Raw genomic sequence first — 72,089 nt, 5'->3', positions numbered from 1 at the left:
GGTGCTTTACCTTTCCCTTTGTCATTGGTTTTACCTTTGGCTTCATTTATTTCCTACTCAATTTTATCCCAAGGAAACTTACATGTGGATGCATCATGTCCATCTCTATTGCAATGTATGCAATGAAGATCAGACTTTTCTCCTTGGAACTGTCTACCCCCCTACCTCTAAAATTCCTTCTTCCTCTTCCTCTTTGGCCACCTCTTCCTCTAGAAGAATATTGTGCATGATTCTTCTCTTTATGTGCAAGACACACAACTTCTTCAGAAGACTGAGGAGTTGTCTTCTTCCCAAAAGCCTTCTCTCTCTCTGCAAACTTCTTCTTAAGGGAGTCAAAGGTAATCTCCTTGAGGTTTCCACTTGCTTGTAATGACTCAAGATAATTTGAAAAAGTGGGATATATTGCCTTGACATAAGCTATAAGAGGAATGTCTATTTGAATGCTAGTGGTTTTGATATCATGCATAATATATCTTACTTCTGATGCTAAATCAACAGGATCATCATTTTTCAATTCAAGACTGAACAATTTAATCATCAATTGGACAACTTCAAGTTCAGAGTGTGAGTCATAGAGTTCCTTCAACTTCTGTAAGGCTTCAAGATCATTTGAAAATGGTGAAATCTGGTGACTCACCTCTTCATTTACAGATGTTTCAATCAAGGCCTAGGCCTTGTTGTTCTTGTTTTCCCAAATGGAAATCTCTTTATCTGTGGTGCGCTTTGCAGGTTCATTGTCTCCTTCTCCTACACAAACTCCTTTCCATCTTCCTTGACCATTCAGGATAATTCTCTTTTCCCGAGAGAACTACTCCAACAATAGATATCAACGAATGCATTTTAGATATGTGTACTTTACTACCAATATAAAAAAAATTCACTTGTGGTTGTAAAAACTACAATTCTGATATATATAATATAGGTATATATGGGGGGAGGATTATATGAGGGGAGGGCTTATATGGGGGGAGGTAATTCGTTACAAATTCAACACAATACAGAAGCAATACACAATGTAAAAAATAGGGAGTGGGAGCTGATTGGTATGGGAGCAGAGGTATGGGCAGCATGGTATGTTGTTATGGATCTGACCTGAAAATATATGAGAAATAGAAATAAACCCAAGAATAACAAGATCTGAATATAGAAATGCTTCAATTTATGAATCAAAACCCTTAAGATAGGGAAACACCATACATTCACTCCTTAAGGAAGGAGAACACTCCACAAGCCATATGCATGTTCATACAATAATCCTTGACATCTCTCAATGGGGAGTCTCTAGCCTCTATATAGGCCTCATACATACAATACCATGGGTCATTACCATGGTTCCCTCAATACCATCTATCTAATACCATGGGCCCATTACATTATTACTAACTACTTGTGGTCCCTTACATGATACGGGTTAACCACCTTATTTATTACTATGGCCCATCCCATTATTACATTATTCCCTTGGGTACCTCCCTTTGTACCCCATATTATCCCCCCTAGGTATACTACATTCCACCCCCCTTAATATGTTTCATCCCCGAAACATGGGAAGAACACAAATAATAAGATCTACTTAGAAGAGTAGTCCACTGGTACCATGCACGTGCATCTAGCCATCCAAGAGAAAGGTGAACCCTTCATCTCGTTGGTGCCTCGCTCGCTTGAGATGGAAGTTAACAGTGGCAGCTCTTCTGCATTGATGTGTAGTAGGTGGATATTCGCTCCTTGATATCTGTCATGCGGGGGTTGTTGTCCGTGTGGCTAATTCGTTGCCATCTTGTTGGTTGTTTTCTTGTGAGGTGATGTGGGTGGCAATATGTTGAATTGTTAACCGACGATATATCTTTCTTTAATTCGCCACCTAATGGAGCCTGATGGGTATCTGATACCTGTTGTGGTGCCTGTAGTTGTTTCTTATTTTTCAATATTACTTCAACCACTGAGTCCCCCTTTGATGTAACATTTTCTGCTTCCGCCTCTACCTGTTTTTCTGGTAACTGATTTGATGTTTGTGTGTGGTTGTCGACCATCAATGGCTCATCATCTGATATGTCAGTCCCTGGAATATCTTCTGCTTCAGCCTCTGTGGACTCTGCCTGTTTATTGATGGAAATATCCTGTAATGTAATTTTCTTCTTTTTATATCAGAGCTTTAGGAATTTCTTCTGCACATTAATATTGATAAGTACCCACGGATTCCATCCAAGGATATCCCAAAACAGCATCCATGTTTTCCATATCTGAAGTATAAAAATCACCATGCAACACATACTTATCCATAGAAAGCTTCAAATCCTTATAAACTTGAACATCCTCATCATCAACTTGTGTGTTTTCAATGTGTTTTGTTGGAACTTGCAATTTTTTTGCCAAATTAACATTGATAAAATTATGCTTGCAACTAGGATTTATAGACACAACGATCTTCTCCTTCTGAATCAATCCATGAACCTGCAATAAGGAGACACCAATAGAAAATAACCCCTTACATGTCTCATTCTCCTTTTTTCTAGCACGAGACCATTTGTCTAAAAGGACTCTTTCAAATTCTGCATCTGAAAGTTTGGTCAACTGCTTGTAGTCAAGTGAGAACCACCATTTGGCAGCCTCATCTTTGAAACCAAGCCACACTGAATCCTTCCAATCTTTTGCCCATACTGACTTTTTTTTTTATGTATTCTTCAATAGGAGGACCATTATCTTTTCCTGTAAAACATAGAACCGCCATGAAGAGGGTTTTGAAAAAAATTCACTTACTTGGCGAAAATTTGAAATGGCCACAATTCCTTCAATATTGCTCAGAATCCATATTATGACCTATTTTTAGAAATGGAACAACCATTCTACATCTTCTCATGTGGTAAAAATCTCGATCTAGGCACTATAATTTCCTATTCGCGCTGCAACAATCCCTCCGGCACAAAAATTCACTGAAAAAATAGCTGATTTTAAATCAGCGATATCTCCCTCAGCCGGACTCTGATTCGACTGATTTCTTTTTTTCTTGAAATTGGGTATTTTTCATAAACAATCCAGATCTTCAATTAGATTCTTTAGATTGTGCACCAAAATGTACAGATCTACGCCGCAAACTCGCTGCCCCCAAAAAATGTCTGCAACAGCACTGATTTTTAAATCAGCAAGATCTCCTTCATCTGAACTCCAATTCGGCTGATTTTGTTTTTGAAATCAGGTATTTTTTCACAAACAATCTAGATTTGCAATTAAATTATGTAGATTTTGCACTAGGACGTACAGATCTGCACCGAAAACTCGCTGCCTTGAAAAAATGTCTGCAACACCACTGATTTGAGATCAGCGATATCTCCTTCATCCACACTTCGATTTGGCCGGTTTTTTTTTGAACTTGGGTAATTTTTCACAAAGAATCCATATCTGCAATTAGATTTTGTATACTTTGCTCTAAAACATATAGATCTGATCTGCGAACTCGTCGCCCCACCAAGTTCCTACAAAAAAAAAAAATTCTCCACTTTTGCCCAAGAAAGTGCTATGATACCACTTGTTATGGATCTGACCTAAAAATATATGAGAAATAGAAATAAACCCAAGAATAACAAGATCTGAATATAAAAATGCTTCACTTTATTGATCAAAACCCTTAAGGTAGGGCAACACCATACATTCACTCCTTAAGAAAGGAGAACACTCCACAAGCCATATGTCTGTTCATACAATAATCCTTGACATTTCTCAATGGGGAGTCTCTAGCCTCTATATAGGCCTCATACATACAATACCATAGGTCAATACCATGGTTCCCTCAATACCATCTATCTAATACCATGGGCCCATTACATTATTACTAACTACTTGTGGCCCCTTACATGATACGGGTTAACCAACTTATTTATTACTATGGCCCATCCCATTATTGCATTATTCCCTTGAGTACCTCCCTTTGTACCCCATATTATCCCCCTAGGTATATTACATATGCACACAGCGCGGGATTTAATAGAAATATAATATGGAGTATGGAGTAAAAAAACACATATGACTGTCGGTATTAATGCACATATTGAAACAGCAGTATTAACGCATATATTAATGGTATTAACACATATATTGAAACATCGTGGTATATCGGAGTGATGATTTTGGAGAGGAGGTGAGGTGGAGTACGATCGGTGGCAAGGTTTAGGACTGTGGTATTGTAGAACTTTGTGGTATTACCAGCTATTAAAAATCAGGAGTTATGTTATTCAACATCCAACGTAACAACAGCATTCAACTTATGCAATGGAGGCAGCATTACTGTCGGCATCATATATTTTATATATCAGCGTTCAACGTATGTCAGAGGGCGGCGTTATGACAAAGGGAGGTGAGTTCGAGCCTCAAGAGGTAAATTTATCCAGAAAACGCATGTAAAACACAGTGGGTATCGTATGGAGCTAGAATATGTATTATGCAATGGAGCGGAATGGAGTCAAATAACGTAACAGCGGAGCTGCAGAGTTATGCGTGATTATGGAGGTATGCATGAGAAAATATATGCGTGGATGTGGTGGTATGCGTGACTGTGATACCGATGTGCGGGATGTGAGGCCAGGTGTGGTATTAAATGTAACATTAGAGCAAAGATATGTGTGATTATGGAGGTATGCGTGAGCAGATATATGCGTGACTGTGGAGGTATGCGTGACTGTGATACTGGTGTGCGGGATGTGGGGCCAGGCATGGTATTAAATGTAACATTAAACAATTGTTTCATATGAGGTATGGAGTGTTAATATGACAGCATTGAATCAGTGTTAACCAGCTGCGAGAGCGTTCAATCAGTGGTGGGATGGGGAGAGGAGTGTTCAATGTAATGCAATCATTCAAAGTTCAATGTATCAAAACCGGGTAATACAGCATTCATTCACCATACCAAAAAAAATCGACATACCATATATCATTCGCCATTCGCATAGCATGAAGGAGGCTCACCACACCACATCACTTCCAAGCAGCATAGATTCAATCCTCCAGCAACCTCCAGTAACACCTATTTTGGTGTAGATTAGCACTTAAGTCGGAGAATGGAGCAATGGTAGAGGTGTCAGTTCTTCAAAATGATCAGAACATAGGTGGGAGGGAGTTACAAGGGAAGAGACGGAATCCAAAAATGGAGTTGACTCCGATACCATGTCAGGCCAGGAGGTTACTCCTCAAACTGAATTGTAAACATTTTGCATTAAAGTTGATCACAGTTATATACATGGAGGGAGAGACTCTTGGGCTTCATCTCCTAGTGTCTCTTCATATTCAAACTCTCCTTATTATATATTTACACTATTTTACATATTCACACAATCCCAATGATTAGGTTTCAATAGTCTCCCCCTTAATCTGAAGGGATGTTGGTGAGTCCAAGCATCATTCTAAATCTTTCGAACTTTTATTTTCCAAACGCTTTGGTGAAGATGTCTACAATCTACTCATTTGTTGAACAATGGCATAGATGGATTGGCTTGGCCCCAACAAGATGTCGAATCAGATGCTATTTTTTATTGATGTGCTTCATTTGATCATGGAACTTTGGGTTCTGGGCCAACTTTGTTGCAGAATTGTTGTCAATCATGAGTAGAGTTGAATGCACTTGTTTCACCTGCAAATCTTCCAGAATTTTCCTAAGCCACACAATTTCCTTTGTTGCTTCAGTTGTTGTCACATATTCTTCCTCTGTTGTGGAATCTGTTGGAACTGATTGTTTGTGTGACCTCTAGGAGACAACTCCTGATCCAAGACTCATAGCATAACCTGAAGTAGATACCCCATTTTCTTTATCTCCATCGAAGTCTGAATCAGAGTATCTAATCAAGCTAAAGTCAATCACCTGTGTATACTTAAGTCCAAAGTCTTGAGTTCCCTTCAAGTACTTTAGAACTCTTTTCGCAGCAGACCAATGTCCCTCACAAGGCTTTTGCATAAACCTGGAGAGGATTCCAACAACAAATGAAATGTTTGGTCTGGTAGTAGTCAGGTAGTTGAGACTTCATACAAGTTGTCTATACTTTGTTGCATCCTCAAATTCTTTTCCTTCAGTGGATGTGAGTTTTAAGTTCTATTCCATTGGAGTAGTCAAAGGATTTCACTCATCCATGCCAAACTTGTTCAACAGATCTCCAACGTACTTCTTTTGAGAGAGGAATATAAACTTTGGATGTTGAGTTACTTCAATACCAAGATATTAGTGAACATACCCCAAGTCTTCCATTTCAGAACCTTTCCTCAATTCTTTCTTTATGGATGCTATATAGCTCTCATTGTTCCCTGTCATCAAAACACCATCTACATACACCACAAGATATACAATTGTTTTTCCAACTTTCTTAACTAACAAAGTTGCATCATTAAGATCATAATGTTTGAAGTTGAGTTTTAGAAGATGCTTTGTTATCTTCTCGTACTAGGCTCCTGGTGCTTTTTTGAAGCCATACAAAGATTTTACAATATATCATAATTTATGTTCTTGACCCTTCACAACAAATCCTTTTGGATGGGACATAAAAACATTCTCTTTCAGATCTTTATTCAATAAAGTAGTTTTTACATCCATTTGATGGACTTTCCAATCGTTCTAAGCTACCAAGGCAAAGAGTGTCTAGATGGTACCCCATTTTGTTGTGGGGGAAAAAGTCTCCTCATATTTGACCCCTTCCTTGTGTGCAAAAATTTTTTCACAACCCTAGATTTGTGCTTGTTAAGTGATCCATCTGCTTTATACTTGTTCTTGAAGACCCACTTGCAACCTATTGGTTTGGTTCCCAATGGAGGATCAACCAGCTTCCAGGTGCCATCCTTTATCAAAGCATTATAGTCTTTTTGCATTGCCTATTTCCATTCATCATGAAGGAAGTTGGTTCAAAATTTGTAGACAAATTCAGTTCACAATCATAAGAAACATCCATATCAATCGGTGAATCAAAATCTTCTACATCACCTCCATTCTATCTGGTTGAGATTCTTGTTCCTATCTTTCCAACCTCATCAAGCCATACACTTTCAAGTGTCTTTGTCAGCCATTTTGGAGGACCTTTCTGAGATGGCCCAGGTTGCCCAGTTGACTGAGTTGGGGCTGAATCAAAATTGTCTCCCAATTATGTCAATCACATCACTTAAATTGTCATCAATGGTTGGAGCTTCATGCGGGGGAGAGAGTGTTTCAGAAGAAGATTCAACAGATTGACCCAGTATAGGAATCCCCCCTTCAAGATGTGGAATCTCATTATGATTCTACTCAACAAGCCTCGATGAGGGTTCTTAAGTTGGTTATGCTATGTCATTTCTTCTATTCATTTGCAAAGTGCCTTCGCTTGGTATATAATAATTTGATATTTAAAATTTAAAATAAAATTTTAAACTCTCATTTGATGAACTGAAATAATAAAGCTTTAATTAATAAATTCCTATTTATTTCACTACAACATTAAATATATAACATTAACATAACATATTGATGACCGCATTATTTGTATGGATTCGATTATGGATTTGAGAAATAACAACTACAATTTTAATATAAATTATTCATGGAATCTTTATGTTTTTATTGTTTTTTTTTTAATTTAGCTATATTTAAACTAAGCAGCGGGGACTACAAAACAAATCTTCAAATCCATTAAATACAAAGCCAAGTTGTACATGATATGATATTTTTTTATTTTATTTTGATCAAATTAAAATGTCAACATTACATTACATTGATTTTTTATTTAATTTTATTTTTATTTTTAATTTTATGTAATTTGACTTAGTCAAAATGTTAAACATTACATTACAACATCTCTACCATACGGCGCAATTAATAAAAAAAAGTGTGAGACAAATTTTTCTCATGGAACTAGACTTTCCAAATTATTATCAGGTATAGTCATATGGACTGTCTTTGAAAAGAATTAGATTTATGAAATTATTGAGAAGGGGGAGTTAGTTCTATGAATCGAGAAAAAAATTTCAAGTTATAAAAATTATCTCAATATGTTTGACATGTATCTAATTATTATGATTTATTATTTGTTTTGCATGTAATTACATATAAAAGCATTTATGATTTCGCGATTAAGGAACAACTCGGAAATATGAAGAACCTGCTTATCATTGGGTGGCATGATGACAAAACATTTTCTTTAGAGGAGTTGCCACATGAAACACTTTTAAGGCGCAATGTTGAAAGACGTTTGCCGTGAATCAAAAGAATCTACCGAAATGTTTGAATGGTATTGAACTCTAAAAAGGTTGTTATTATCCTAATAGCGGCCAATATTTTCTGCACCAAAACACTACTGATTCATAAAATGATTTACAATCTCAAAGCATTGTAATTATGTTCCCACGAAGATGGATTCTTGATTTTAAAATCTTATTGGCATACAATCAAGGTACAATCAAGGTACCACAATGGGTATTGGCAGTACAATGTCTCTCGGTGTATCTGCTCAGGTTATCTGTAACAAGGTAGAAAAGGTTATAATATTTATGCACCCGCTCATCACATGGATATATATTATATTTCCATAGATGTCCTGCAGAGTTTCAGTACAATTCTTGACAAAAAAAAGCAATGTACCATGGCATGCTCCATAATCCTACATGACTTGAAGCATTTTCTGAAGTGTGAATAAGCAGTGACCCCTTCTCAGATAACTATCCTGCAACAAAAAATAAGAACGATGTGGCGCAAGCTAGAGTTTCATTCGTCAAGGAGTGACAACAGTTGACAAACCTTTACGAAAATATCAGAAAACACAAAAGGCTCCCTCTTGTTGTCTACCAGTGTAATGAAGACAGCAATGACCTTTCTCAAGTAAAGAAAGCATCCTCTAAAATGCACAGGTTGTGAAAATGCCTTAAAGGCTTAGGGTAGACACATGTTGTAAGTATGCCAGAACAAGCATCAAGATAGTTAATGTTAATTACTTGAACCACCAAGTGAAGGACATCATAAGACCATTTCATAACTCCATGCCTTATCTCTATTAACATATGAGGTACACACCTCAAATTGGATAATCCTTACTACAATGCCCATCATAAGGCCAGTTCATGCAATTCTACTACCATAAGAGGCCAGAAATTCCTCCAATACCAAAAAGACACTTATGTGGTAAAAGGGTCAATTAAATGATGAAATGCACTGCCACATGAGACTTGCATACTCTACATACCCCACACCATAAAGATACAAATGCAGCAAGAGTAAATTCTGAAATAAAACATAATATTTATGCAACTGTCTCATTGATTCAGAGTTATAACTACTGCTTTATTTGACCAGGCAAATAAGTACAGAATCACAGATACATGGAAAGCACATTGCTTCTATGTAGATGTGATGTGTAAACAGTGATATACTATTTTCTAGACCTCATGTAAAAGGTTTGCAATTCAAACATGATTGGTTTTGTCTGATCTAAAATCTACACCTGATATCCTAATTGATGTAGCAGAATCAGAACTGACTAAAAGACAAGATGCTAAGAGGCATGCACTTTGCTCTAGATCTCCAATACCAAAAAGATATTTATCCAGTTGAATGATGGAATGCACCACCAAATGAGGCCTGCATACCCTAGATAGCCCAGGCCATAAAGGTACATGCAGCAAGATTAAATTGTGGAATGCACTACAAAACATTTCTGGATATTATGTGACTTTATCTGACCAGACAAACAAGCGCACTTAACTGAAAACCACAATGCTTCTATGTAGATGTGATAACAAAAAAATTGTACAAAAAACATTTTTGACGCTTGCAAGAAGACACGTATGCCTTCCAAAGAACCTATAACTAATGGACAAGAAGAACCACAAGAATACCAAGTAAATGTGTACATTGCACTGAATAGCTTTTCTTGTTTGGTCATAATTTTCTACACACATTTGTGGTTTATGTCAATATTCATTGATGCTATAAGAAAAGAATTTTTAAGTTTGTAGTAAAATATCTTTCCTGTTAGTCTCATCTTCACACAAAATAATCAATAAGTCCAAAATAATGAATTATTAAACTTGGAATAATTTTCAATTGTTTTTTATTTTAAAATGAATATGTTCCTCAAACTTGGGAGTTGGTTGAGAGATTCTCTCCAATTAGTTAGGCTCTTAGATTGATGTATGTTTGAAATATTCACTCAAACAAAGTGATTGTGTGTCCAAGATAGATAGACTATCTTGAAACATAACCTTGGTGTATTTATATTGTATGAATGTCATTATTTTTTAATACAATACGTTCATGATCATAAGCCTTTTCCACCATATTTTGTTTCTCTAATATTTTATTTATTTTTATTCATTCTCTTTAATTGGTATCAAAGCCAAAGCTGAGCAAATTTGTAATAGTGAAGTTGCAGCATGGTGTGTGCTGAGTAAGGATTGTGAAAGAAAAATGTGAATATGTGATGTGTATGTTGCATATGAATGTGTGTTGTTGGGTGAATGCAAGATATGTGGAAGAGAGTGAAGAAACCAACATGGAAGATTATGTTGTGTCTCGAGAAGAGTGTGGACAAAGTCGTTGTGTGAGGATGCACAAATTAGTGTGAACATTCAACGTGGATCATCATGTGAGAGGTGAAGCATAGTGCGTGGTGCGTTGTGGAAAACCGGCCTGTGAGCATAGATATCCAGCGTGTGCATAGTGGAGGTTGTGGAGCATGAAACCACCTATTATGGTTTGATTTAGAATGTGAAGAATCATGTCAGTATGCTACTAATCACATTATGTTGTAGTTGATGTTGCATATTACAAGCTTGGAACCTCGTTGTCATGAAATTACAGTGTTAATTTGATATATTTTTTTGTCTCACTATATGTGATTGGAAGAAGCGGCCATCGTGGGTTTATCGCAAGACTGGCAAATGATTACTATAGATGTTGCGCCATAATTCAAACATGTACAATGGTTAAAATTATTCAATGTAATGTTTGTGTAAATGGGTGCATCAACGAATTACTTGAATGTCGGACATAATGAGCTTGACTCCTTCTATATTCTAGCTAGAAAGCCTCGTTGTTACACTTCTTCTATCAAAGATTTAACAATTTCGTCGTTATTCATCATATGTGGATGTCGTCCCCGTCAAGAAAAAATTGCATCAAGGGAATTTTGAAGTCTAAAATGGGCCTCCTAAGGAAAATGTACAATCAAAATGCACTTTATGAAAATCAATCACATTTTAGGGGATGACATCATCCCCAGTGGTTGAGGTGGCATTCTTTGACTTAAAGGTACTTGTCAAATTCTCAATGGTGGATAAAAAATCATGGTTAACCATGGTAGTGCTTTAAGTACTTTTAAAGTCATAAAGTAAAATACTCATAATAAAGGTCATTTCAAACTTTTTGAATAAAACATTAGTATTACATTTTCATATTTTTTGAAAAAAACAATGCATATCCCAATACAATCTTCATGTTTTTACACATTTTTCAATAACTATTAAATTTGTATATTTTTGTATACTTATTTTTAAATTATATATGCATCTCATTTGGTTTAATATTACAATTTCAAATTAATTATAAGTTAAAATCAACACATAGATATTATACATATAAAATCAAAATAAATCAAAATGTAACCTTGTAATTTTAGGATAAATCAAATCTATGAATAATATTATTATAATATTAATGACAGTACAAGCATATTAAAAAAAAAGTAGATTAGTTTTATATGATTTATGGTTTTTTTTAATAATTTGATCTTACAAATTCTGTTTAGTTTCAAGTTATTGAACAATATGTAAAATTATGTCATTATAACATTTTTAAACAAATAAATATGATAAGGATTATAAAAAATTATAATGTTTTTCCAAAGTAAAAAATAATACATCTTTATTAGGTTAATTACAACAATAATTTTATTAATATATTTAATGATTAAAAAGCGAATATAATTATTGGTCCTACAAAGCTGCTTATATTTAATTTGAAATTATAAAATAATATGCAAATTGTGTTGTGATGTTTACTTAAAAAATCAATAATATTGATTTTTTACATATATATTTTGCATTTAATTTTTATTTTTTTTTAGTTTTAACAAGTGAAAAAATATATTACATTTATTATATTATATTATTTGATTTTTATATAGTATATTAATTACATGTTATTATATAATTTAAATAATATAAATTTTAATTAATAGTATATTATACAATTAAGAATTTATGAAATTATATTTTTAATTTATTTTAAGTTATTTAAGTAGTGGGGAAGTGCACCAGTGCATCCTCAGCACCACACCAGTTAAGTGAAGATTCACTCATAAATAACTCATGCATGTCAGTTCATAGGAAGACACGGTTGAGATTAGAGTTCAGGGACAGTGTACAGATGGTGCATGCAATTAGTTGAGGGCCTCTAGATGGATTGTGCAGTTATGGAGAGTGGATTTCCTAATCAAACACGGCCTGATTCTATTAGTAATTGCGCAAAGAAGTAGCGGCTTGGAAAGTAGAATAATTGGCTAAGTGTTGGCTTGAGTTGGCTTGTGAGGCAGAGAGTTAAATTGTACTTGTGCAGGAATTGTTCGGGTGAACAAGCATTGTATTTTCTTCTCAGATATTATAGTTAATGCAATATAGATAGTCGGGGTTTTTTAGCAGTTTTTTTTCCTAAAGAAATATTGTATTATGTGTGATTGATATTCTTCCTTTTCTGCTTATTGTTTTCATCGATCAATTTTGGTTTCCGCTGAAGAGTAGAGTAGATTCTTGTCTTGTGTTTTAGCATATCACATAAGTTGTTGAATCTAAAAGTAAAAAACTACATGGTATCGGTGCTGAAGACAGTATAGAATAGGAGAATTCAAGTTCTTTGTGTAGGTGAAAATTGAATTTGCAAGTTCATACTTCAGAGTCAGCAATATGTCATTCTACAGTTTGCGACTTAAGTATGCCTTGGAGGGCAACTTGAATTACATAGCTTGGTAGGACATGATGGAGGTAGTGTTGGAAGACAATTGCCTCAAGGAATTCATAGATCATGGCATTCCTAAGCCTTCAGCATCTCATGCTAAAGATATGGTTGAATGGAGAAAGTGTGGCAAAAGCGAGAAGGATTATCCTGGAAGGAGTTTGAGACCACATTGTGTCAAGTCTCCATGGTAAGGACACTCCATACTCAATGTGGAAGGCATTGACAGACCTGTTTCAAAATAGAAATGACCATAGGAATTTGGCACTGAAGGACAAACTCAGAAAGATCAACATGGAGAATGGCAACTCAATTCTGAAGTACTTGACCAAGTTCAACCATTGTCGAGATGAGCTTGGAAGTATCGGGATTATTGTTGCTGAAGACGATATTGTGAGCCTAGCTCTTCTAGGACTTCCCAAGAGTTGGTACAATTACCAAGACTTTGTTAATGGGAAGGAGAAGCTACCAGATTGGGAGCAGTTGTGGTCAGATTTGGTACAGGAAGAGATTTGAAAAAACACCAAAGATAGATCCTTATCAAAGGTTGATGATGAGGAGAATTGTGCCTTAGCAAGTAAGGCAAAGAAAGGGAGGGGGAATTCATCCCATTCCAAATCATATTCTTGTTAGAGAAGCAAGAAGAAGGACATGTCGAAATTCAAGTGCTTTCATTGTCACGAGTTGGGACATTTTGCCACAAAGTGTCTTCTCAAGAAGGCCAGTAAGAAGCCCTCAGGAGGAGCAGTAGGTGAGGCTCTTGCCTCACAATTCGAACTAGACTTTACCCTCATCACTTTTATGGTGTCATTGATGATAGGTAGTGTATGTTACCTAGACAGTGGAGCTTCTTTCCACATGACTGGTAACAAAAATATCTTCAATAAATTGGAGGAGAAGGATCTCCAGGTGCATATCTAAATGGGTGATGATGGGAGGTATAGCACTACTAGTCTCGGTACAACTATCTTTCAAAGGGAGTCAGATTCTCTCCTAACTTTGCAAGATGTTATGTATGTTCTTGGTTTGAAAAAGAACTTGCTATTTGTTTCCATGTTGGAGGATAGAGGCTATGATGTGATATTTAGTAAGGGAAAATCGTTCATTTGTCACATAACCATGGGATAGGTGAAGAGGAAGGGGTTTAAGTGCAGAATCTCTACAAGTTGGAGGTAGAATATTGTGTTGCCTTGAGCACGAAAGCAGAGAAGGTGCAGAGCTGAGACATCGCGCTTTGAAGATCATGTAGCAAATTTCTACTGGTCTTCCCAAGGGTACACTAGAGCAAGTAGACACATGCAAAGGGTGTACCTTGGGAAAATACACCAAAGCTTCTTTTCATGAAAAATACAATCAAGCATAGGCAATCCTCAATCGACTTCACTCATATGTGTGTGGATCGTTCTCAACAACATCCACGACCAAGCACATGTATTATGTTATATTTGTTAATGATTTTTCTCGTAAGTGTTGGATATTCTTCATGCAGAAGAAAGATCAGACTTTTGCAAAGTTTTGTGAATTGAAAGCGCTGGTCGAGAAAGATACTGGCGAAAGGTTAAAGCTCTCATGAGTGACAACAGTGGAGAGTATGTGTCAAATGAGTTCAAAAACTTATGTGCAGTAGAGGGCATTCGACGAGAATTGATAGCACCTCATAACCCACAACAGAATGGGGTGGCTGAAAGGAAAAATAGAAGCATTGTAGGAGTGGCATGGTCAATGTTGCATTATCAAGGCCTACCACTACACTTGTGAGCTTAGGCATGCAACACAGTTGTTTATTTGTAGAACAGAAGCCCTCATCGAATTCTTGGGATGAGTACACCAGAAGAGGCTTTTTCAAGGAAGAAACCATATGTGGGAAACTTCAGGATTTTTGGCTCATCAATCTACTACCATGTAACCAAAGATGCACGGAAGAAGATTGAGCCAACAGCGGAGTTGGGGATATTTGTGGGGTACACTAATACACCTCACAACCATTGGGTGTATCTACCGACCAACAGGATGACAATGGTTCGTAAGGATGTAAAATTTGATGAAGATAAGGCCATGAGATGTTCCCTTGAGAGAGAGCTTCAAATACATGCGGTTGAGAAGCTTCTAGCTCCAAAGGAGGAACCTTAGGATGATGTGGAGCATCCACATGTAGAGGATCAGGGAGTGGATACACCCACTCACGCAAAGTCTTTCAGAGATGGGAGAAAGCGCACCAGAGAGGCTGATAGGTTATTGGATGGTGCTAGAGAGAATGTGGATCACCCACATTATAGCGCAGGCAAAGGAGGTCACCGGAGAGGTACATTGGCTACATGGCTCTGATGAGCAGATGTGTAGAGATTGAGCCATCCTCTTTTGAAGAAGAAGTGCATAAACCAGTTTGGGTTGATGCCATGGTTGAGAAGTATGACTCTATTGTCAAGAACAGTGTTTGGGATGTGGTCCCAAGACTGACATATAAGTCAGTGGTGAGTTCCTGATGGATGTAAAGACAACAATCCTCAATGGCATGGTTGAGGAAGAGGTGCATAATGAGCAGCTTGAAGGTTTTGAGACCTTCAACATAGAGTCGCATGTGTGCTGACTGAAGTGAGCATTGTATGGGTTGAAACAAGCACCCCATGCTTTGTACACCGAGATCGATAGCTACTTCACCACATTGGGCTTCACGAAAAGTAAAGCAGATGCAAACTTTTACCATATTGCGGTTGAAGGTAAATTGTTGATTATTATTTTATATGTTGACGATTTGATGATGATAGGTGATGATAAGTTGATCAAGTCGTGCAAAGAGTATCTTGCACAAGAGAGTTCGAAATGAAGGACTTGGGGCTCATGCATTACTTTCTGGGTATGGAAGTATGGCAAGGTGATGAGTGTGGGATTCCAAGGATCCGACCCATATTATAGAGAAAAAATTGTTCTAGGACTTGTTTGAAATAGATTTGTGCACTGTAATCAGCCAAAGGTCAAGGTTGTCACTAGTTTTATTGAACAATACAAAGATATTGCAAACTTCAAGGTGAACTTTCACCATGTACACATATGCACCAAGGACCTGGAGGAGGTATGGTACGAGTTGCCATTCTTTGTCACTGATGATGACATCATGCAAGTGGTGAGCAACTGGCCAAGTGATTGGCTAACTCCACCAACGGAAGAAGCTGAGACAGAACAAGCAGGCATTTCAGGTGTGTAGACCGAGAAAAAGCCAACCAAGAAGGGAAACAAGAAGGTGAATAAGAAAGTCATAATCGAGCTAGAGAAGGGCATTGCGCCGAAGACAAAGTGTGAAGCCGAACATGAGGCACCGAAGGCAACGATCAGGGTGGTGAAGACCCTTTTGTTGACACTGAGGAGGTAGATTCCCCATTCATAGTTAAAAGGCGAAAATCAAATGTTGGAGGCACACGGAAGAAGCAAAAGTCAGACAAATCTAATGGCACAGAATCGATGGTCCTCATTGAGGGGGACATCAATGAGATTGGAGACACAGTCTTAGCTGTGACAAAGGACATATGAGGGAACATTGAAGACCAATATAAAGCAACTTTGATAGAGGTCCAATAGGGCCTCAAAACGTTGCAGGTTCAGGCAAGCGTGATTCAAGCGAGAGCAGCACCATCAAGCACAATTGCAAGCAGCGCACAGACAACAATAATCACATCCGAGCTCCAGCTTGTGCCACTACCAATCAGCACTCTACATTTTTACCCTATCGAATATCAGGAACGCCCGCAGCACTGGAAAAATCTGAGTACCAATTTTGCGGCACTCCCCATTCATACCTTGCACAATTTACATCAGGGAGTCACCGATGAACTAAAGGTGTAGGAGCAATGCGCTCGATGGGTAATTAAATAAGTTAAAAACGACAATCGACAGATGTTCAAGTATAAGAATCAGGCCATCAAGGATCATGATGAGGCAGTTACGCACAGGCAGGAGCTAGAAGAGGCCATCACCAAAGCTTGCAGCGAGCTATTAGAGCTCCAGATCCAGGCAAAGGCAGCACCTGAAGAGAAGCTTTGGAAACTTGTGGCAACAGTAAAATAATCAAAGGTGGAAGTTAACAAAGTAAAATTCAAGTTGGAAATTCATATCACGGAGTTGCAAATGAGGCTGCAGTCGACAACTCCTCCATAAGTTCGCAAGCAGCGCGAAGCGGATATCAAGGCCGCTATGGAGAATATATCTACTCCAGTCAAGGATTGTATCCAGATCTTCAAAGACACTAAGAGGATATGGGCCTCTCTATAGGAGGACCCACATGTACAGAAGATACAGGCAGAGATCCGCGAAAAGAAGCAACAGTTTGATGAAATCAAAGTGATGGCACGGACCCTAGCACCTACGCAACAGTCTTCCCAACTCCAGGAGGGAAATTTTTTGCAAGGACAAATCAATGAGTTGTGGTGAAAGGAGAAGATCATTTTAGTGCTAACACAGCCATGTTCTAATGAACCCATTCATCTCTCACATACAGTGGAGAGCAAGTTGAAGATCATCAGGCAGATGCAAAGAACCATTGGTCTGGTGACAGCAGCGTCAACGACAGAGAAGCTAGTAGAGGAAGTATGATAGGCCGCCACGCAGTGCACAGAGACACTTCAACCTTTGAAGGATGCATAGTCTCAAAGTAAAGATTCAGGACATACCAGTTGAGTGACTCAGGACGAGTCACGTCTTTGTGTTGGAGGCTTGTTGAGTAGGATCCGCCTAGGTAAAAGTTTTGTAAAGAGACCACATTTTGAGGAGCAGAGCATGCTTTGCGCATTGTTTTAAAAGTCCTAGGAGCTTTAGGGAGGGTCAAAGCCCCTTATTTTGTAAAAGGATGGGATCAATTTGTATGTTTTGAGCTCCACCCATGGTTTGCGGACAATTGTATTGTAAGAGGGAAAGATATATAAAGGGTTATCTTAGTAAGTCAAAGGAAATGAACGAAGGGATAGATGGATATGTTGTGATTTTTTGAGTATGTAATTGTCATATATTTATGTGTTAAAGCGAAGGGGAAGGCTTCTGTAGCTGTGTGCTCGGAGACCTTGGTAAGCTTGCAGCTGTGTGAGCAGGGTAAGAAGGATTGTAATTGTAAAGATCTGAAGATAATAAAGAAGATTTTGAAGGCAAACATGTGTACTTACATTTTGTACTTTACTTTATGCAATTATTGTTTACTTTTGTGCTACACAGTAAAAGATAAGATCATAATTAATATATGAATGTTGTTACTGTTAATTATAGTTAAGGTTCATTGATTTATGCACAGTAGATAGAGTTTTAGATCTGCAAGTAGTATTTTCATATGAATAGATCAAAGTCGGTATAATATTAAGTAAGATCACGTAGAGCAATAATATATTTGTAGATGAGTCAGAATAAGTCAATAACCACACTCCATAATCCTTCTGGATGCGGAAACCTGGTTCCAGCATCCCCCAATATCACCTCGAGTGAGATTGTGGTATGCGAGAGCAGATCATTGCCAAAAGGGATGGTGATAAAAGGTTTTGTTGGTTAGAGCAGCTAACTCTGAACCTAGGTCTAACCTCCTCAAGCCAAAAATGAGGAACTCTTTGTATCTCAAGGTAAGTATGCCAACGAGATACTCAAAAGGTTCCACATGGAGAGTAGTAAACTCATGGAGACTCCTCTAGCAGGTAACTAGAGGAAAGAGGATGCTACTTCCAGTAAAGTAGTGGAGGCTACTATTTACAGGCAGCTTGTGGTTTCACTCATGTATTTGGTGAACACACGACCGGAAATGTGTTATGTAGTTAACCAGCTTAGTCAAGTAATGATTAAGCCGACCAAGTTGTATTGGAAGGCAGCCAAACATGTGTTGAGATACCTCAGAGGCACTACTTAGTACGGTAACTTATGGTATAGGCGGACAGAGAGAGTGAAGCTTCAAGGCTTCACTGATGCAGATTGGGCAAGGAGTCCATCTGATAGGAAGAGCACATCAAGTGGGATATTTAGTATTGGGTCAGCAATTGTTTCTTGGTACAGCAGGAAACAGAGTTCAGTTGCACTCAGTTCAACAGAAGCAGAGTACATGGTTGCTAGTCAATCAGTTTGTGAGGCTATCTGGATCAAGAAGATTCTTGTTGGTTTGTTTGGTCAAAATATGGATCCAACTGTGATTTACTGTGACAATCAGAGTTGTATCAAACTATCTAAAAATCCATTTTTCCATGATCGGTCCAAGTATATTGATATATGGTACCATCATCTTCGAGATTGTGTGCAGAGGAGAATTATGTTGTTGGAGTACATTCCCACAAAGGAGCAGGATGCAGATATTTTGACAAAGGCTTTGGCAAGATCCAAATTCGAATTTCATAGAGGCAGGATCGGAGTAGCTAATAAGCCCTTTCTTGTTGAGAGGGAGTGTTAAAAATAGCAACATGAAATTCCAATTTAATTTGTCCTTGAATAAATTGTTAATTAGATCGAAATTATATTCTCATAACAACTTGTAATAGTTAATCAAGTTAAATTGAATTAATTGACTTAGGAAATTCGAATTGAAAGCCTATCTAGATCCATGTAGAGTGATCCCTAAATTTTAGGGCACCGGGTTGAGTTCTTTTGAGTTGTAATTAGATAACTCAGTCTAACTGTGTTATAGACAATTAAACTAGTTCTAGTTGTTGGAGGAACTAGGAGTCTAGTAGTGGGGAAGCGCACCAATGCATCCTCCGTACCACACCAGTTAACTGAAGATTCACTCATAAATAACTCATGCATGTCAGTTCAAAGAAAGACCCAGTTGAGATTAGAGTTCAAGGACAGTGTACTATTAGTTGTACAGATGGTGCATGCAATTAGTTGAAGGCATATGGATGGATTTCACAGTTATGGAGAGTGGATTTCCCAATTAAATATGGGTTAATTCTCTCAGGAATTGCTCAAGGTAGTAAGGGCTTGGCAGGCAGCAGAATTGGCTAAGCGTTGGCTTGCGCTGGCTTGTGAGGCAGAGAGTTAGATTGTACTTGTGCAGGAATTATTCGGGTTGAACAAGCCTTGTATTTTCTTCTCAGATCTTGTGGTTAATGCAATAAAGATAGTCGAGGGTTTTTAGCAGTTGCTTTCCCTAGAGAAATATTTTGTTATGTGCAATTGATATTCTTTCTTTTCTATTTATTATTTTCATCGATCAATTTTGGTTTCCGCTAAAGAGTAGAGTAGATTCTTGTATTGTGTTTTAGCATATCACATAAGTTGATAAATGTACAAGTAAAAATCTGCATATTAGTTCTTAATCTCTGAGGCGAATGGCGTTCGGTGTTTAGAGAATCAACAAACAGCAACAGTAGCAATTCCAGCGAATAAAATGGAGTCGATTCGTGGAGGAGCCAACGTAAATTGGTAAGTCTCTACATTGCAAGCCTATCAACATATGTCAACTTAAATTATATGGTGCAAAATTGATCTATGCCAAATTAACCTCTCCAACAAATTACATTCATAAATTGAATGGTATATGGTGCTTTTATATGCATAAAGTGTAAAATATAAAAGGCAACGTTAAATCACTTTTAAGTGACTTCATAAAATACATTAAATTATTTTAATAATTTAATGGAATGTATGGAGTGATAAGGTGATATTTTTGGAGTGATAATTTTTTTTTGTCGTAAGTGATAAGTTGATTTTATAATAATGGAGTAATAAAGGTATATTTTGTTTGAAGGCTTGGATAATTATCACATTTAAATTATGTGGGGTGTTGAAATGTCCTAGATTTGCCCGAAATCTGAATAAGGGAATCTTAGGTACACTTTACTAGCATATGATGGTGATTTTCTACTTAGAGGCTTATGGTATTTTGTGTCTAATTTTGACACTATAGTTTCAATTTTTCCATCATACAACAATACACTCTACGAGTTTAAGCTTTGTAATCAAGTAGCTCCAAGTAAGGATAAACAAGCTAAGCACATGTGTTCAAGCACCGACAATTAAGAAGTTGCAAAGAACAAACTCAACCAATCATCAACATTTCAAGGCAAGTGTACATAACCAATCAATTACATCAACAACATTTGCATCAAATTCAACATCAATTTTTGAACAATGCACTTGCAACCAATTTTTGTAAGAGTCAAATCAAATTGAAATTGAATTGTATTGTAACTTGCAAATCATAATTTTCTTTGTAAGTTAATTTGAGTTGTATCAGGTGCATTCTCGATTGAACCTGACACCCAAGACTTGAATCATTAAGTCAAAATTGATAGGAGGTTGAGTTCTTTCAAGAGAATTCATTTGAACTTATCATCTTCTCATTGTAAATCCATTAACTTGGGTGCATTTTCTGTGGTAACCAACACCCTAAGCTTGTTAAAACAAAATCAAACAAAAAAGAAATCGAGCAAAGCAAAGCACAACTCTAAGATCAAGCGAGCGTGGAATTCAAGAAAGCTAAATTAAGAAAACAAGTTCAAGCGAGCAAGTTTGAAAAATCAAGCAAGTGTTAAAATAAAGCGAGCACGAGTTCAAGCGAGTTCAAATGGAGCAAAGCATTCAATTGTTAGAGTTTCTTAACAATTTGATCCTATCCACTGTTGAGGACATAGTGAAAATCAGCAAAGCGACTCTTGCTGATATCAAAAAGCATTTACATTATGCACATGAAACCGTTGAATTTCTCCAACTTGAATCACAACTACAACGTGATGAGTTGTAGCAGAAGAGTCATGTTTCTATGTCATTCAACAATACAACTTCACATGTTGATTCCAAGCCACTCAGTGATACAATTTCAAGTGTAGAAGTTGTACACAATCAAGTTCAACTTTCTTGTTCCAATTCAATCATCAAACCATGGGAGGAAATCCAATGCAACAAAAATCAACGTGGTTTAGGATATGACAAAGATGACAACAACCTACATATCCCAAATTATCCAAAACCAATCAAGTTCATCAGTGGAGGATTTCTTGATCAAATAACATCATAAAGCAATGAGAAAGTTGAATAAAAACTAAAATGCCAACATTGTCAAAGAACAAGTCATGTGGAAAATCATTGTTTTGATCTCCATCTTTGTCACCATTTTGGAAAGAAAAACCACTCATCAGAAAGATGTTGCAAACGAAATCATTCAGCCAAATTGAAGATCAATTATGCATGGATTGATCCTTAGGGATGATCATCTACAGTCAAACAATGATCCAGGTGTATATTAGTGGCCACTGTCCATTCCACTTGGACCCCCACCATTTTTTATTTTAGTTTTCCAGTTTCCTTAATTGTAGAAACATTTACTATTTTAGCAGTTTTTCAATTTCCTTAATTGTAGCACTGTTTACTATTTTTAGCAGTTTTTCGGGTCCTAAACTTCCAAAGCCATTTTGAAGCTCTAAACGACTTTTTTTTGGCAATCTACTACTAGCGACTGTTTATAAATCATTTTTTCCGTCATAGTCCTTGAAGAGATCTTTCCAACAAGGTATCATGTGCATCAAACAGAGATAATATGACCAAGTCATGACCCTGAGAAGTAGGCTGCCCAACTAACCCCAACGGGGCCTATTAGCCCTGCTACATAACTAAGGTTTTGAAGGCCAGAGATAAGTTTGGCCGTAGTGGTGGTGCTCAAGAGAAACTCATGGCAGTCATCTCCCTTCTTCTCCGTTACTCCACATACTCTCTTTTGTCCCTGTTGCCTCCGTTTTTCCTCTAAAACCTGGCATAAACCCCTATTTGCTCAGGCCCCGAGCACAAAGCCTAAACCCTCATACAAACGTGTTCACATGACCCCACGCTCCCATAACCCCATCCTTACCGTTAAATCATAGTCGTTCGCCCTTCCCGCCGATCCAACGGCTCCAGTCACGTCAAATGAAGCGACCTGCACAATCAAACCCCACCGTCCGTTCATCTTCGCCACGATCAGACGGCGTCCACTCTCCCCGCGCCCGCGAAGTAACGGCACGTTAATGCGTGATGGAGAGTGGTTTTCCTCTCTCCTCCGCCACCACGCATCACGCGCTAAGTGGGATCACGCACCATTGTCCTTTTACCGCCCGACAATCAGTGGTAGTGCGATCAAAACCACTTACCGCCTGGTCCTCTGTCCTCGCCCGTTAACCGTTGTGCGCTTCCGCCACCCGACGACCGTTGGATCTACCCGCCTGAGATCCAACAGCCTACGATCATCCTGCTCCCACCTCCTCTGATATCCCCGTTGATTCATCCCCGTTGTCTATCCTCTTGATCCGACGGTTGATTTTCCTCCTTCGTCCGACCCGTCTATTCGTCAGGCAATCCACACCACTTGATCACTCCGTATGCCCGAAGGACGAAGGTGACCAATTTTCAGTACTGTTTGTAGTTGCTCCTCAACAACCGCATTCAACAGACAGTATGGCCAAGAAGGAAAAGGATGACAGAGCACCTGAAAAGATCAGATTCATCCACTACAGCAAGCAAACACACTCAAAAGCTCCATCAGGCAGTTAATGTGGTTGGTGGTCAATTACGACCCCTCCATACCTAAAGCGGCCAAGTGCCTTTGTAATGAAACTCTATATATACCCAGAAACAAGATGTAATCAGGGTTGATGGTTGATGTTTTGATGTAAGGTTCAACTTATGGAGACTGTAACTATTTTGATACTTGCAGCGAGCTTCTTTTGTTGTTAATTGCTCACTTTCCATTCTTCTTCTGTTCTAAGTTGTGCTTGATACATTGTATTTCTGAGCTCTTGATGTTTAGCATTAGAGAAGTTGTCATCCTATCTCTGTGTTAAAGTCTTGTATGTATCAGTAAATGAGCTATTCAGGTTTCTTTTAACCTAATGCCAGAGAGTTGTCATCTTATTTTTGTATTAGGGAATTTGATTTGAAAACTTATTTACTGGTTACAGCCGGTCATCACATGGTCTTGTGCATCTGTTGGTGTGGTCAGTATTCTCCATATTCACCCAATCCTTAAACTGTGAGTAATTGGTGGTCTAAAGCCTTGTAGTCTGGGGGTGTTCACGCATGTCTGGAGTTAAACAAAGTAGAAGTGGTTATCTGGCTTGAAAAAGCATCATTCCTTCCATTAATCCATTTGCAACAATATGTTGAATTTAAATGTTCCCGAGCATCTCCGAGCTACAACCTAGGAGAGTTTCTTGGGGTGTTAACATTAATTGGCGCTATTGCCGGGGAGAGGAGATTGAAGCTCAGCTTCCCTGGGAGAACGACATAGCTCCAGCTTTGATGATAGACAAAGTCTGGACACATTTCTGGTTGTAATCATCTATCTGGCGAATCTACTGGGGGACCAACCTAGTGGCGACTCCACATTACAATTCTGGCTCAGTTTGTGAGGCATACTCGGAGAAATCCTCAGATATCACCAGCTGACCCAGTGCCTGACCCTGAGAAGATTGTCAAGCAGAGGAAAACATCACAAAAAGAAGCATCGGGATTAGGTAAGCCTAAAAAATATTATGTATCTCTGCAAGAGAAGATTATAGCTGAGAACATACAGTTTGGAGAAATAGAGTCTAACATTGTTAGTGAAGAAATACCCGCATAGATTCATAAAGCTCCTTGTTTATTAGGTTCCCCTTTGGATCTCAGCCCAAAGAAATTCTCCCATACAGTTCATCATATTCCTTTGTCTCTGCCATCTATTTCATTGCTTCCTACCATTCAATCTGCCAGTATCCTTCCACCTATCCCAGTCATGGCAGGCCAGCAAGCTCCCACGAAGATGGAAAGAATTATAGCTGCTAGGTATGGACCCCTAGTCTTGCCTCTTCCTTTGAATGCCATGCCTGCAGGAGAAATCCAGAAATACATGCCTAAGTTCACTAGTACAGATGGAGTAACAGCTGAAAAACACCTTGAGTCTTTTTATAGTTATGATGATAACCTAGATATCAGTGAAGATGATGTGTGGATGAGAGTGTTTGTCCAGAGCCTTGATGGAGAGGCTAGAAAATGGTTCAGAGTATCGGCCCCTAGGTCTATAGCAGACATTGAAGCATTAGATGATGCATTTCTAAAGCATTGGGGGGGAAGGACCTGTTTTATTATCATACTGAGTTTAGAAACCTCAAAAGGGAAAGTGGGGAATCATTGCCTAATTTTAACAAAAGATTTAACCGTATGTATAGTAAGATACTAGCTGAAGTAAAGCTTACCCACACCTCTGCCAAACTCACCTACGCCAATGCTTTTGACTCTGATTTATGCCTACTGTTAAGAGAAAGAAGATGTGCCTCTCTAGCCGATATACAAGATGCAGCCCTAAAGGTGGAATCGAATATCATGGCCGCAGAAAAGCTCAAAACTCATGTTGATAGAAGGAGGCAGAGAGGTGAGGCTTCTTCTTCCTCTGCTTCATGTTCAGAACCTAAATTAGATAAAATGACTAAAATGATAGAGTCATTGGCTGCTGAAATATCTAAGCTGAAGGTTGAGCAGAGCTCTGGAAGGACAAGGCTTCCAAGCACATTTGCTCCAAGAAATCCAAATCCATTTAGAAGAGCAAATGAACAATTGCAGATCATTCAGAGGGATAAAGAAGTTGGGGAAGAACAAAAGGTTAAAGCTCCTTTCCAAAATGTAGTCATGGAGGAGGAGCAGTTTGAAGAGGAGGATGAAATTCATTGCATGGAAGACAAGGGCAGTGCTGCCTTTTTGACATTGGCTGCCTACAAAGAATCATTGTTGCGGGACCAAACCAGTCAAAAGTGGAACAGAGAGGCTGTTCTACAGACTGATGTGCACCAAAGATATAATCTGAGGTCAAAAGAAAATAATGTCAAGGAGAATCCTGCCCAAAAAGTTGTTGTCCCAACATAGCCACAGAATATCAGACAGAAAAGACCAGCAGCTAATCCAGTCATCCTCAAAGTACCAGCTCAAGAGGTAAGAGGCCCTAACAAGTATCCTTCCCCTTTCAGCTTTGAATCAGAAGTCCAAAAGTTAAAAATATATGTGCATCTGATAGAACTTGCAAAGAGTGAAGTTTTTAGAAAGCTTATCCTTGATGTTCTTGAGCTAAAAGCCACACAAGCCTCTACTGACTACGTCAATTTGCAAGATGATAAGCCTACAGTTGTGCTTAGCCCAATGATTGAACCTGTTGATGATAATTCCCCATCATTTTATGTCTCCTTGACCATTCATGAAAAAATCCTCCACAATTTCCTACTAGACACAGGGGCCAGCCACAATCTGATGTCTAAAGTTGTCATGCAAGAGTTAGGCCTTGATATCACTAGACCATATCATGATTTATTCTCATTTGATTCAAGGAAAGTAAAATGCCTAGGATTAATCAAAGACCTGGCCATTACCCTAACTCAGTTTCCCATGAAGAGCATGATCATGGATATTGTGGTAGCAGATGTGCCCCCTAAGTTTGGCATGCTGTTGTCTAGAGGTTGGATTAAGAGACTAGGTGGGACATTACAAAATGATTTATCTTATGCCATTGTCCCAATTTTTGGAGGGGAAAGTAGGAGATTATACAGAGAAGCACAGTTGGCCTACATCATCAGTGATGAGAAGAGTCCTTCTAATCATCCCATTTATGCTGTGGACATTTATTTTGGAGCATGTATCCTCCAAATTGAAGAATCCCAGAAGGCCTCATTGTAGCTCAAGAAACCAATAGTACAGGCCGAGGGAGAGCAAGGAAGTCTGGTTTGGGAGATGTTCTTCGATGGAGCATGTTCCAGGGAGACTGCAGGAGCAGGGGTGGTGCTAATATCTCCAAAGCAAGAAAGCACACATCTATCTTTTAAGTTGGCTTTCCAAGTCACCAACAATATAGCTGAGTATGAGGCTCTGATATTGAGCCTTAATGCAGCCAAAGACAGAGGAATCAGAAGCATAAAGGTGTCTGGAGATGCTGATCTTATCATTCAGCAAGTGAACAAAACTTTTCAAGCAAAGCACCCAAGGCTGAAAGCATATAGAGATGAGGTATGGAGACTCAAAGATTCTTTTGATAACTTTTGTATCTCATATATCCTTAGAGTAAAAAATCAGCTTGCTGACTCCCTTGTTGTGTCTGCTAGCATGTTTATTCCTCCCATGCCTCTCAGACTAGTTTATGAAGTTCAGATGAAATATAGACCATCCTTGCCTGATAATGTCCAGCATTGGAAAGTTTTTGAAGATGATGATGAAGTGAATAGGTTTCTGCAAGTCATTGATGAATTCTCTGAAATGCAAATTGATCAAGAGAATGAAGCTTTGGAAGAAAATCCCCAGTCCTAGCTTAGAAACAAAATTGGCAAAAATAGCATTGTCCAAATACCCAGCAATCATATACCTTAAGGACTAGTGCCTCTAAAGAAGCTATTTGACCAAAATTATGTGCCTTGTAAAGCTGCCCAAAAAGAAGACCAATCTGCAATCTATAAGCATAATTTAGGGAGTCCAGATCATCCAAGACATATAAATTTGTCCGCTCATCTATCTGCTGCCCAAAGTTTTGAGTACTGCAATTTAATGAAGAAATTTGCTAATGTTTTTGCCTGGGAATATAGTGACCTGAAAACATATGACAAAAATATCATCCGGCATAAAATCCCTTTAGAAAAAGACACCATCCTTTTAAGCAAAAGCTGAGGCCCATAAACCCCTTGCTCCTTCCTCTGATTGAAAAGGAAATCAGAAAGCTACTGGCTGCCAAAATCATAGTTCCTCTCAGATATTCAAAATGGGTAGCCAATCTGGTAGTGGTAAGGAAGAAAAGTGGAGAGATCAGGCTCTGCGTTGATTTCGGAAACTTAAACAAATGCTCTAAGAAATACAATTATCCTCTACCCAAGATGGAACATTTGCTGCAGAAAGTATCAGGAGCCAAAGTGATGTCTTTCCTGGATGGATTTTCAGGGTATAACCAGGTTGCTGTGCATCCAGATGACCAAGAGAAGACTGCATTCACCACTCCTTGGGGCACTTTTATGTATTCCAAGATGCCTTTTGGGTTGATGAATGTTGGAGCCACCTTTCAGAGAGCTATGGATATAGCATTTGTGGGAGAGAAGGACAAGTTTGTCCTTGTCTACCTTGATGATATAACAGTGTACTCCAGCAGCCATCAAGACCATTTGCAGCATTTGAAGAAAGTGTTCCTGAAGTGCAGAAGGTTTGGGATTTCAGTCAATCCTAAAAAGTCACAGTTTGCTTTAGAAGAAGGAAAGTTGTTAGAACATGTTGTTTCTGCTGTAGGTGTCAGAATCGACCCAAAAAAAGTAAGGGCAATACAGACCTTGTCTGTCCCGAGATCAAAGAAAGATATCCAATCCTTTCTAGGCAAGATAAATTTTGTAAGGAGTTTTATCCCAAATTTTTCAGAACTTGTAAAGTACATTACCTCCATGTTGGAAAAGGGGTCAGAGATCAAATGGGCTAATGCAGCAAGAAAATATTTTGAATCTATCAAGAAAGCCATCGTGGAAGCTCCTACTTTGATCAGCCCAAGAAGTTCCATATATTTTCATTGGCCTCTGATGACACCCTTGCAGCAGTTCTGATGCAAGCAGATGAGGAAGGTACAGAGCATCCAGTGGCATTTTTCAGCAAAACCTTAAGGGATGTTGAGCTGAGGTGTGATATCATTAAGAAACAAGCATTAGCTCTTATAAAATCTTTGAAAGCTTTCAAAATTTACATTCTGCATTCCAAGATAATTGCATATGTGCCCTCTGCTTCAATAAAAGATGTCCTAACGCAGCGAGATGTTGATGGAAGAAGGGCTAAAGGGATTGCAAATCTGATTGAATTTAACATAGAATTGAAGCCCACCAAGCGTGTCAGAGGTCAGGGCCTTGCCAGATTAATGGCTGAAGGAAATTGCAAAACACTGGACATAAATCTCATGAGCACAATCTCAGAAAACGGTCAGGCAGCAAAAGAAACAGTTGAACCGAGGAAAAATCAGTCATTGGCAAAAAATATAGCTTCTTGTGAATGGTACTCTACAATAGCTCAATTCTTGTTGAAGCTAGAAGTTCCTCCAAGCCTTAGTTCAAGCCAAGCTAGAACTGTAAAGCTCAAGGCAGCTAGATACTGCATCCATGAAAATCTGCTCTACTGGAGGGACCCCTCTGGAATTCTTTTGAGGTGTCTGGACAAAAAACAATCCATGGAAGCGATGCAGCAGTTTCATTCCAGCACATGTGGAGGACATCATTATTGGAAAACTACAACTCACAAGATCCTCAGAGCTGGGTATTATTGGCCCACCTTATTCTCTAATGTCTTTTCTTTTGTTAACTCTTGTGACAAGTGCCAAAGATTTGAAGGGAACCAGCAGTTGAAGTCCCTGCCCTTAAAACCCATACATGCTAGTGGCCTTTTTCAACAGTGGGGCTTGGATTTCATTGGAGAAATCAATCCACATTCCAGTGGCTAGCATAGATGGATCTTAGTAGCCACAGATTACTTCATTAAATGGATTGAGGCCATCCCTACCAGAAAGGTTGATCACCATGTGGTCATGAAATTCTTAGTAGAGAACATCTTCACTAGGTTTGGTTGTCCGCATAAATTAGTTACAGACAATACAGCAGCTTTCGAGGCAAAAGAATTGGTGGACATGTGTGACTCAATGGGCATTAAACTAGTTCATTCCACCTCATACTATCCTCAAGGAAATGGCCTAGCAGAATCTTCCAACAAGACCCTGATAAGGATAATTAAAACTCTGTTGGAAGACAACAAAAAGAATTGGGACTCTAAGCTCAAATATGCATTGTGGGCTAACAGGGTGACCACCAAGAAATCCACAGGGAATTCTCCATTCAAGCTGGTATATGGCACTGAGGGTGTATTCCCAATTCAATTAACCCTCTTTGTGGAAAAATTCTTACATGAAGAGCAGGATGGGGAAGAGAACATGGCAAAAAGGATCATTGATTTAGCTGACGTACATCAAATCAGAGAACAGTTGGTTGAAAAGTCTGCAGCACATCAAAAGAGAATCAAGGAAACCTTTGACAGGAGAGCAAAGACAGATAATTTTTAGGTTGGAGACTTGGTTCTTAAGTAGGATGCACTGAAAGAGAAGAAAGGCAACCATGGGAAGTTTGATGCTTTGTGAACAGGGCCTTTTATCATTTCTCAGATCCAAGGGAACAATACTTTCATGTTGCAAAGTATGGAAGGAGAAACGGTTTTTGATGGCCCAGTTAATGGGTGTTTTCTGAAAGTTTATGTTATTTAAGGTCTTTGGCCTTAAATTTGTAAATATGTTATTTTATCAATTTTAGTGTAGGCTCAATTAGACTCCATGCCTAATAGAACACTAGGAAATTTTGCTAATCTGGTTTTCATAGAAAAGGCAATGATCTGCAGTTCTTGAGACCTCACAGGGAGGATCTCATCCCCAGAAGGAGCCAGTGTTAGCCCTGCTACATAACTAAGGTTTTGAAGGCCAAAGATAAGTTTGGCCGTAGTGATGGTGCTCAAGAGAAACTCATGGCAGTCATCTCCCTTCTTCTTCGTTACTCCACATACTCTCTTTTGACCCTGTTGCCTCCATTTTTCCTCTAAAACCCGGCATAAACCCCTGTTTCCTCAGGCCCCGAGCACAAAGCCTAAACCCTCATACAACCGTGTTCACATGACCCCAGCACACTCCCATAACCCCATCTTCACCGTTAAATCATAGTCGTTCGCCCTTCCCGCCGATCCAACGGCTCCAGTCACGTCAAATAAAGCGACCTGTGCAATCAAACCCCACCATCCGATCATCTCCGCCACAATCGGACGGTGTCTGCTCTCCCCACGCCCACAAAGTAACGGCATGTTAACGCGCGACGAAGAGTGGTTTTCCTCTCTCCTCCGCCGCCACGAGTCACGCACTGAGTGGGATCGCGCACCATTGTCCTTTTACCACTCGACGATCAACGGAGGTGCGATCAAAAATACTTACCGCCCAGTCCTCCGTCCTCGCCCGTTAACCGCCGTGCGCTTCCGCCCCCCCGACGACTATTGGATCTACTCACCTGAGATCCAACGACCCACGATCATCCCGCTCCTGCCTCCTCCGATATCCTCATTGATTCATCCCCGCCATCTATCCTCTTGATCCGATGGCTGATTTTCCTCCTTCGTCCGACCCATCTATTCGTCAGGCAATCCACGCCACTTGATCACTTTGTATGCCCGAAGGACGAAGGTGACCAATTTTTAGTATTGTTTGCAGTTGCTCCTCAACAACCACATTCAACCGACAGTATGGCAAAGAAGGAAAAGGAAGGCAGAGCACCTGAAAAGATCAGATTCATCCACTACAGCAAGCAAACACACTCAAAAGCTCCATCAGGCAGTTAATCCGGTTGGTGGTCAATTACGACCCCTCCATACCTAAAATGGCCAAGTGCCTTTGTAATGAAACTCTATCTATACCCAAAAGCAAGATGTAATCAAGGTTGATGGTTGATGTTCTGATGTGAAGTTCAACTTCTGGAGACTGTAACTATTTTGATACTTGCAGCATCTCGTTTTCATTTTCAGCTAATACAAGCTTCTTTCGCTGTTAATTACTCACTTTCCATTCTTCTTCTGTTCTAAGTTGTGCTTGATACGTTGTATTTCTGAGCTCTTGATGTTTAGCATTAGAGAATTTGTCATCCTATCTGTGTGTTAAAGTCTTGTATGTATCAGTAAATGAGCTATTCAGGTTTCTTTTCACCTAATGCCAGAGAGTTGTCATCCTGTTTGTGTATTAGGGAATTAGATTTGCAAACTTCTTTACTGATTGCAGTCGGCCATCACATGGTCTTGTGCATCTGTTGGTGTGGTCAGTATTCTCCATATTCACCTAATCCTTAAATTGTGAGTAATTGGTGGTCTAAAGCCTTGTAGTCTGAGGGTGTTCACGCATGTCTGGAGTTAAACAAAGTAAAAGTGGTTATCTAGCTTGAACAAGCATCATTCCTTCCATTCATCCATTTGCAACAATAAGTTGAATTTATATGTTCCCGAGCATCTCCGAGCTACAACCTAAGAGAGTTTCTTGGGGTGATAACAGGGCCTATAAACTCTTGGTGTTACATCTCCTCGGGTTAAGGTTTTGGTTGTTTAGGGTTTGCTCTTATTGTTCAATAATAAAAAGGCTCTTAAGTCTCATTGTAACACAGTGCAGAGGCATGTAGCCACCACATCTCTTCTCAAATATAAGCTATCATCGTCGTGCTAGTCCCATTTCCATATTGTTTGTAAGCATATTTCATTATTTGATATTAATCAAAAGAAGTGTTATTTTTGCTGCATCTCTGTATTTATGATTATATCTGTAATTTGTTGCGTTCCTATTTAAATTCGAATCAGTGGTATCAAAGAGGTCTTCTCTTTCTCTGTTTTTCTTTGCATGTCCCCAACGAGGTCGGGATATAGAGTTAGGGCTCAAATTGGTCGAACCTTTGCAAGACCAGCCTCGTAAACCCCGACGGCCTCCCATGGAGGAAGAAAAGAGAGACGAGGGAGCAGGAGATTCTATCAAAATATTGCTCGCGAAGGCCCTCGAGAAACAAAGGAACATGATGATGGATAACTTTGCCCAAATCTTTCAACAGTTGCCCACCGATAGCGCATCCACATCCAACTACCACTCTGGAGGCTCCACACCTTTTAAGGTACAAGTAAACTTTGAAATTCCCATATTTGAGGGCCAAATAGATGAAAACGGTGTAGATAATGGTTGAATCTATTAGAAGGATATTTTTTTGTTCATGATTTTTCCAGCTAAGAAAATATTATTGTTTCCCTTCTCAAAGATGCCCCCCACATCAAGAACTGGTGGGAAACCTATTGTGAACAGAAGGATGAAAGTACGAACTCACTGTTTTCAGCCGCTCCCACTTGAAATTCATTCCGGGACGCTATCAAGGAGCAGTACTACCCTGTCGAAAGCTATGAGGACAAATACATAAAGTGGACCACGCTGCAGCAGGGAAGGGACCAAGATGTGTCGAAGTTTACCAATGTTTTCATACCTTGCACATGAAGTTGGGCATCAAGGATTCTGATAAACATTTGGTACTCAAGTACCATAGCTACCTACATAGATACATCCAGGACGAGATGGAGTTCCTGGACATCTCGCTCGGCATAGCGTACTGATACGTCGTCAAGATCGAGTAGAAGTTTAAACAGAATAAGCGAGACTTTGGATCTGCGAATTTGAAGCAAGGGAAAGGTGCCCCCAAACCGTTGAACAAAGGACAAAGACAGGGCGGGACGGCCCAGGACAACCCGCCAAGGCCACAAGAAAATGACAACACTGCAAATCCTAAGGACACGGGAAAATGGTGTGATTTCCACAAGAGCTCCACCCACAACACAAGCGATTGTCGGGCCAAGCAATCACTGGTGGCCGAGCTGAAGGCTTCAGAATCATATGCATGTTCTGACTCTAAGTCAGAACCCGACAAGGAGAATGACAAGGGGAAGAATATTATTGATGTGGAGCCCAACGCCACCGTCGCCACCATAAAGATCCAAAAGGAGGAACCCGAAGATCCAGAGGAGGAGCGTCGCTTCCACTCCCAGATGTGGGTGAAGGGTTCCCCGCTATAGTTCATTGTCGACAGCGGGAACCAAAAGAACCTCATTGCAGTAGAGGTCATGAATCGGCTGGGCTTACCAACCACAGCACACCCACAACCGTACACCATCGGGTGGCTTCACCATGGATGGGATCTGCGTGTGAGAAAATAATGTCGCCTTCCATACAGCATCAATCCCTTCACGGATGAGGTATTATGTGACATTGCGCCCATTGATGTTTGTCTTGTGAAAGCGACATGATGTGTATGAGTCAAGGCCTCGCACTGTTATTGTTACATTAGGAAATAAGTTGTACAGGATACCGAAGGTAGCCCCGCCTACCGCCATCTCTCTGGTTACTACAAAACAATGTAGTAAGTTAATTTCAAAAAACGAGGAATTTGTTTTCCTGATGATACACCCTCAAGAAAAAAAGACAATGGCCACGACCTCCAGAGAAGGCCCCTCCACACGACAACAGATGGACAAGTTCGTGGAGGAGTACGAGGACATCTTCACCACCCCCGCAGGGGTGCCTCTACACTATCAAGTCAAGCACTCCATCGATCTGACCCCAAGTGTGTTGTTACCCAATGGACCAATCTATCGACGCACCGTTCTGGAGAACGATGAAATCAAGAGGCAAATTCAGGAGCTGTAGCAGAAAGGTCACAATCGGTCGAGTTCATCTCCCTGTGGGAGCCCGATCGCATTGGTACAAAATAAGGATGGGACTTGGAGACTCTATATTCACTATCGAGCGTTGAACAAGATCATTGTCTGGAATAAGTACCCGATCCCACGGATTGATGACCTTCTAGACCAACTCAAGGGAGCAAAATGTTTCAGCAAAATCAACTTGAAGTCCAGATATCACCAGGTACTAATCAAACCCTCCGATGTGTGGAAGATTGTCTTCAAAGCCAAGGAGGGCCTTTTTGAATGGTTGGTTATGCCTTTCGGGTTGATGAATTCTCGTACAACCTTCATGAAGCTCATGGATGACATCTTATGGCCATTCACCAACTCATTTGTAGTGGTATACTTGGATGACATCTTGATCTTCAGCCAGAGTTGAGAAGAGCACCTCCACCACATCCAACAGGATCTCCAAACACAGCGGCAAGACAAGTTGTGTGCCAATTTGGAGAAATGTACTTTTGGCATGACCCAGGTTCATTATCTAGGATACATTATTGATGAATGGGGGTACAAGTGGATCCAACCAAGATCCAATTCATTCGGGATTGGGCAGCCCCAACCACTCTGACAGAGCTCCGTTGCTTTCTTGGTCTTGCCAATTTCTACCGCAGGTTTGTGTTGGGGTTCTCTCATATCACTTGGCCCTTGAGTCAAGTCACCAAAAGAGGAGCGAAAACAAAATTCTTTTGGCCTGAATCTCAATAGAAGGCATTCGCATAGTTGAAACATCATCTCTACTCTGCACTAGTGCTCACATTAATAGACTTGCAACAACCATTTGAGATTGAGACAAATGCCTCTGACTGTGCCATTGGGGCAGTCCTTACTCAACAATGGCATCCAGTGGCATATCACAGTGAGACACTGTCAGACACAGACCGAAAGTATCCCACTTATGATAAAGAGATGTATTCCATTGTGCAAGTCTGCCGACAATGGAAGCATTACATTTTGGGGAAGGAAACGGTCATCCACACAGACCACCAACCCCTGCAATTCATACAGAAGAAAGGGAAGTTGCAAAATGATCACCATTAGAAGTGGTCCACATGCCTGCAAGAGTTCCATTTGAATATCAAGTACAAGAAGGGCAACACGAATAATGTTGCAGACTATCTCAACCGACCACCGATCACGCCGTTAACTACCGTGCTCAACTCTTGTGGGCACGAGACTTCTGATTGGACACTTCTCTACAAAAGCGACCCATAATTCGGCCACACATACCATACGTTATTGGGAGATCATCAAGTTCTAGTTTTTCACCTCCATGATGCTCTGTTATGCCATATGGGACACCTTTGTGTTCCTTCAAGTGAGCGTGCGAAGATGATTTGGGAAGCGCACTACAGTCGAGCGCTAGGCATTTCGGGGTCGAGAAAACAGTGGCAATACTGCAAAAGTATTTCTATTGGCTGAATCTTCGACAGGATGTCGGGAAGTACATCAGATCCTGCACTGTCTGCGCCATCGCCAAACCAACCATCAAGAGGCAAGGTCTCTATACTCTGCTGCCTACCCCTAGTCGACCTTGGGAATCCATCTCCATGGATTACATGTTAGGCCTTCCTTCTATAAGCATGGAAACAACTGTGTTTATGTGGTCATCGACCGATTCTCGAAGATGTCCATTATGGCAGCATGCAAGAAGACTATCACAGTAGAAGCCACTACTAAACTCTTCTTTGAACAAGTGTGGATACACGTTGGGATCCCACAGACTATCATCTCAGATCGGGACAACAAGTTTCTCAGTACATTTTGGTCCAGTCTCTGGTCAATGTTGGACACCAAACTCACTAAGTCCACAACTTTCCATCCCCAAACTAATGGCCAGACAGAGGTCGTCAATAGAATGACCATACACATTCTGCGCATGTACAACTCAAAGCATCCACGCACATGGGATGAGAGCCTCCCCTATGTCCAGCATAGCTACAATCGAGCTCTCCAACTCGACTGGCCACAGCCCTTTTCAAGTGGATTTGGAATTCTAACCACTATGTCCCATTAATGTGGCCATACCAGTTGCAATGACTCAGGGAGATTCAACTCATGTCCAGTCCAAAGCTGACAAGGCAAATAGCTTCATTGAGCATATTCAACACATCTGCCAACAAGTCCATGACATATTGGACAAAACCAATGCCAAGTACAAGCAACGACATGATTAGCATCGAGTGCCACACAAGTTCCAAGTGGGCAACAAAGTTTGGCTACATTTGCAGAAGGAGCGCCTCGTTGGGCCCCACCGCAAGATTCGCCTGCTTCGATATGGGCCATACACCATCACCAAGGTTGTGGGAGATAATGCTTTTGAGCTCAGCATTCCCCCATTCCTTGGCCTGCACCCAGTGTTTAATGTGGATCGCCTTCGGCCATACTTTCCACCATTACTAGACACATCCGACATTGCAGAACAGCTCACACCAACAAAGTTAAATCCAGATTGCATGGAACAAGCTGCAACTGATCAGATCATGGACACGCAGATCAAGAACACTCGCGAGCAAAAGATCCAACTATATTGAGTTGTCAAAGCAAGCCAACTCCTTCACCAGGGACCTAGTTCAGCAAAAGTTTCTTCATCTCATGGAGGAACTCAATGCAATGGGGACCATTGCTTCCTAAGAGAGGGGGTTTGATCCAGGTGGATATTGATGGCCACCCGCCAATTCCACTTGAACCCCCACCATTATTTCTTTCAATTTTACACTTTATTTAATTGTAGCACCGTTTACTATTTTTAGCAATTTTTCGAGTCCTAAACTTCTAGAGTCGTTTTGAGGCCCTAAACAACGTTTTTTTTTGGCAATCTATCGCCAGCGACTTGTAATAAGTCATTTTTTTCATCGTAGTCCTCGGAGAGATCTTTCCAATAAGGTATCATAGGTAAAACAAAAATAATATGACCATCACGACCCCGGGAAGTTGGATGCCCAACTAAACCCAACAAGGCCCATAAACTCTTGGTGTTACATCTCCTCGAGTTAGGGTTTTTGTTGTTTAAGGTTTGCTCTTATTGTTCAATAATAAAACAACCCTTGAGCCTCACTGTAATGCAATTCAGAGGCATGTAGCCACCACATCTCTTCTCAGAGATAAGCTACCATTGTCAAGCTAGTCTCATTTCCATACTGTTTGTAAGCATATTTCATTATTTGATATTAATCAAAGGAAGTGTTATTTCTACTGCATCTATGTATTTATAGTTATATCTGTAAATTTTAGCATCCCTGTTTAAGTTCAGATCAAACAATTGCATATGTTTTATCACAGAATTCATTCTCAGATATTGTAGCCAACAATAAAATGAAGATGGTACTTTCATGTGTTTGAAAGGGAAAGTACAACAATAAAACTCTCCTACATCTTAAGGGGGAAAGTTCAAAAACAAATGCAGATAGTTATGGTCTCTCCTTTCCACTGACAAAGGGGGGGGAATTGATGGTTGTCATACTGAAATTTTTCGACAACAAATTTTCCCTGTGGACATCAAAATTTTCCAGTAGGAAAGCGATTGAGAAGCTGATTGAGAGCATTTGTGGACATTCTTTTGTTTACTTGGATGGTCATTGGACCAAGCAAAGGATAGATGGATCCTTTCGCATTACAACTTGGCATTAGATTGAGTTGTCAAACATGTTCAGAGTTGTATCAAACTTGCAGTGGATTCACTTCTTTTGGTGTGCTCTCTTCGTATTGGAGTTTTTCGACATACAATTTTTGGTAGTTTTTCAGGGAGTTCTTCATTGAGGATCAGCTCAACAGTTTCAGCATGAAGACTTGGGTATGATACCAAGTTCTTACTTTGGACTTATAATACATTATTAAACTTGGAATAATTTCTACTTGTCTTCGATTCTAGAATGAGTTTGTTCCTCAAACTTGGGAGTTGGTGGAGGTGTAGTTGGTTGAAAGATTCTCTCCAACTAGTTAGGCTTCTAGATTGGTGTATGGTTGAGATATTCACTCAACCAAAGTGATCGTGTCCAAAATAGACTATCTTGAAACATAACCTTTGATGTATTTATATTGTATCAGTACCATTATATGTTAATACAATACATTCAATCTCATAAGCCTTTTCCGCCATGTTTTGTCTCTCTGATATTTTATTTATTTTTATTAATTCTCTTTACTTCTCTTGATCATTTTACTTCCCTTGATCAATTTGTTGTAGATCGGTATCTCCTTGATAGCCTGAACAATAGGTATCTTTACACAGATTTTTAGCCAATCTAAAAGAGTGTTTTTTAATTTTATCAGGCTGCTTGCTTTCCAACCTCTGTGGAAATGGTGGAACAGGAGATACTAATTTTGTTGCATCTTGCCTTCTCACAGCCTCTTCCTCCTGATGTTCAGATATATCTTGCTGCACAGGACTTTCAGTGATTACTGGAGGTGCAGGATTCTGGGTTATCTTCCCTGAACAAAGGTGCATGTCATTGATCTCAACAGAATTTAGGGAGTACGTCTTAAAATTGGTGGGTTCACTATTGTAGACAGGTTGGGTCTGTCTATTATTTGGATTGGGTGCAGCCTGATCTAGCATCAGTGGTGCTCTTGGTGGCCGTTGGATAGGGTTTTTAGGAGGCATGGCAGGGAGAAGCATTAAAATAAGCTGCACAAGTTGGTGCCTCCAACTTCTTGATGGAAATGTCAGTTACATTTTTATAAGCACATATTCCACAGATTTCAACAGTGTCCAACGAACATTTATTTTTCTCATGCTTCTTCCCACATCTGGGGCGGAAAATGGCTAAGGATTTTTCAGCTCCTCTTTTCATCTTTCATTGCACTATGTCCATTTGCATTGCAAGGGAATGAACAATATCAGTGTTCATATCAGATCTGGAGATAGTTGGCGTGGTAGGTTTTACTAGTTGAGGATTAGGACTCCTTAGGCTCTTACCCTTCTTGTTGTAAGATCTAGAATAGTTCTTGAAAATCTTCTCTATTTCCTCGTATGACAACTTAGATATGTGCCCAAATCTTCTTTATTTCCTCGTATGACAACTTAGATATGTCCCCATTAGCCAAAAGATTGAGTATGTCCATATATTCTACAAAGTCCTCCAGTGACTCATTCTCTCCTTGTGTCATTCTAAATATTTATTATAATGTATTCTTAGATTTGAAGTAAGACTATACATTTCTCCATAAAGGTTTCCTTCATCTGCTCCCATGTCTCTATGATATTTTCTTGCAGACTCATGAACCACCTTAGGGCTACATCCTTTAGACTGGAGGGGAAGAGTTTCAATTTCTAAGTTACCTATATTCTCAGTAGCAAAGTCCACAAAAATTAGGCAAGGCAGCAGGGTTTATATTATTCATAGGAGCTAAATCAGTGGACTCTCGCATTGGGAACTCATAGTTCTCCTGTTGTTCTTCAGCATTGTTTCTTTCAGCAATATTATTTCTCTGATCAGTATATGCAATCTGACCTTCAGGGTTTTCAGAGGGGATTCAGCAAGATTCTCTAACTCCCCAAAAGAGAGTGAACCTCTGTTTCACAGTCCTCCCTTTTTCCTTCTTGACTGCTTGTACGAACTTCACAGGAACTAAACTTCCAAGTCGATGCAGAAGCATTTTGCGTCCAAATCAACCAAGTTGATGTGACATTAGAAAGTTCTGTTTTACTAAGGGAGTGAATTCCTAAAATGTAATTATTTTCAATTTTCTAAGTTCTTAGATGAATTCTAAAAGTAATGAGTCATTAGACACTTAGATGTTCTGGATGCAATCGAATCTGCAGTTGTTGGCAGACTTCGAAGTAAATAGGATTGATTGATGACTCTAGGAGTACTTATAGGATCCGAGAGATGTTAGGAGTTAGATTAGGATCTGGAAAACCAATTTAGGTTTGTTCTTGTCTGTATATACGCAATGTAAGAAATGAGAGGATAGAAAGGCATAGAACGGGTAAAAAGAGGGCCAGGGCAGAGTACACCCATCTTTGTATGATCTGGCCAATTATTGTGTAACAATTATGTTTTAAATGAAGATTTGTGTTAAATCGGGAAATGGGAGTGTCAATTGATATGTGGATGATCAATCGGATGAGTATATGCTTACTCAGATATTCTTGTGGAAATCCTGTAATGGTGTTGACTGTATGAATTATGATGACCAGATGATTTAACGGTAGTTAATGGATACAGGAATATGCGATTCCTGTAGGAATGTTTGAATGTTGTTCCTTGTTAATGACATCAGTGCATTTTGTATCATGATCGTCGTTTATGAGGTTGGGCAAATTGGAGACCAGGAGAAATCGCCTAATTATACAATTTATCCATGAGAAGGACGGCAAGGAGAACACAATTGTTGTTATCAGAGTTGATTAGAAATCGATTCTGGCTCAAACAAGAAGAGAACCCCACTGTGAACTCGTCTATTGACTGCGTTCTCGGCCTTCAAGCTTCAATAGAGAAGTCACGGGAAGGGAATCGGAATCCGGCATCCCGACCTTAGCCGGTAGCGATCCCCGACGACATCGTAAGTCCCGACCCCGACTCAAGGTGGAACCCGTGAGTGGGGTTTCCAAATGAGTTGAGCATAGAACTAGTCGCAAGTCGTGCCAAGTAATGTCTGCGGCATCAAGTACCCGTTTGATTCCCCGAGCCAAACTCCTGAACCAGCGTGGGCCGGTAGAAAGTTCGGCCATTCGACCAGGATTGAGGCATGGATGGGTAGCGTGGATAATTTGTTTGCATTATTCAGCGATTTTAAAAAATCAGAAAATTTTGTTACTCTTGACTTTGGATTTCGGGCGAGTTCGTAAATGATAGAGTGGAGCAGGATTTGGAAGATCGGATGAAGTGCTTGGGATTGCTGCACCAAATCATGGACTTTTAGACTATTTCCCCTATTTTTATGGGGTTTGAAGAAAGGAAGCTCCCACTAACCCTACTAGATTTACAGTAAAGCAACTTTATCCCATAAACTAGCACCTTCCTGGCAACAGCGCCAAAAGGTGGCATGCTGGAACAATACACTGGAAATGCAATATTACAACCCTTTTAATTTGGCAACCCAAGTCATGAAATCTTATGAGATGCAAAGCAAAATATATGCAGCTACAGGATGTAAATTGTTTCTAATGAGCAGTAAATAAAGATTACATCGACCTCGTAATCTACCGCTCGCCCATCTTCTCAGGCAAGTGTTACACCCTCTTCTCAGACAAGTGTTAATGAAGGCAAGCAGGTTTTCACTGTGTAATAAAATGACAATGGTTTGACAGACTTTGACTTGACTGCTTAATAATGGAGGCTCCACTACGATAAACATGGGTCAGCCCATCAGGCATCATACAATTGCAAGGAATGAATAAGAATCATAGCACAACTTAAAGTGCAGCAAAATAACCATGATACCGAATCTGGAAATCTACTAGAGCCAAAAGTCTGCTACAGTAAATGTCAAACTACTACAGAGACTGCATAAAATGCTTAAACACAGAGAAACTAACAAACAAAGCTAGGAATTAGGAATCCAACAGGAACTTATATTCAAATTATGGGAAATAATTCAAAACAGAATTTTTGAAAATAACAGCAATTTTAACAAATGTACTAGTGTCTAATCTCCTAGTTTACTCCATGAGTACATTTCAAACTTCAAAGTCTCCAAATGATTCCCTTGATCATAGAGAGATTTGGTAGCAGATACTAAACAGGATTCAAACTAGCCTAACTTCAGCGAGTTCCTAAAATAAAGGCATAGTGTTTCCATTTCAGCAGTCCCAAACTTGAGCATGAGTAGAGTTGATTTCAAGTGAACTAAGAAACCTCCACCACACTTCCATCTGCAGTCAGCTTCCATCTCTGACACTTGTATACCTGTGCTGTACGGTCACACTTCACCCAATAGTTACTTTGACCCCAAGATGCAATATTATAAGGATTTGTATCAATAAAGTAAGCTGTCTTTAATCATCATCTTCTACAAAATCTGAATCACTGATCTCAACTTCATCTTCATCTTCATCTTCATCGCTGCTCTCACTCAAAACATACTGCACAGGAGCTCGAGTCGCTCTCTGTGGCCTGCTTCGCCCAACTGGCTTTGGAACTTCATCAACTTCTTCAGGAGTGTTGGACGAAGATCCAGCAGAGCCATTTGCACTAGGAGGACTTGTATCACTCTCCTGCGTCAGTTTTGACATTACTGATCCACTTTTCTTGTTGAAAGGAGATGGTCTCATTTTTCTCACTTTTTTCTCAGGGGATTTTTTGTAAGGTGATGGCTGTACAGAATCATCAGCATCTTCAACAGAACTAGGCTTTAGCATTTCATCAATCAGCTTTTGTCCTTGGGTTGGCCTTTTGGGTCCTCCTCTCTTTCTAGGTACAGGGGCAGTAGTTGTAGAATTAGACTTTTTAAGGTTTGTTTTCGAGGGCTTGGAGGCCTTATCAGCAGCAGACTTCTTTGAACCCTTCCTAGGAATGGCTTCCTCATAATCAGTGTCGTCATCTTCATCAATTCCAAGATCAGAATCACTGTCACTGGCAATAGTGGCAGCCTTCTTTGTTCTCCCATTGGCAGCCTTCTTCCCTTTTGCACCCACCCTCCTTGGTTGTTTCTCGCCCACCTCTTCATTTTCTTTTTCTTCTTCTTCTTCTGGAATGGTTCCCATTGTATCATCCTCATCTGACATATCAACATATACGGGGGCTGCCTTTTTTGCCCGTCTAGTGGTCTCTTTCTGCTTTGGTTTGAAATCTTCAGTTGGTGAATTTTGTTTGCTTCCCTGATCCTCACCAACTGCAAATTGCAAAAAACACAAGTACTCAGATTACGAAAGGCAAATTTCTATTAGAAGAGGCTGAAGTGCTCAAATAACAAATGTTCTCTCTTCAGCAATATGAATTGCCTCAGAAAAAATATGATGAGGAACCTGATTGATCTGCTGACAAGCCATTGTTATAAGAAGCCAACCGATCCTGCAGGCTGGTATCTAATTCATCATCCTCGTCGCTTTCCACTTCCTGAAAAGATCCGATTCACATCATCCATGTTAAACAACAACATAAATTGGAACCCAGGGAAATAAATAGAGAGTAACTTCAACAAACCATTTGCTTTTTCAGAGCCCCTTTCTTGCCACCTCCACGCTTAGGTTTTGCAATTTCTGCAGATAGATGTCAGGCATATGTCAAAAAACACAGGACTGCCATTTATATAGCAGTGAATTTAAATCACTGTTGATTAAAAACAACATTACCCTTCTGTGCATTAGTTGTAGTAACAGAGGCAATCGATGCCTGATTGTTGGTGGTTGATTGAGAATCAGTTTTTTCAGCAGTTACAGTTTTTTTGGTATTTTTTCTCTGGTTTTTGCCTACTTGTCTGAAGATTCTTGCAGCATCATTTCCCATGTTGCTCAACTCATATTCATCATCCTTGGCCTCCTGCAGTTCTTGAGCCTACAAAATTTACAAACAAATGAGAAACCAAATATTCCAAAAGCCATAAGTTGGATGAAGCAACTCACTTCTCAGACAGGAAGAATCAACACAAATCTGGATCTACCAAAAGTGTCAAAAGATGCAGAACATACATCCAACTCCTTTGTAAAAGCATCCAGGTCTTTGCACCATAGAGATTTGGGTGTTGCCCTTTTAAGCTCCTCAACATCATCCTCAAGCTTGTCTTTCTCAGCACATAATTGCTGGACTTTTTCTAAAGTCAATGTTCCAATTGCCATGGATAGAAGATACTCATAATCTCCAGCACGAACACCCTTTACTGTCTCACTGTTGTCTTCAGGAGACTCTTCATCCTCTGCTATTGCCCCAGCAATAGCTGCCTCAACAGGTTTTCCCTTCTTGGGGAATGGAGTGAAACCTTTGTTCTTCAATTCAAGCAGCAACTCTGCACGTTTCCTGTTGTTCACTATGATTTCTCCATTTACAACTCCCAGTATGAATCTAACTTTATTGGCCAATTTCAGCAAATCAAGCTGAAGGTTGTCCAATTGGACTTTCTGAATTCACAATTTCAACTCAATGTTAGGAGTGCTCATCCCAAAATCTTGGTGTTCATTATATGAAATAAAAACACGTGGGGCTTTCAAATTTTCAATCCATGGCAACTTTTGAAGAAGCATTGCCAAAACAAGTTCTTGAAAACATAGTACACTAAGCTCAAACCAATAGCAACAATATCAAGGCAACAGAATCCTACAGGTAAAAATACAACAAAGAGAGCAGGCACAGATATGGCAGAAAACAAATGCGTTGATAATGGTCAGCCAGAAAGAAGGCTCTGGCTAAAGAGGACCATAAATAAAACACCTACCTTTCTCTTTTCATAGAATTCCAGTCGGATATGATAGAAGTCCTCCAGAACTGCAAGTTTATGAGGTAATCCCTTAGAACAAGAATTGAAACCTACCAGAAAACCAAAGAATGATGAGTTTCAGGAATGTACCTTGCTCAGGGGTCTCGTATTTATGAATGATTCCCTTTGAGTCAAAAAGATGCATGTTACTTGTACTGACTGTAGTAGTCAATTTGAATTTCTTTAAAAGACCTTCTTGACGTGCAATATTCATATTCTCTTCAGACAGTGACACCTCAAAATGGACCCTGGTATCAGTATTGTATTCCTTGTAGTCCTGGAAAACAAATATTTTCATTAGAAAATCATTTCACAATATTTAAAATTTCTTAGGCATAACCTATTTGGATGAATGACAGCAACCTACCCTTATGAAAGGATCTTTAATCTTATCATTCCCAGTCATCAATGCTTCCAAAAATTCCTTGTAATCCTGAGTCCACTTGCGAACAGGCAGCTCTGTAATTCTCAATGTCGTCTCATTAATTTCCTCTATGATGCCAGTAATCGTGTAAGTCACACAATTATTTTCCTTTACAGCTGTTTGTTCAATTGTACCCTGAACACACCCAAGATTAAAAGTGAAAACGCAAGTTGACTCAAATTTGTAAAATATTCTACAAATCTCTTTATTGAATAATGGACAGAATATTACCTTAAAACCCTTGTACCAAGGTGTCATTGGCTGCAAGGGTTCATCATTAAGCATGCGCCTTATATTTGTGGCAATATCCCTTGGGTTGTAGTTAGGCACAAAGGAACTCCAACCAGTTCCAATTCCTTCACTTCCATTCACAAGGACCATTGGGATAATTGGCACATACCTGAGCCACACACAGAATACCAATGAAAACCCATGTTTGCAGTATATAACACAAACTCCTGATGTACAAGACTTCCCCAGGGTTATAAAAAATTCCTGAATCCCAATTCATCGTCCTTCTGTACCTGCCTATCAACTTATGCAACATTTCTGAATACAACAATTTATCATCCTTCTGTACCAAACTACTTACCACGTTGGCTCAATTTTCTGGCCGTCTTCATTCAAGTAGTCCAAGAGTACATCATCATCTTTTGGGAACAAGAAGCGTGTTATTGGTGATAGGCATGTGAAAACATATCGAGCACTTGCATGATCTTTTCCACCCTGTGATAAATGACCCACCATAGGCAGGAGGTTTCATTTAGATGCCAGTATAAATAGCAGTGGTAAAGATCATTAAGATTTCAAAAGCAACTATATTCCTGAATTTCTCACCTGGGCTCTGGTACCAAATTGTCCAAGTGGAGCAAGAAGGTTAATGTTGTTACTTCCAACAAAATCTTGTGCCATTCCAATGATTGTGCTAGCAAGACTCTGCTCACCGTGGTGGTAAGCAGAATGCTCTGAGACATAACCCGAGAATTGAGCCACCTGTTGAAGGGAACAACATTACTAGTGTAAATTCTAAAAGTACGATAAACCATAAAAAAGTGGGAAGTAAATAATTTCATGGTAAGATGAGGCAACCTTTGCTTGCGTAACAAAATTTCTCTTGAAAGAACAAAACAATATTTTTCTTTGCCCTGGTTTCAAACCATCAACCATGGATGGGATGGATCTTTGCAAATCAGCCATGGAAAATAGGATCAGTTCCTTGTTTACAAAGTCGCTGTATTTGATAAGTTTGTCAGTCTGGTCCAAATATGTTCCCGGCTGCCATTAGATTCATTAATGTTAGCATCATGAGCAAATTAGCATTCTTCCATTCAACAACATTTTACTTATTATGGAAACTAATTTCATTACCTCAAAATGTCTTAGCCAGTTCTTTCTGGCCTCTATTTTCTTCTTGCTGAAGGCCAATTCAATCGCATCTCCATCTTCCTCATTAATCCACATGAAGTCTTTTTTATGTCTGTCCAAATTTTTAAAATATTCTTTCCCCTCTTTAGAAGTACTTGTACCGAGACCCTGCATAATTCCAGGAATGAATGGCAAAACCAAAAATAGCTGACCCTAGTAAAAATAGAGCTAGGACTACAAAATATACAAAGAAAATATAATATAGCATTACTTTATAGTACTTTATGGTCCATCCTGATGCTGTTCCACCCAGAGATTCTCTCCATGATTCATACTCAGGCATGGTATAGAAAGACAATACCCGTCCATCTTTATGGGTTGCCTGGATCAAAAAACCAAATAGGACCAGCAGGGCTTCATACTCGATGGGAATTAAAAATATATGCATCTTCATAACGTTGAGTTGAGGACTCAATGAGAACACTTACCTTGACAATAGGAGTAATGAATTCAACAAGAAATGAAGGAATCTTGAGCAGAGATGGCCAGAAAGAGTGTATAAAGTTGATCAGCAATCCTTTAATGTGTGAACCATCATGATCCTACAACAAGCAAAGGATAATCTAATTTTCAATCATCATATCTTCCAAACTAACATAGAAACTACAGTTATCTAATACAGCATTTACCTGATCTGTCATAATCATAAGATGGCCATATCTCAGAGATTTGACACTATCATACTCCTTTCCATGCTGCAGACCAAGGATTTGCTTGATATGTTGAATCTCCGCATTTTCCATGATCTGTTTATGGCTGGCTTCCCTTACATTCAGCAACTTACCTCTGAGAGGAAACACACCATAATGGTTTCGACCAACAACAGCCAACCCTGCCATCTGAAGTACAAAGAAAGCCAAAAAACAAATTCAAATTGGCAAATGATGTGAAAACCTACAACAACACTAACCCCAGATGATGCAAATGCATTTACCGCAAGGGCCTTAGCTGAATCTCCCTCTGTTAAAATCAGGGTACATTTCTCAGAATTCTTGCTCCCTGCATCATTTGCATCATCAAGCTTGGTTATACCAGTTAACCTTTGTCTCTTGGTTCCATCAGTTTTCTTAAGATCCTTGCTCTGTTTGAAGTCAGCCCATGATAATATGTTCTCAACTACTCCACATTTAGCAACTGCAATCACCAAATCAAGCATTACCCTTGGGCACCAGATATGACAGAACTTGCCTTTGATTAAAAAGTTCACTTAAACACAAAGAGATGAATAAACTTTGATAGAAAATAAGTACCTTTCTTCAAAAACTCTTGAGAGAGTTCACACTTTGAACCAAAGCTGTTCTGACGAGTTGTCAGTGTCTCCTTCGTTTGGGAATCAAAAGCAGGATTGTCAATCAAAGAATTGACAAAGATCCATAAATGATTCTTGATCGTGTGTGCTTTCACCGCAGCTGTCTTGTTCTTCTTATTTACAATGTTCATCAAATGGGTCGTTATCTGGTTTGCTACTAAATCAACGTGGGAACCACCTTTAATGGTAGCTATTCCATTAACAAAGCTGACCTGAATACACATCAAAACATATGTAGGCATTACAAACCAAAGTAACCAGAGTCATGACCTAAAGCACTTAACAAAACTGTAAGCAGTCATCATAAACCAGAATCATGCTTAAAAACTAAGAACTAGTGTTTGACAGAAGAGAAATTTATAAGTGATTGCATCTAATGTCCAAAGTTCAAACACAAACCAGCTCATAATTTGGAAAGAGATTTAATATGATTAACTTGCCTGTTGAAACTGTCCATCACTTAGGCTCACACAAATCTCCCATCTGTCACTTACTTTTTCATAGATTCTGAAAAACCAATAACATGTTAATGATGATATGAAAATTGACATTTATACCAGGAAAAGTCTTACAGAACTAAAACATCAATCAAGTCAACAAGACCTTGGTAGAGGCTCTGGCTTCGATTTGGAAGCTGTTTGCAGGTATAGGCCAATATAGTCTTGAAAAGTCTTGACAGGCAACCGTTGTCCATTCAACTCAACCTTAACTGTCTTCCCAAGGCATCCAGCTACATCCACAACTCTCTTCCTCATCAGGGCAACAACATCATCTTCCAGATGGGTCATGTTAAACTTCATCAAATCAGGCTTAAATGTGACCTTGGTCCAATTCTCTCCTGGCTTGCACTTTGTAATGACCGGGTCCAACTTAACACCCATATTGTTCTTGAAAACCTGTATATGAAAGCACCAGAATTAGAGGCAAACATGTGGATTTTCAAACAGTAACAACAATTACCAATCAAGGATACAAGCAGACAGACACTCTTTCAATAAAATACAAGCACAGATTCATAAAATGACAAGCAGAGGAACAAGATTTGGTTCAACCGTAAGGCCAATTGACTATTAAGCTGTCCACCACGATTCCTCCTAACACTGGTCAACCCCACCCAAATGGCATGAGATCCAAGAGGATGAGACGAAGTGCAAGTTCCAGATGAAATTTACAGAAATCCATTTGAAGGTTTCTGGTCCTGGTTAATCCATGATTTAACAGAAACCATTTCAATAGTTGCAGCTAGTTTATAGAACCGTGTCTGTTGAATCAGCTGGAATCACCTCTGCAACTCTTGGAATGGGATTCTAGTATTCTACCTGGGATTTGTTGAAGTGTTGGGAGAGGACTTACTTCAGGTAGTGGAAGAAATGAGAAGCTCTAGTAAGGTTCCTGGCTCCTTCAACTCGACCTTTATTGCACTCATACCAAAGGTGGATCAACTTGGGTCTTTTGATGCTTTTAGACCCACTGCTTTATGTAATTGGATTTATAAGATAATGGCTAAGGTTTTGTCTGTGAGATTGAAATCACTACTTTCTAACTTCATCTAACCAGAACAGTTTGGTTTTCTAGAGGATTGTCAAATCTATGACGCAATTGTTTCAGCACAAGAGGGCCTCTACACTATTCAAGTCAACAAAGTTCCAGCAATGGTGATCTGTCCAGAAAAGCACTTTTGAATGTGTTTGTCCACTTTCCATAAGGACAAGAGTCCCAATCCCTATGGGTGGACTGTGTAGTTCTACCTGGGATTTGTTGAATTGTTGGGAGACAACTTACTTCAGGTAGTGGAAGAAATGAGAAGCTTTAGTAAGGCTCCTCGCTCCTTCATCTGGACCTCTATTGCACTCATTCCAAAGGTGGATCAACCTGAGTCTTTTTATGCTTTTAGACCCACTTCTTTGTCTAATTGTATTTATAAGATAATGGCTAAGGTTTTGGCTGTCAGATTGAAAGCACTACTTTGTAAGTTCATATAACAGAACCGCTTGGTTCTCTAGAGGATCGTCAGATCCATGAAGCAATTGTTTCAGCACAAGAGGGCCTCCATATTATTCAAGTCAAAAATGTTACAATAATGGTGATCAAGTTGAACCTCTCCAAGGCTTATAAAGGGTGTCTTGGCTCCATCTGATACTTCTTTTTATCCATATTAGTTTCAAATTACCACTGGTAAATTAGATTATGGGATGTGTAACTTAAGCTTCTTATGCATTTCTTATAAATGGTTCAGCCTCTAATTTCTTAAGACCCTCAAGAGGGTTAAAACTTAAAACAAGGTTGTCCCTTGTCTCCTTATTTATTTCTTCTAGTTGTTGAAGGACTAAGTAGGTCCATCCTAGAAGCAAAAAAAAAAAACAAGATACATTCAAGGGATTAGCAGCAACTCTTGTAAAGAAGATCATGGCATTGCATAGAACCAATTATTCCCCTGTTCTTGCAACATATCCCTGTGGTTATCCTATTAAAAACCCAGGCCCTAGCAGCAGAAGAAGTGTGTGCCTCATTTAGGCCTTCCTCTCCCATTGGTCGCCCTAGATCCTCACCCCACTTGATTAGGACAAGCAATTTTTCCTCATTAGATTTACTTTAGATAGAAAAGATACAGAGATACGTACAAACAAGAATAGTATGATTAGTCTTATTATTAGTTTAGTATCACTTGGAATAAAGAATAACTCTTTTGTTTATATTATCTAATCAGTAACTCACAAAGGCATCAGAATAATAATTAGGAGTTATTGGTTTCTTTTTGTAGTATATGTGGTTGTAGTAATCTATTACAAGTAGGGAAATCTTGGACAAAGAAAGTATGTTTTGCATTACATACAGTTTAGTCTTGACTCCTGAAAAAAGATAGCGGAATGTCTTTGTTAGTAGGAGATTAGGAACTAACAATACGACCGAGACTTAAATTCCTTTTACTGTTTTACTCTTGAGGGATTAAACTCCTTAAACTTCATAGGCAACAAGAACTAGAAATTACATACATCGGAATCATCATCCTTCTTTTTGTTATTGTTATTAATGGAATGCTTAAGACATGAGCTTTGAAAAGATGAACAATGCTTTATTTATATATGGGTCTTTGAGAAGAGGACGAGTTAAAAGGATATTAAAGTAAGTTGAAGAAATTCTTTAGAATACTTTATAGTAAAGATCCGTTTATAGTTTATATAGATACAAGCAACTGGCAAACCACCTCACTATGACACCCTTCACCTTCGTTTTTAGAGGACTTTTATATCACTTTTTCTCACCCTAGAACCAGCAGCCCACAACAAAGAGGAGATATCAGATTCCAGATCCTTATGATATATATAGCATTGTCACATTCACCCCCAAGAAGCTACAAACAATAAGTGAGAGTTATGTTTTAGTTTGTAGTATTATTAGATCAGGTTGGTCACTACACTCCTCTCTTCTTGTTTCTCCTCCAGAGCCTTGGTTTATATTTGGGTCTTGTTGTGAGAAACGTATGAAGGTGGAAGTATGAAGATCTTTGGATATGCAGAAGTTGGATGTAGGATATGTTGGATTAGGATTTAGAAAGTACATAGAGAATAGAATAAGAATTAAGATTGTATAAATTAACGTATAGAAAGTCGTGTCCTTTGATAACAAGGAGAAGGAACAGAGTCGTGTCTTTTGATAGTGCATGGGTATTGATAAAATGTGATGGAATGCATTTTTGATGAGATGCTTGACCATAAGATACTCAGAACCTTATGACTGTTTGGCTTGAACAAATGCTGGACTTGGAATTTGCTCAGAAATGAATTCACTGCATTATAGCTACAGGCCTGTGAGCTTAAACCCTGAACATACATATGCATTGATGTGTGTAATTAAGGTGAACAACCTGTATACCTTTCAATACCAGGGCAGTGAACATAGCCCAAAACTTGTAATGACAACCTTGCTGAATTAGTTACAGGAAAGGTATGTGTCCTTCCAACTATACCTAAACATATATATGTGGCATGGGAGTGATGGGATATTGTTCTTTGGCTGCCTTAGTTTCTGTCATGTTAAGTGACCTGGACTCTGGAGTATTAAGACTCCTCCAATCATTATTTAAATCATGGAGGTGATGTCAAGTAGATCTGAGTGAGATTCTCTAAATTGGATCTGCTCATCTAGCTGACTGTTCTATTAATTATTCTTGAACACCTGAGGATGTGCATTCTAATTGATAGAAATAATACCTTGTCAATTTTGAAAGATAGTCTCCCAGCCAGGCCTGCTTCTAATTTGGCTTTGGATGACACAGCACCCCCCCCGCCCCACAAAATTACATTACAGCTTGGGGCCTCCACTTTATTTTGGACAACGCATATCCAGAATGCACTCTCTCATGAGTATACCACCACATCTGATGGCTCTCAACACCAAAACCCAATAGCCAAACTCATCCCTATACCTCATCAATATTTCTTCACTCCAACGAAACTGAGTGGTCTTCAATTCAGAGGCAAAGTACCAACCCTTTCATCCTCCAACCTCAAAACAACTCCGAGGACCACATTCTCCAGTTCCACAGCCTTTGAAATCGTGGACAGAGATTGGTCATCCAAGTAGAATACCACATGATATCGTAGTCTCTACAGGGTTATGTATGAGAACATTATAGTGCACAGGAATGTGAATTAATTTCGGGTCTTCATATGTTACTGCTATAAACATATGAAGACCCAAAATTAATTCACATTCCTGTGCACTATAATGTTCTCATACATGGTACTGGCATGCTTGGGCATTAGTGGTGTTGAAACAGTATGTAGGAAACCTACAAGCTTGCAAATGCTCCAGAGATTTCTATAAATTGAAATGAATGTATTATCACAGGGTTACAGCCTGGTGCAAGGGAACTCTGCCTTACATGCTGAAGGCTGAAGCATTATTCATATGGTTTGCCTTACCTCATACCAATATAAATTGCAGGCCTATTTGCAATCACACAGTATTATGTGGTTAGGGATGAAAGCTTGAAGTAAATGAAGCAAGAAGAAGTAGCTGACAAGTCATATAGAGAGATGCATACAGGGGGAGCACCTCATTTGTGATGAAAGTTTGAAGTAAATGAAGCAAGAAGAAGTAGCTGGCAAGTCATATAGGGAGATGCAGACGGGGGGAGCACCTCATTTGCTATTGATGTCAAAGGGGGAGAGAATACCAAAAAGAGGAGAAATGGCAGGAGTATTGCCATCAATGACAAAGGGGGAGATTGTTGAGAATTTGTCATTGTTGTCATTGATGGCCCAAGCTAAAGGAGTTACTTTCTACCATTAATTGTACCCCAAATAAGGAAACAAATCTTTGCCTACAAGAAGGATTGTGCAAAAAGATCTCTGCCTATGAGAAGGACTGTTGCAAAAAGATCTCTGCCTATGAGAAGGATTGTTGTAAAAAGAGACGTTTGTTTGGTTGTCCTAACTTAATTATACCAAGTAAATCAAACCAGAACCAGGGCTATCTGTGAAGATGGTAAGACTTTGCCACCATTTTGGTTTTTAAGACAAATAGACGAGGAAAATGGCCTGTCTATTCAAATGAAAAAAGAGGCAAATCGCTAAGTACAAGGATCAGTATCACACTCAAATTGACATTATTTACCAATAAATAATGACTCAGTTCATACCATGAATTGTCCAAAGGCACATGATATCGATCAAAAATAAGAAAGCCCACAACAAATGCATGCAGTCATAAGTCAGCTCTATTTTGGGGCTTTGTGGCCTATATAAATAAGAGGTCATTCAACCTCATTATGCACCAGAACTTGTGGAAGAAAAGAAACAGAAATTCAGATCAGTGAAAGGAGATATGAAGCAAGAAGAAGAAGCAGTTTGGATCTCATAAAAGATCAAGCATATCTCTGTTATCTATTGAAGGAAGACAAGATGATTCGGCCCAAATTTCCTGTGGAATAAAGTTTGTGATATAACCCAAATTTCTGTGGTTTGTCTCTGTACAAGAAGGACAAATTTCTCTGTGGTTTATGTGTGGTTTAAGTTCGAATTTCTCTGTAATTTATCTCTGTAAGAAGGTTGAAACTTCTGTTGCATACCCTCTGTGAAAAGAGCCTAAGTCTATGGTATATTTTCTGTAAAAAGAGGCTGAGGTTTTCTGTAACAGAGACCAAGTTTTCTCGTCAAGAAGTGCCTGTCATCAAGTCCGAATTGACTGTGGTATGAAGCTGAAATCTAACTAGAGTTCATGTGAAGTGCAGACTATCATCAAGTCCGAGTTGACTGTGACCTTGACCGAGCTACTCAAACCAAATTGAGCAAACTTGGAACAGTTTTGGGGCCTCTATCTAGTGGGCAAACTTGATAGTCTTTGAGCAGCCATTGAAGAGTTTTGTAGCAGATTATTTGGAGCACCTTTGAAGATTTTTGAAGCATTCATGAACAGACTTGAATATCCTTGTGTGCAGACCTTGTAGCCTTTGTTGTAGCAGTCTTTGAAAGTATTTTTTGTAGCAGACTTGGAGCATCGTTTGAGTAGACTTTGGAGAAACCTTTTTGAAAACCTCTTAGAGCAGCATGTGAAGCATTTTTGGAGCGGTTTGTGGAGAAACCTATTGTAGCAGTGTTGAAGTCATTTGGATGATGTTTTGAAGCAGGGTTTGAAATCTTTGAAGCAGTTGAAGGATGGAGTCTTATTGAAGCTTGGAATCTTATTGAAGCTTATGGTTGGAGCTTTGAAAGAGACCAGGTTGGAGTCTGGATTTATAATTGAGGATTGGAGTCCTCATACAAGGTTGAAGCCTTGTGAGAGACCAGGTTGGAGCCTGGATTGATACTTGAGGATTGGAGTCCTCATTCAAGGTTGGAGCCTTGAAAGAAATAGTTTTTGTTGTACAGGTTGAAGAGGATTGGAGTCCTCACTTACATTATTAATAAAGTTATTTTTTATTATTTCAGTGTTCTGGTATATTGTGCCCAAAAAAAACTATATAAAAAGAAAACTAGCAAATTAACATTAAAAGAAATATTGGTTCACCCCCCTCTCAGTATTTCCAACAGTCTCTCTTTATCCCTAGATTGAGCACAGAATGCAAAAGTTGAGGGGAACATGTGACATGTCATTCGTTTCATGTTTAATTCGGATTACCATTAAAATATGTCCCAAGACGCTATGTCACTTATATGGTCTACTAGGCCGTGTCCTTTCTTATATTGACAATTTCAAGGATTCTGGACTTCAACCTGACAGGGTTATTGCTAGAAGTGTAACCACTTTAAGCCTCCTGGCCTGTTAACCTGAACATAGTCAATTGCACCATAGAAACCTATATGGAAACCCTGGCCAATTGTTACCCTGGAAACCCATAAAGAAAAAGAAAACAACAGGTGATGTGGTTTATTTTTATACCTCATATGCATACCACCAATGTCCCTTCAACAGATGGGTGGACTGAGTGCTTAATTCTGCACAGTTAAATAAAACCGAGTATAAATATGACCTCTGTTTAGCATGCACTCAAGTCTGTATTGGGAGTGTAAGATGAATGGCATATGTATAGGTGAACTAGAATCAAGTATGGTGATTGCACATTCAGGCATGAGATGTTTCCATCAAGCACATCTACAGAACCTGCACAGTTCACCTGAGATCACTCTGAATCCTGTAGAAGAATTCTCATGTCTATCTTCAATTAATTTATGCTATGACAAATCTCTGAAGGTTTATCTTTTTCAATGAGTATCATTGACTTTTTCCTACAGCAAAGTCAGCCTGTGTGCAATCACCACATCACCTCCTTTCACAATTTGTTATTGATTAATATTAATGTCAAATCTATCCAAGTAAGCTCTCACAATGCTGATTCTGATTAGCATCTTGCTGCTGTTCCTGTAACTAATCCACTAATCTTTCCTTAAGTGCTGCTGCCTCATTAATCTCTGTCCTGTAGGAACTCTCTCAGCCAAAACATTAGTCATGACATTCACACCATTTATTTCCTTGTAAGGTAGATTCTAAGAGTACTTATGATGCTAACAATTGTTAAGGAAAAGGTTTTAAAAGTATTCACTTACCAATAAATGAGGTCAAGCCCGTGTCCTCTATTTAGTAAAAGCAGCAAAAACCTCGGTAAAGACACTTAGACCCCTACTCCACATATCAATTACATTGAAATAGGTACTTTGTTATGGTATTTAACTGGACAGTCTGCTTGGATTTTGGTTGGTACATCAGCCAACTGAGGTAACACCATGGAATTTCTTGATCATGTGTCTCTGTCCATACCTTTATATATGCTACATATTCAACCCAACTTATATCTTAAGAAATATCCTACTCTAGCAGGGATATGGAATGGCTTGAATTTTGACACCAAACCTGGAAGTGCCTAATTCATCCAGTTTGTTTGGTTTCTTCTCTCCACCAGTGTTTTGGGTTGTCATGGGAAAGTACTCCACTTATGAACGCCATTGTTGCTGACACACAGAGACCTTAGAGTGAAATGGGTGTTTATCCTATGAGCTTATTCTTGCATATTCTCACACTTTCAAGGCTTGCCTATGTGCCATAAATCATAGGCAAGTACCCAGACTTGGAAGAGAACTCAAAGTTGTTATGTAGCTACTTAACCCAATTCCAATTCCTGAGGTACAAAGCTTGATGAATACTAGAACTCAAAGTTGTTATACTGCTACTGAGCTCAATACCATACAAACAGAGATCTCAACGAGTTAAAACTCAATCCATGGACCATTGAAGAGTTAGATTCAGCATTCAATATTGCAATGAGAATATATGAAATACACCAACCTTATCTATGCATTCATAAGCAACATCTAACAAACACCTTTGGCATCTAGCTTTTAGTGTTTTACTGGAAATGCATGAAGCATTGTATAAACAGAATTCAATCTTTTGGGAGATCCATTGAATGCTTTACAGAAGGGAACAAAAAAAAGCAGCCAGAACTGGGTTACGGGTAAGACTCTGGATAACAGGCAGCAAAACCATAAAAGAAAGGATATGCTCTGTAATCTTAATAAGAAATGAACAGTCTGGAAGAGTAAAGCTATCTATGTCCGGAAAAGACGGAAAAAATGAGCCTCATATAAGAATATAACTCGGACCACGTTTGACAAACAGCCATGTCAATAGAAATGACAGCAAATGTTCTTGATCTGAAAACCCTGAAAAGGGATCAGATCCTGGTATGAACGTTCTGAGACAAACCCTCTGTGAAAGACAAAAGAGAACAAAGCTGAGTAACGGGTGAGGACTTTTATAACAGGCAGCAAACCCATAAAAAGAAAGGATATGCTCTGTAATCATAATAAGAAATGAACACATCTGGAAGATTAAAGCTATCCGAGTCCAGAAAAAAGGGAATATAACTCGGGCCACTTCTGACAAACAGCTATGTTAGTAGAAATATAATCAAATGTCCTTTGAAAACCCTAAAAGCCTTGGACTCCCCATACAAAACTAAGCAAAAGCAGAGACAATAAGCACTGAGCCATACCTGCTTATACTTTTTCTGCCTCTTCCCATCAGCGGTCTCAATAATAAACTCGGTAGAAAAGATATTAGCCAGCTTGGCACCATACCCATTCCTTCCACCGGTGGTCTTCTTCTCAGAGTCATCGTAGTTACTGCTCGTTAACAGATGCCCAAAGATCATCTCCGGCACATACACGCCCTCCTCCTGGTGAATCTCCACGGGAACACCATCTCCATTGTTGTAAACGCTGATGCAATTATCCTCCACGCTGATGGTCACCTTCATGGAATCCATGGAGGGATCCCGCTGCTTGTTATCGGCCGCATTGACGAGGATCTCATCGAAAATATTGTAAAGACCTGGCACGTATGAGATGCTCCGGTGAACCATCTCATTGCCTTCGTAAACCCAGAGGGACTGGGTATGCTTCTCAATGGAGCCAACATAGGTGTCGGGACGAAGCAGGATGTGCTCCAGCTGAGTCTTCTTCTGGTATGTTTCTTCGATGGTTTTGCCCTTGACGCCATTGCTACTGGCTTGTTGGATGTTGGCGCTATTGCTCGGCTGCAATGGCTGCCTTTTCTCACCGGCCATGACACAGAGAATGGCTTGACACAGAGATTGTGTCCAATGGGGATCGGGGAACAGGGCTTCTTTCGATTTTTCCGGCTCTCGACAAAATGCACAATCCAAAGAATCCAACTAGGCCTTTGCGCTTCCTATATTTGTAGGCTCCTAACGGTCAGAAATTTGAATTTTGAATTCAAATCTGGAAGTTTGAATTGGACGGTTGGGATTGGATGATCAGCTTGAGAGAGAGGAAATAACAGATTTTACAGTCAGTAGAAGATGCCCCGTATCAAATGCCAATAGCATCAAATGGTCGGGAAATTTGTATTTTTAAATTTTACCCGTGGCGGTTTTCACTTTTCCTTCTTGTAAAGTGGATTCCTGGGTTTGTTTGAATTGGGTTTGAGGGCGCGGTAGCCGTTTTCTCACCCATAATTTGAACAAGCCAACCCAACAAACCTCGCTCAGAAGTTAAAGTGAAAACAACCACGGTAAAATTTTGAAAAACAAAAATTAAACGAAGGTCGAGTTTCATAGGAAACTTTGGACTCCAACAACTAACTGGTTCAAATGGTCGAATAATCCTTTCCTCAAGAGCCTACCCGGGTAAGAATTTAGTTGAATTTTATGGGTAAAGGGTTAGAATTTGTTTGGTAAATTATTTGTGAGGAGGTAATTTAAATTTAAAAAATAAAATGTTTAATATTTTGGTCGTAAATATTAAATTTAATAAATAATATTTATTTGAAACTCTAATTTAGTTTTACAAGATGTAAAATAATTAGTGATAGGTTGTTTTCTTAAGGCATTTTTTTTTAGGTAAATAGTGTTAGTTCAATTTTTAGTGATTTTTACTATTAAACATTAAATTTGATAGATAATATGTGTTTGAAACTTCAACCTTGTTATATATATAATGTAGAATAATTAGTGATAAGGTGTTTTATTAAGGCACTTTTGATGTGAAGGTCACTAGTTTGAAACCCTGTGGATATAAAAATCCAATCATATTCAATGTTGGTGTGGTCAAACCTTGGATGGGGTGACTATCGAGAGAGAAGAGAGGGCAGGTTGACACCGCCCCACTTAGCAAATGGGTCAAGGGGCGTGGCAACACACCTCTGAGGAGTTTAATGTGACAAGCACGAGAAAATGATCATTTACCTACTTGGATATAGGGTGTCATACTTTGGGGATTCAGATCGGCAAAGTACATTTGAAGTGCGAGTAAAGAAGGTTTAAAACCATGCAGCCACCCTAACGGACAAATGCAAAGGTGATGGTCGAAAAGGAGGGCAGTCAGGCATTTTTTGTGTGACATCCCCTATGGGTTAATTCCCCTTGTAAGCATTGTAAATAATTCCCTTGTAATTATAAAAAATAAAAATGGTTGAGAGAAGGACATGAATTCCATTGCTTGAGGAGTGAGATTTCTTGAGGAGTTGGTTGTTTTAAATATTAGTCATGGGCTAACTAAGTGGTGTTAATGGAGTTGATTGTGTTACTAAATTCAACTGGAAAAATGAAGGACAAGCCCATGTGTCTTTTGGGCATGACTACAAGCAAGAAAGGGACAAAAATTTAATGAAGAAGATGGGCCACGTTTCCCAAGGCAGTTAGACCATGTAAGAAGACTCCTTCATTCAGTGAGAACAGAGAACAACGGGAGGGGGTATTCTCACTATATAAATGCTCTCATGCACTGAGGAGGGAGCGATGTGCATAGAGAAGAAGAAGGGAGGTCGAGAGGCTCTTGTGGAAAAGAGGAGAATAAGCCAAAAGGTCTATGGAAAAGCATCCATGACTCATACACAAAGACAGAGGAGGGGAATAGAGGAAAAGATAGGGAGGTCGTGAGGCTCCTGAGTGGTAAAACTAAATCACTGAGAGGGCAAAGAAGATATGAGGAGTGAGAGAATTCAGGGAGAAGAGAAACTCTGATGGTAGCCAACTGAAAAACCCATGGGCTTGTTGACTGATAACCAGAGAGCATAACTCTGATGATAGTCAATTGAAAAACCCAGGGCCTTGTTGACTGATAATCACAAAGTAGTGGTTGTGCCTTACAAGGCTAATAAATCCATTGGAGACTTTGCTAGTTGATAATCTTTGCAAGGTGGAGGCACACAAAGCTAGTGGGTTGATAACAGTTGATGTTAATTCCATGGGATTGGACTTGAGAACCCAAGTGGAAGATTCCACTAAGTGGTTGGAAAGTGCACTCTTATTCCTCCAAAGGTAAGATAGTTGATAAACCCTCCATGTTATTAACTATATCACTCTCTCTATTTATGAATTGATACTCTCTATGTCTAAATCCCTGGAGAAGTTGGGATGTTGATCTACAAATCCCTCTGCATGAAATAATGTATTACTTGCATGATGTGAAATCTTTGAATAGTTGTTGCGTGAAGGCAGTGTGGCCTTGAGACACCTTGGTTCAGTAGATGATATTGATTAAATCTCCCGAGTAGAAGATGGTTGTATGCCCATGAAGTGATTCATCATGTTTTCTTGGTTTTGGTAGATGATGGGTGGAGGTGAGGTAGCCTCGAGACACCCTATTTCAACAAAAATATTGGTTTAAAACTCCTCTAAAAGCACTCTACCTCAAGCTTTTGAACTCAGGGGTGACAGTTGCAAGAAAGACTTGGATGTAGTTTGTTTATGGTTGGGTGGAGAGTCGAAGTCCCAATCTCAGTTGTTACTCAAACTCTTGCACTTGAATGTTCAAAATGTGTTTACCATGTTGGCTTAAGGCCTATATTCATATTGATTTAATGTGTTAGTTTATTTTGTGACCTAATATGGAATGTGATTGCTTCCATACTTGAGGAATGTTGAATCCCATAAGAATTCTCGGTAATTGTAGGGATTCTTGTATTATTCACAAGCTTATTTTATCTTTATTAGTCTAAGAGGCTTGCAGACCTTTCAGTTGTTACGAGCTTGAATTTTGTCTAATGAACATCAGTAAATATGAATGGGCAAGTCCCTGTCATGTTTATCATATTGCTTACAACATTGACTATTAAGCCTTATTTCATACTTTCAAGCTTAGAAAGGATAACAAATTACGTGTATGCATGATCATATCCATGTATATATACCTATAATTACACGTGTTTATATATAGGTGCTTCCTTCACCCAACTGTGAAGACACTCACCTAAGAGCTCAGGAAAGGAATCCCTTCATAACGGATAACCATTGTGTGGCTTAAGCATTATGCCTTCTCCCTTTCCCTTAGCGAAGTTTTCTTTCGATGGCATTTTCGATCGGGGAATAAAATCTTGGCATTTAACCTTTAGTGCCACAATTCCTTACCATGCACCGCATGCAACCATGGCTCGTGATCGTGGCCCTCTAAGACATGTCATCCTAGCTTCGCTACTCCTTCACGCGTTGGGACAGGTCAACAGTCATAGGTCCACTCTCGGTGGTTTCTATTGGATGTTCACGTTTCCCTTCCACGTAATCTCAGAGCCTCATCAACTCGAGTTATCCCTTGGTGTGCACCCTTTATTTTATCCAAGGTACCTCCCTTCTAGGATGACATAGCGCTACGGTCAAGTTATGTGGGCCCATCTCTGAGTAGTGGTCATTCTTTTGCCTTTCCTCTTTTCAACTGGGTTTGCATGCCACGTCTCTCGGTGCTGAGTCATCCCAACTTGTCCTCTTACTGTGCTCATATGAACCTTCTGGGAGATGAACTTCGAGAAACAAGAAATTTCCCATCTCCATCTCTTAATGACCTGTGGCACTCCATAAAGCCTCATCACACCAATGCTTATTCAAGGTTCGACATGTTCACCAGTTTATGTGTCGTCTCGGTCCCCATCATCCCGAAGAGTTAGGGTGGGGGCTATAAAGGGAATGCCTGGGATTGAGGTCCTGGGGTGAGGTGGCAAGGGTGGCTTGCTCCACGCATATGAATTGAATATATGTGTGTGTGTGTGTGTTTAAAACCTCCATTCATTGAGAAGGGTCAGCTCATGACCTAGTGTATGAGCACATTGGCAGCTAACAGGTGGCTTATGTCAACCACATGGGCATCACATGGCATGCCCAATGTCATAACATTATTAATTGGTCATACCTTCAATTTGCCATATATGTTGAACTAGGAGTCAGATTGGGAAAATTTTTATATCACATAATCGTCTCGATGAGATGAACGTGAAGACATCATTTGTTTAAGTTTCAAAAGGATAGAAGAAAGCAAAAAATTTAGACCCCATTTCCATATTGTGACTATGGGAGTCACATCATCATAATAATTTCCTCCTGCTAACCTTAATTTGGGTGGAGAATAGTAAGGGATATGTTACAATTTGAACAGGGGAATGACAGAGTGAATTGTGGTGAGTAATTTAGAATGGTTAGACAGAGCTATGGGGCCTAAGCTCCAACTCACTCTCCGAGGCTATATTGCTTAGGTGGGAATTCAATTTGCATGGCATACATTTGTAAAAGGTAACATTGCTTGTCGTTCTAATTTTGGCATTTTTTAGTTAAATTCACTTTTATTATGGACGTCTTAGCAAGGAATTAGGATTGGGCTAGCGTTATATGATTTTTCTTTTGACCTCTGGTTTGCCCACCTGGATGTTTCTTATTTTGATCTTGGTGGTTTCGAGAAGCAAGCTTGGGCTTTGTATATGGTCAATAGTGATGATTTTAATGGAGAATTGGAATAGAATGGATGGCTGACACTGTCTCTAGTAAGTCTCCTCTCTCTCTATTTGAATCTCTCAGCCTCTTGGGGGGCGGGGGGGGGGGTCTTGGTTTCAATATTGGGCTTTTAAATTTGTCATTGGAGGCTTTTATGATTATCGAAGTGCATATTTGAGTTATCTTAGCCCGCCCAAAAGCGTTATTAAGTTGGTTGGGTGGTCGAATTAGGGTGAAAGTTTACCTGTTGGCTGGTGGAGGGCGTGGCTTTGGGGGCTACGAACGCTTGACTTTGTTAGCTCGAGTGTATCCTTAAAAACATCATTGAAACTGGGATAGTTTGATTCACTGCTTGAGAACTTAGTGCTTGGCTGAGAACAAGCATTTCCAGCTAGGACAAGAAGGCACATTGTGATTCGACACTGGGAGGAATCTAACCTTGTCGTCGGTAAGGTATCTTTTTGTTTTTGTATAGTTCTGATTATTTTATCCTGCTGTGAATTGTTAACTTTGATAGCTTGGAGGGTGGAACTGGTCATTTGTAAGGTGGTTTGGTGGGAGAACAAGGGCTAGCAGTGGTGTGCACCTAAATCCCCCTTGTCGCAAAGGTTGGTTATTTCATTCTTATGAGTGATTGGACCCCAGGTTGGTTACCTAGGGCATATTTATTCATTGGATTATGTTGGACTTATGTATGTAATTCCCTAGTCACTCAATTTGGGTCGAGGTCTCAAGTTCTAGTTTTGGTGATTGGTCTCAAGTTCTAGTTTTGGTGATTGGGTTAGTATTGTTGCGTCAACAAGCTCCATTAAGGCGGGGTGCCACATATTATCAAGAGCAAGCCCAATGGGGTCACACATGTATACACCATCAGATTGAGTATTTTGCTTTCTAGTACAGGGATCGCACCCCTAGTCATATACAGGATGAGATCTCTCAGGTTGAGGGGGAAGCTTCTATGAATAGAAACCACTCTTCCGATACCGAGGTTCTTCCAGAGTGGGTGAACTAGATCCTGGATACTACACATACTAGGGGCATATTCGATCAATACATGCAAATAATGGACTTATATTTGCAAACGAAGTTTATGTTTGGGAGAACTGATTTGGACAAGCATGAGTCGTGTATGGACATTATGCATTCCCTCGAACACCTGCATAAGCACTCGTGGGAAGTAGATGGAAGCATGGAGAGAATTGAGAAGCATCTCGACATTCCACCATATACAAGTGGTGCACCAGAGGATCTGAATGCTCCCATTCTAGTGGTAGGCTCAAATTCTGAGCCATCATCTTGATTGTGTCTTGGTCATGGGTTTTGTTATCTTATTTCCAAATTTCTTTATATTGGGCCATTTTAGTCAACGTGCTTGTTATAGTTTGGTTTTGGTTGTTTCCTCTAGTTTCTAGTTATTATTCTCCTCCTTAAGGGGAGTTTATTTTTGGATATGATCTAGTCTCCCTAGTGAGAGTCTAGTTGGCATATTGTACCGCATGATGTAAATCTAAGTTTTTGAAGTAATAGAATTTAAGCCACAAAAAAATGTTAGCGTAGCCCAAGTCGGGTGTAATCCTCAGGTGATTTTGATGGCTTAGATGCTCATGGATCATGGTTTCTTAGTCAATGATCAATACCACAAATCATGGACAAACTAGTAAACAAAAAAGAGAAACTTTGACCATATTACCATGACCTTTGTTTCTTAAGTAGTCACATCTCTAACAAGAATTTCATATAAATTCCAAGTATGAGTAGAGTTTTATCATGATTCAAGATTTGTATATGGTGAAATAATCTTTCGAGAGATTTTGCCCAATTTTTAATTGATTTGGATTGTCAAAAAATTAATCAAATGATATATATTGTCAGATTCCAACAACTAGAAGAAAGTTATTAAAAAATACAAGTAACATTATTTGAAACTCCAACCTTGTCACCCACAAGATGTAGAATAGTCAATGATAGGGTGTTCCATTAAGGCACTTCTTGTGTCAAGGTTGTTGGAAAAAACCTCATGGATACAAAAAACCTAGCCATATTAAAGGTTGGTGTGGCCTAAGCTGGGTGCTCGATGACTTAAAGTCTAACAAGTTACAAACAAATTAGTTATTAAAACAAAACAAAACAAAAACAAATTTAACCTTGGGACCATGACCTTTCTTTCTTAAATAATCACAACTCTCATAAAAATTTCATAGAAATTTCAAGCACGAATAAAATTGTGTCATGGTTCAAAATTTTTATATGATTACTATTTTATAAGTTTTTATGTAGTTTTAAATTGATTTGGATTGTGAGAAATTCAATCAGAACCCTTTATTATTTTTTTTTATAAATATAGAGCTTTACATTTCATATCAAAAAACTAGAGTACAAGATAAGTGATGGCTAAGGCATAGCCAGACCGATTAACTTGTTTTCCATACCACAAAATTATCACTAGCTATACCAATTCCATTTTGCATAGCGGCCAAGTGCCGAGATTTCTTACAAGACTCGACACAATTAAGGAACTAGAGAGTGAAAATAACTAACGCACCAAAGAAAACCAACATACAACTATCACATCTCATAAAAGACATATCCAACCAAATTTCCTGTCTTCAAATTTAAAACTCTATCCATTAGCATTGGAGGTCAGTGAAAAACATCACCAAAGAAACCAAGACCAATAAACCTTAGTACATGAACCAAGCATAATATATCCATTTGGCACATTCCCAAACAAAAATTTTAGATCCAATATACTGCTTTAGGACACTTCCACATAAAATGGCAATACAACATTTTGTCCAGCGATGCATCACTACATTCATTTAACCTTTGAAGCATTGTGCACCAAAATCTTTGAAGCATTACGCACCATGCACATGTCAATCACCTGACCAATACAAAGACAACGCCATGATTGATCTAAAAATGGGGCACTAAAGGCTTCTTGTCAGCTTACAAGAATCTCTCCCACTTCCAAAGCTTAAATATTTCCAAGACCTTATGATTAACCAATTGCGGAATTAAAAAGTGCTTGAAATAGGTGTATGCTTGTGTTTGTTTTTAAATTGTTTATGTGCTTTAAGTTGATTTGCTTAAACTGATATAAAACATATAACAGTAAATAAAGCAGCAAATGCAATGCAACAATAAGCAATCACACATAACAGCAATATAATATGGAGTTCACCCTGATATCTTGGGCTATGTCTCCTTGAGCTCTAGTCAACTCAACTAGGCTCTTTGGGATTATGGCATAAGTTCTTTTACAAGCTCCACGCTCAACTCCATTGGATTACACAAAAATAATGGGTTTAGAATACCATCTTACCCCATTGGCTATCCATACTTCTGTAGACAGATCTAGGCTTCTTTGGACTAGATTCCTTCAATCAGCGCTCTGAGCGATCTTGCTCTAGCTTGCACCAACTCCCTCAGAATTCTCTCACTGTCTCTGGAATGCTTTTTTCTATCTTCAGCACACTACAGACACTAGCAACAGTTGGATCATTAGATCTCTTTATTTTTCTGCAGCTTCACTACGACATCATGGCTCTTGGAAGTCTGCTTTGAGCTCTGTGGCTCTGAGGCTTTGCCTCCAACCTCTAGTGGCTATGCCTCTGTCAAGCACTCTGGCTCTGTGGCTCTAGTGCTTTCGCTCTTAGCTCTGGCTCTCACGAGCTTCTCTCGGCCTTTGCATGCATCAATGGTTCGCTCGACCTCCAAGCGCCCCTTAGAACCTTCCAACAACCTTCAGCAACAACTCGTTGCTGTCAATTGAGCTCTCTGGTTCACTCGACCTCCAAGTGACTCCAAAACTCTCTGCGTTGCCTCATCAATCATGCTCTCTGGCTTTTGTGAGGCCTCTTCCAGCTCTGCGGCTTCTTGTCCGTTTCTTTGTGTGTGATCATTCCTCTATCTCTTCAACTAGCCCTCTGGCTTATGGCTTTATCGCTCTGCGCGTTACAAATGCATCATTGTTACAAAATGCCTGCTTGCAACGTGGCAAAATGATCAGAGGCAGTTACAAAGGAATCGGGGCCTTCCTTCAAGCGAAAACTCGAAAATGGAACAAAATTCCAATACATAGAGGTTTACCGGAAATACACTATCACGCGCAAAATCCCAGAGTTCAAATTCTATGAAATCGCGCTCATAATCCCTATCGGGTCTGCCCTTTTATGGTTGTCACAAGTCCCTTTGTATTTCACACCGTTGATCTGCCTAATCTCCGATCCAACCACTGACACCCATTTCGGGTGGCTTATGTACACAGAGATTACCCGCCCGAAAAGGTGGTTTTCTCTCTCCTGCGCCATGCCACGTGCCGGCCAGTGTATGGGATCGGGCAGAGCCCGTCCAATACCACTTACTGCTTGAGGCCCGCCCGAAATTCCGCTTGCCACAGAACTCAAATAACACAAAGCCGCATCTATAAACCTTTTGGGTCCGGATTTATCGCTTTGGGTCATTTCCTTTGTATTTCGGTTTTATAACAGATATACGCTAATACATAGAAAAATCCCAAAAACACTTTTATATCAGAACTCGAAATTTATAGGCCTGCATTTATAAACCTGATTGGGTCCACGACCTAATCGCACTATGTCAATGGCCCTTTGTATCAGGTATCATCGATCTCCCGATCGCCGATTAAATTTGGATTGTTGATGCCGCACCTCGATCCGACGGTCAACATCGCACATCGCATGTCACTAACGCAATGGCCACGGGGGTCTTTCCATATGCCATGGACCACGCCGACACCGATCCGTCGATCCACCGATCGCCGATATCTCTTATCATCGTTATCAGCTCCAATCGCAAATCACAATCAACATATCGCAGTGCCTGGGGTCCCGATATTGCATGCGGGCCTATCTTCGATGCAATAAGTCAGAGAATGCAGTCAGGGGAGTCCTTCCGCCTTTGACTTAAGTCCACCCCTTTGCACATTTGCGATGTGATTTCCTTAAGGAGCCTTTTATGCCATTTTTAGAAGAAATGCCTCCTTTTTCAAAGAATAGAGGCAATCTTCTTTCTGCGATAACTTCTTCATCCGAAGTCCATTTTAGCCCATTCAAATTGCACCAGATTCAGAATGAAAAGATCTATGCAATGGTACTATTTCCAGGAGCAACCCTAGACTTTCATTTTCCTCTGTGAGGAACACTTTAGACTTAGAAGTCTATCCAATATCCATTTTGGATCACACCTTCCCACTAAAAGAACTTTTGGTCTCCAAAAGATTGACATACTGATCTGAATAGTAAATGAGAGTAACAACACCCTCTTCTTTCAGCCTCCATACACTTGCCTTGCATAGTGCCTCTAAACCAAAGCCTTTGACCACTCTCCTTCCTGGATGTGCTGGTCCTCTTGGGAAGAACTATTTTCCTCCTTGACTTCATGCAGAACTCCTGCTGAGATGGTCACAGAAGGTAGTTTGAACTTCTCTGCCTTGATCATTGATCCAAGGTGGCTCAAACAAATGTGAAGTTACATCTGCTTCACAAAATTTTCATTTGTACCTGTTTGACAAGCTGTCAACAACAACTGTTAACAACAACAGAAATACAAACAACAACTGGATGGCCTAAACTCCTGCTTCAACAAAAGAAACAGATTTCACATCTTATGAACACCTCCATGTCTTACATCTGCATACAAATGATGGACAAGATAACAAGCTCACAAAACATGCCTTTAAAACAACTGACCCTTCAAGTCAAGCATTGTTATGAAACCAGCTCAATAAAAGATAGAAAAGATAGATCAACGCCTTAGAATTCAGCCTCTTCGAGGGGGCAACCTCATTTACATTACATAAATGAACAATTCTTCGATGATTCAAATGACAAAAACTCCTTTCTATATATAGGAGTGTAAGGAGTCACAATATAATCCAGCCGACCTAACAATAATAATATAAAGCCACAAAAATAACAATAGAGGGATTCTATGGGGCACAGTAATAACAATATGGGGGCAATAGGGGCACAACAATATTAATAAGGGGTATAACTACAATAGTAATGGGGTAATCACTAGTATTATAGGGACCCAACATGCCCCTCTCCTTCAAAAAAGTGTTGTCCTCAACGCTTGAGTAGTTCTGGATACTTTTGCATAAAATTCTCATCCTCCCATGTGGAATCTTCAGCGGATAAGTTCTTCCACTTGATAAGGTTTCATAGTTGTCGAGTTCTTGTTTCTGTGACTGCTTCCGGTTCCAATATAATTTTTCCTTCCTCGTCAAGTTCTGGCAATATTGTTTGAACTGGGAGCTTGTCGCCTATAACCTTCTTTAAACATGAAACATGGAAAACTGGGTGCAATCGAGAAGCTGCAGGAAGCTCCAATTTGTATGCCATAGTACCAATCTTTTGCAACACCTTGTACGAACCATAATACTTTGGTGATAATTTATTATCCTTCTTAGCTTGCTTGAGGGACATTTGCTTATATGGTTGTAGCCGTAGGAATACCCAATCACCTACATCAAAACTTCTTTCACTGCGATGTTGATCTGCCTGTTGTTTCATTCTATTCTGTGCCAACACGAGGTTATCCTTTAAGAGTTGGAGGACTTGTTGATGTTCGATGTGATGTTCCACTGCTTGAACCTTAGAATTTTCTCTTAAATATGATGTGATGGATGGTGGTTGATACCCATAAAGTGCCATAAATGGGGTCATTTTTGTTGCTGTATGGAAGGAAGTGTTATACCACCATTCAGCCAGAGGCAACCATTTGACCCATTTTGTCTGTTTATCAGATACAAAGCAACGAAGATATCCTTCCAAACATTTGTTTACTATCTCAGTTTGCCCATCAGATTGAGGATGATAAGATGAGCTATGAGCTAACTGAGTACCAAGACAAGAAAATAATTCTGTCCAAAAATTTCCAGTGAAAATGGGATCTCTGTCACTTACAATAATCTTTGGGTTTCCATGTAGCTTTTGAATTGTTTCCATAAATGCAGTAGAAACTGTACTGGCTTTAAATGGATGTGATAATGCACAAAAGTGTGCATACTTGGTAAGTCTGTCAACTACCACCATGATGACACTCTTTCCCTCAGACTTGGTTAAACCTGTGATAAAATCCATTGAAACCTCCTCCCAACATTGGCTTGGAATGGATAAAGGTTGTAATAGACCCAGTGTCTTAATTGTTTCAACTTTATTTTGTTGGCAAAATAAACATTCAACCACAAACTTTTGAATATCTGATTTAAGGCCATCCCAAAAAAATTCCTTCTTAACCCTGTGGTAAGTTTTTAAAAATCCTGAGTGCCCTCCTAAGGGAGAAGTGTGCAATTCCATAAGAATCTTTTGTTTTAGCTGGGAATTCTTACAGAGGTATAAGCGATCTTTGTACCATAACGAATCATTTTGCCAGCTAAATGTATCAGACGTACTGGAATCTTGTTGTAACTTTCGAATAAGTGCCCACACTTCTTCGTCATTCTTCCATTCCTCCCTTGCTTCGTTTATCCAATCTGGTTGGATAATAGAAATGGTGCACAACAATGCTTCCACATCCTCATCCTTTCTTGAGAGTGCATCTGCCACCACATTTTGCTTCCCTTTTTTGTAGATGATTTCAAAGTCATAACCCAACATCTTTGTGACCCACTTTTGTTGCTCTTCAGAGGATAATCTTTGTTCTAAAAAGTATTTAAGGCTATCATGATCCGTTTTTACCTTGAAGTGTCTTCCCATTAGGTAGGGTCGCCATTTCTTAAGTGCATGGAGTATTGCCAACATTTCCTTCTCATAAATAGCTTTGCTTAAAAACTTTCCCTTGATTGGACGACTTTCAAAAGCAATGGGTCTTTCATCTTGCATTAGAACAGCACCAATTCCATTTCCTGAAGCATCACATTCCACAATAAAGGTTTTTGTGAAGTTCGGTGTAGCTAAGACCGGTGCTTGGCACATTGCCTCTTTAAGATGTTCAAAGGCCTTTGTTGCTTCCGGAGTCCATGAAAATGCATCTTTCTTCAATAATGTTGTTAGAGGTGCTGCTATTCTCCCATAATTCTTAACAAACTTGCGATAATACCCTGTCAACCCGAGAAATCCTCGCAGATGCTTTATGGATGTGGGGATTTTCCATTCCTTAATGGCTTTAATTTTGCTAGGGTCTACCTTAACTCCTTCATGAGATACAATATGACCCAAATATTCCACCTCCTGGACTCCAAAGAAACATTTGGATCTTTTTGCATATAATTGTTTCTCCTTCAATAGTTGTAGCACCTTGTCAACATGTTCAACATGATCCTTCCAAGACTTGTAGATTAGTATATCATCAAAAAATACTAACACAAATTTTCTAAGGAATGGTTTGAAAATTGAATTCATCAAACCTTGAAATGTTGAAGGTGCATTGGTAAGGCCAAAAGGCATGACCAAAAATTCATAATGACCCTCATGAGTTCTAAATGTTGTTTTCGGAATGTCTTCAGTCTTCATTCTGATTTGATGATATCCTGAACGAAGATCCAACTTGGTGAAGTAAATTGATCCATGCAATTCATCCAGTAATTCATCAATGACAGGAATGGGGAACTTATCTTTAATAGTGAGCTTGTTGAGCTCCCTATAATCCGGACACATGCGCCATGATCCATCCTTCTTGTGCACCAATACTACTGGAGCTAAGAAAGAACTTTGACTCGGTTGAATTATACCAGCCTCTAGCATTTCTGCAACCATACGTTCAATTTCACTCTTTTGGACATAGGGATATCTGTACGGCCTGATGTTTGGAGGAACACTTCCTGGAATCAGATGAATAGCATGATCATGATCACGCATAGGTGGGAGACCTTTGGGAGTCTCAAATACCTTGGAATGATTGTCCAGGACTTTTTGGAGATCTGGAGAAATAGATGATTCCGATGTGGAAACATCTAGCGAACATAATTGTGCAATTACACCTCTTTGCTCCTTTTTTAGAAGCTTTGTCATACCATTAGAGCTGATTATCTTTCCTGGTTTCCCTGCAATACCCCTTAATTCAACTTCCTTTCCTTCTGTAGAAAATTTGATGAAAAGTTCTTGAAAATTAAAAGCTATTGTACCCAGGGTTGTAGCCATTGGACTCCTAGTACAACATCAGCACCTCCCATTGGAATGGAAAGCATTGGGCTAGTCAATACATATTCTCCCATGGATAGCTTGATATTATGGCACTTTCCAGAGCAATTTATTGTTCCTCCATTTGCAATCATCACTTGACACTCTGGTGCTGGATATAGGAAGCAATTCAATTCTTTTGCTACCTTACAATGAATAAAATTGTGGGTGCTTCCTGAATCAATCAACACTATTACCTTTTTCTTCTTGATTTGTCCTTCTATCTTGATGGTTTGAGGAGTGGTAATTCCCGCCAATGCATTACAAGATATGGTTGGATTTATTTGTTCTTCATCTAGGCTTTGTTCCTGGAGTATATCCTCTTCTTTTGACCTTTCTTGCTCCTTTTCTTCTTCCTCTTCACAATCTATGTAGAATAATTTCTTCTCAGCACACTTATGACCTTTAGTGTATTTGCTATCACAACTGTAACAAAGCCCTTTTGCTCTTTTTTCTTCCAATTGTTGTGGTGTCAACCTTATAGGTTGTGGAAGACTAGGGGCAACAACACTTCCGTCTTTATAGTTGTGAGTGGTATGCTTCCT

General features: G+C 39.4%; 1 protein-coding gene across 1 annotated transcript; it reads right to left on the bottom strand.

The window, feature by feature from the left end:
• Positions 1–41,666: 41,666 nt before the first annotated feature.
• LOC149255600 (DNA topoisomerase 2-like) lies at positions 41,667–57,876 on the bottom strand. Its single transcript, XM_089460527.1, has 21 exons — positions 57,176–57,876; positions 48,286–48,578; positions 48,123–48,189; positions 47,624–47,894; positions 47,308–47,507; positions 47,003–47,212; positions 46,802–46,915; positions 46,585–46,695; positions 46,317–46,481; positions 46,038–46,223; positions 45,786–45,941; positions 45,541–45,674; positions 45,180–45,348; positions 44,892–45,083; positions 44,615–44,801; positions 44,483–44,532; positions 43,743–44,168; positions 43,407–43,608; positions 43,258–43,313; positions 43,080–43,170; positions 41,667–42,946 (listed from the first exon to the last, which is right to left on the bottom strand). The coding sequence occupies exons 1-21, from the start codon at positions 57,746–57,748 to the stop codon at positions 42,111–42,113; spliced, it is 4,689 nt and encodes a 1,562-aa protein (XP_089316653.1). The 5' UTR covers positions 57,749–57,876; the 3' UTR covers positions 41,667–42,110.
• Between the last annotated feature and the right edge of the window lie 14,213 nt (positions 57,877–72,089).

The sequence above is a fragment of the Pinus tabuliformis genome, chromosome 7, assembly GCF_031772625.1.
Source record: "Pinus tabuliformis cultivar Carrire ecotype Pingquan chromosome 7, CPIR1, whole genome shotgun sequence".
In the NCBI taxonomy this organism is placed as follows: Eukaryota; Viridiplantae; Streptophyta; class Pinopsida; order Pinales; family Pinaceae; genus Pinus; species Pinus tabuliformis.
The sequence above is the reverse complement of the archived record's forward strand: the minus strand, read 5'-3'. Positions and strand labels throughout refer to the sequence as shown.

Excerpts from the sequence above, each read along its gene's own strand:
- LOC149255600 (XM_089460527.1), bottom strand. The coding sequence starts at position 57,748 with ATGGCCGGTGAGAAAAGGCAGCCATTGCAGCCGAGCAATAGCGCCAAC. Across the intron at positions 46,224-46,316 it reads ACTGGCTAAGACATTTTGAG|CCGGGAACATATTTGGACCA; the intron begins GTAATGAAATTA and ends ATCTAATGGCAG. Across the intron at positions 45,675-45,785 it reads AATTTGGTACCAGAGCCCAG|GGTGGAAAAGATCATGCAAG; the intron begins GTGAGAAATTCA and ends CATTTATCACAG.